Source organism: Chenopodium album, chromosome 2, assembly GCF_948465745.1.
Source record: "Chenopodium album chromosome 2, dcCheAlbu1.1, whole genome shotgun sequence".
NCBI lineage: Eukaryota > Viridiplantae > Streptophyta > Magnoliopsida > Caryophyllales > Amaranthaceae > Chenopodium > Chenopodium album.
Genome location: NC_137835.1, coordinates 75,869,435 through 75,941,523, shown reverse-complemented (window position 1 = coordinate 75,941,523; position 72,089 = coordinate 75,869,435). Strand labels below are relative to the sequence as shown.

At 33.3% G+C, this 72,089-nt stretch overlaps 2 protein-coding genes across 2 annotated transcripts; one reads left to right on the top strand and one right to left on the bottom strand.

Moving 5' to 3' along the window:
- Positions 1-33,481: 33,481 nt before the first annotated feature.
- Positions 33,482-39,004, bottom strand: LOC145587959 (agamous-like MADS-box protein MADS2). The gene is made up of 8 exons (XM_081644607.1): positions 38,562-39,004; positions 36,493-36,571; positions 35,558-35,619; positions 35,186-35,285; positions 34,586-34,627; positions 34,437-34,478; positions 33,895-34,043; positions 33,482-33,781 (listed from the first exon to the last, which is right to left on the bottom strand). Exons 1-8 carry the CDS (start codon positions 38,744-38,746, stop codon positions 33,682-33,684), a joined length of 759 nt encoding a protein of 252 aa, XP_081500733.1. The 5' UTR covers positions 38,747-39,004; the 3' UTR covers positions 33,482-33,681.
- Positions 39,005-44,133: 5,129 nt separating this feature from the next.
- On the top strand, positions 44,134-45,123 carry LOC145575832 (uncharacterized). The gene has a single exon (XM_081633628.1). The coding sequence runs from the start codon at positions 44,134-44,136 to the stop codon at positions 45,121-45,123; it is 990 nt and encodes a 329-aa protein (XP_081489754.1).
- Positions 45,124-72,089: the final 26,966 nt, after the last annotated feature.

Here is a 72,089-nt window from a genome sequence, read left to right as displayed (position 1 = left end):
CTGCTACGCCCGTAACTGCTTCCAAATTTGGAAGATTGCTTCGCCTGAAATGATCCTCCTCCGCAATGATAATATTCCACATCCTAGGGAATACCATCGAAGATTATTTCTCTTGAAACAATCTCCATCCGCATTGATAATATTACACATCCTAGGGAATACTATCGAAGATTGCTTCTCTTGAAACAATCCTCAGTTGTTTGTGACAACCCTCCGCAAGCTAGGGAATGTTGTATTGCTGCTTCGATGTTCACTCGTCTCTGAACAAAGAGCTTCTTTTTCCGCGTGATAGTCTTCGAAAAGATCACTGCTTCTTAATGTTTGCTATGCCAGTACGTCGGTGCTTTGCTGCTTGTGAACCAGTATGTCAGTGCTTTCGCTGTGATGACAATTCTATTTTCTTTGGGAATAGTTGCCAACACAACTCTTGTATGATGTATGACAATCCGATTTAGGGAAAGTTGTCAATGCTTCGTAACAATCCATCCTTGGAAATGTTGCCACGATGAAGCGACAATCCGTATCTCAGAAAATTTGCCAAAAATCCAATCTTTGGAAAAAGTTGTCAATGCTTCGTAACAATCTTTCATAAGAACTTTGCTACGATCGACAATCCACATCTTGGAATATAACTCTTGAAAGCGATCCGCCTTGGAAATTTTCCAACGCTATGCGACAATCCTTTTGGGAAAATATTGCCACTATTTGACAATCCGCGTCTTGGAACATTTGCCAAAAAGAGTTGAACGACAATCCACTTCGGGAAAATGTGCCATTTGCTGAAGACAATCCACGTTGAGGAACTTTTGTCGAAATTTATGATGAGTAGAGACCTACGACAATCCTTTGGGAAATTTTGCCATAGGGAACTAGGTGTATGACAATCCAATCTCGGAAAACTTGCCAGCGATCTATGAATGTATGACAATCCGAACTTAGAAAAACTTGCCAATCAAAGAAGGAGCACGACAATCCACGCTTGGAAACTTTGTCAGAGATGACAATCCAATCTTGGAAAAATTGTCGTTGAAGAAGATGCACGACAATCCATATTTGGAAATATTGTCAGTCGGGGATGACAATCCAATTTTTGGAAAACTTTGTCGTTTAATAAGAATGCGCGACAATCCATATCTGGAAATATTGTCATTTAAGTGCTTGCTTTTGAACCGATTGTAATGAGCCAGTGTTTTAGGCGCTTAAGCTAAGTGAGACGACCTTTTGTCAGGTCGATCACTTAGACCGTTATCAAATCGACTACTCAATCATGTCAAATTTCTTATAGGGTCTAACTGGCGTACCAAGGAACCCGAATTTGTTGTATGAAGTCGAAATCACCTTTCTGAGAGGCTTCGAGCTCTGTCGCTGCTGGAATATCTCTGGCGCCAAGAATTGACTCTGTCGCCGAACGCTGTGATAGAGTCTTCCCTATTCTGCTGCACCTGTATTTATTTTGACTATAGAACTTTGCCAATCTTTTTAATTATCTTAGGGTTGACCTAAGGTTTAGCGTTGCTTTACTCATTAACTTGACATGACTCAAAGTATAAACTTGGCTCGATGTGATCGACTGACTCGAGGTTGACTCGACTCAAAGTGAAATGACACATGTGTTAGACTCAAATCAAAGTGATATGACACGACATGACTCAATGTGTACATGACTCGTGTGTGTATTGTAATGTGATCGTGCGACTCGAAAATGCAAAAAATTTCCGTCATTTTTGTAGAGGGTACCGACTTTCTCCCGAAAAAGAAAGACGCGAAAAAAGAATCGAAGTGTGAAGGTGCATGTTGAATGAGCTTAGTCAAATGTTGTTTGATACTATCTCTCAAGGTGCAAGGATTAATTCATCGTAGGCTATCTCAATGGTTGACTCAATGATGAAAGTATTTGGGTAACTTAGGCACGGAGGCTGAGCACTTCATACTTCTATGTAATGACAATTATGACTGATGAGCGATGTTGATATGATAAGGCATGCTTCAACGTTGTGTTAAGATTCCATGACAAAGGGTTCCTAAGGGAAGTATATTTGGTCATGTATCTGTGCAGTGTGTGAAAGTGACACTAAAGTTAGGCCGCAAGAGCTAAGTGTGTGGAGAAAATATTATTTTTAGAAGAGTCAAATGATGGTGACTCTTAGGATAGGTAAGCTAATGATATAAGGATCAAGCCCCCAAGTCTAGCTCTAAATGAATAAGGATGAGCATAGGAGATCCCTTGGTATGATCATAGTGTAAGTGTGTGAATGTGAATATGAATGCATGTTTATTACGGTCGCACCTCGATGTGGGGTTGCCTACGTATCCGTTAGGAATCAGGCCGAACGTAGCTCTAGCCGAACCTCGCACAAGTGTGTATACCTCAAAAAGGTCTTTTCAAGGGTTGTAACGTGGTTAGGCTAAAGGTTTGAAAGAAGAAGGGGATAAAGGCTCAAGACCCTAGATAAGCACCCAAGGTGTGCAACCTCGTTTTTGAATCTTTATATTTATGCTTGAGTTTCTACTCTTTTTAAGCTCACTTTTATCTTTTGCTCTAGCATCTATTTTATTTTTATAAGTGTGGGAAATCCCGATCATGCGGTCTATCACTCACTTGGCATTCATGTTTCTCAGGCACGGTACCGAGCACTCGATAAGAGACGCAATCTGAGACGTGTTCTTATCGAAGATATTTTCATATCAAAGACATTGGAACACTTGCCCTTTTGTACACTTTTATTTATTTTTTTTTTGCTTATTTTTGCTATTTAATTTTTTTGAATCACTCAAGCTTTCTTTAGAATTGCAAAAGGTGCACACCATCCCATCCCAAGGTTAGGTAGATGTAGGTTGAAAAAAGAAGGGTCTATCGTTAGACGAGGCTCAAAGTAGTTTATGAAGAAAGGATTGCATATTCGAAAGGTGAAAGGAGATATGATGTGGCTACAAGGGGTGCCTCAAATCATTGGTATACCTTGTGCTTAATTCGACATGGAATTTTTTTTTTTTTTTTTTTTTTTTTTTGCAATGCAATGATCATATGCAAGGAAATAAATGCTCATTTTATTAAAAGAAAATAAAGAATCTACAAAATTAATCTAAGGAAAGGAAAAGGTGCCTATGCTAGACTTATTGGGGAAAGAAAAGATGAAAAAGAAATAGAAAAAAAGGCCATGAAATCTTGTCGTTGCAGCTCGCCTCTTGTCTTTTGTCATTTGCTTCATCATCACCCAGTCTTCTCGCTAGCTAGAGGCAATGGGACCTTGTTTGCTTCTATGAGGTCTTGAATGAGATTTTGAAACCTGTAGCATTCATCAGTGGTATGACCGTTTCCTCGATGGTACTTGCAATAGGAATTTGGATTCCATCTCGAAGATCGATTTTCTGGTGTTGGATCCTCGGTAGGGCCAATAGGTTTGATTAATTCTCGATCATAGAGACGATCGAAAGCAGCATCGTAGGTCATTCCAATGGATGTGAAATCCCGCCTGGGTTTCCTTTTAGATCCTTGATTGTCCATGGCTAAGACATCATTATGGTCAAAGGTACTAACATTATTGCTAGAGTGGGCGTTTTCGGAAGAAGAAGGATTGTCGCTCTTCTTTCCTTTCCAGCCACCGTGGTTACTATTGTTAGTAGCTTTTTGCTTTGCGAGGTCGTCTTCGATTTCAATTCTGATGTCATAAACGGCCTTGAAAGTATTCAAGTTGTGTTGATATTTTAAGTGCTTCGAATACTTCTCTTGAAGATTCTTGATAAACATCCTCACGGATTCTTTTTCAGTGGGGACCTCAATCATCTTGGCGGAAGTTTCCCTCCATTTATTAAAGAAGGAAGTAAAGCCTTCATTCTCTTTTTGTCTTAGCATCTCAAGTTATCAATGGTCGGTTTCAACTTGGATATTGCACTTGTACCTATCAACGAAAGCGTTTACTATCGATTCCCAGGTAGAGGTTTTCTCCTTGTCAAGGGAGAAGTACCATTGTTGGCAAACGGTTTCAAGAGATAGTGAGAACAGAGAGAGGAAAACCTTCTTATCGATACCCTTAATACTCATTATGGTTTCAAAATCTCTTAGATGAAAGTAAGGATTATCCGTTGCCTTGAATTTTGGGATGTCGTTGGCATTGAACTTATGTGGAAGAAGATCTTTGTCCACCGAGACCCCTTGTGATGTAAGCTCTTGAAACTTGTAATCGCTAGACAACTTGCTTAGGCTCTCTTGCATGAGGTCCATCTGTTGTTGCTTCACGGGGTCATCGATCCTAAGTGCGACAAGCTTCAATGTCTCGGTCACAGTAGCCAGTTGGTTCTTAAGATCATTGACTTCTTCTTGAGTTGCCATTATCTTCTTAGCCTTCCTCTTTTGACGAATCGGTTTATCAAAAAGCGAGACTTGAATAAAGAGGTTGTCCTTGATTAATCGCCCTTCTCTCCTTGACCAAGTACTGTGGAAAAGGAATTTGGGGATACTTATTGTTAATTATTTGACTCAAACTTTATTCGACATGCAATGGATGGAGGAAGTGAAGAAAGATGGAAGAATGTGAAGAAGATTTAGGTGGAGGGATATGAAAAATTAGGAAGAGAATGTACCCCCCAACTCAAATGACGGAAACACCGACTCATGCATGAACCTAAGACATGGTCAATGTGACATATACTCAAAGTGTATGCTAAGAGTAGTGAGTGTAGGTGACATGTTGAGACTCGTGTCATGACCATGTGGCTAGACTATGTGACCAAGACTCGATTATTGATTCAATTAAATATTATTGACAACAAAATTAACCGAATTGATTAGCAAACTGGTTAATTAGACACTAGGTGATGACTCGACCAATAATCCGAACTGTCGGCCAAGCGACAGGACTGGCGTCACACTGTGGAGCTTGGAGCCAGACAACATAGCTGTCGTCAGGCGCTACACTCCATAGTGTGGCGCTACAACTCAGACCTTGGCGCCAATATTGGAGCTTCGGTCTGGGACTGTTTTCGGTGTTATTAATCAACTGGGGTATGCCTAAAGTCGTACTAGGTCAATTCCGATTAAAATGTTAGATTTTATTGACTCAAATTAATTAATTAATTAATTAAGCAAAGTTCTTTAAGTCATTAATTTATTTATTCTCAACACAAGTCAACAAACAGTTAAGAGAAACATATATATGCACAACAAATAATGCACAATTAGTCAAGTAGGCACAATATGATGCAATGCGTTTGCAACCTAACCATGGCTCTAGTTCTCTAAAGTTCGGGATATGGTTTAGTCAAAAAGGGTCCATGGTTAATTGTCCGGATGCACCGCGCGGAAGCCTAACCGTGAAGGGTTGCCGCGAGTGGATGGGACACCGCGAGTTTTAGGAAAAACTCGCTTCCATGGTTTGGTGAATTCAACAATCTCAGATGTACCCTTTGTTGCACGGAGCGTTCAATCGGGTAGATGGAGCATGAATTCCCAGAGGGTTATGTCCATATGTAGAACACATATGGGTTTCAGAAAAGTGAGAAAAAAATTCAATCAGGAAGTAGGATCGAGCAAACAATACGAAAAACCGGTCGAAATTAGAACGCATATTTCTGGCTCGATATTGGGGGAAATTGGCGCCAGCAATCAGAGACTGGCGCCAGTTTTTAACTGTAGCGCCTGGCGCCAATGCTGGCATCTGGCGCTACGGCTAAAAGTCTGGCGCCAAGCTCTGGCCCCTGACGCTACTTCCCACATGCCTCAGCAGCTTTCTGTGCTCGATAAAATTTTCCAGTTTCGCACGGTGTTATTTCGGTCCTAGTTGTGAAAGATATTTCCCAAATTTCCTACGTGTAAAATCCTATGTTTTTAACTCATTAAGGATGGTCTTTCCAATGAGATCTTTTTTATGCATATGACAATAATGTTAATCAAAATTACGCACATGAAATACTTAGAACTTTTCGAGTCTCATCCACTCATTCTAAATCATTGTCGAAACAAATTCAGGAATTAAAATAGAAATCCTCCCCAGCGGAGTCGCCAAAAACTGTAGGGAATATTTTCAAGCCTTTAAAATCCCACTAGCTTGAACCTCACTGTGATCATACACTAAAGTACGGTGGCGTCCAAAAGGGAAGAAGATAGAGCAAAAGAGCCGCCAACAAGTTTTTTTAGGAACTTGTAAACCGTTCATAGGATGAAGGTTACACCCCTTAACGATCCAAGAGATCGTCAACTCCATAAGGTCTAGAACCAAATAAGGGTTCGGGGATGAAGGTACAAATCCAACCTAAAAGAGATTGAACCTGCCCTAATAATAGGCCTCTACTTTATTCTGATCGTATTCATGTACGCTTTCTAATTAACATACAATCAATAGGTTTAACCCTAAATCTGTTTATCTATGTTGGTTGAATTTAATGCACAAATAAATCTATTATTGGCGATCACTTGAATTATAATCACATTAACCCTTAACAAGATTATTAATTATCTTATTAAGCGTGATTACAAGTACCAATTCCCTTTAAACATGCATAAAAGGTGTGATCAAGCAATAAAAATAAATATCATCAAGCAACATAATTAATAATCAATATCATGATAATAATCATAATCATAAATAAAATAATCATCATCGAAATAATAATAATAATAATAATAATAATAATAATAATAATAATAATAATAATATTCATAATCATAATCATCATAAATTACAACAATTATAATCATAATCATGCTCATGTTAATATTAAAGCATAATAATAGCAAGATCCTAGGCATGATACTAACAAGATTAATAACAAACCCTAGCATGTCACTAAGCAATAAAAATCAAATATTTAACCCTAACATGATACTAACAATCATAAATATTAGGAAGAACATAGGAAGCATCACAGAAATCATATTTAATATTAAAATTACCCTAGACATGATACTAGGAATATCATAATAACAATATAAACATGATATCTATATCATAATATCAATTAATCAATTAAAGTACTTACTTTGATGCTTCGTACCTTTTTCTAATAACAAAATACACACGTTAGTAACTTCAAGGAAAATAATAAACAAAACAATTAAATTAAATAATGGAAATAGAGATTTGGGACCAAACCCTCAGAAATTAAACCTTTCACGTCTAGGGCGAAGGCAACTTCGAATATGGCTAGGTGTTTCTAGATCTAATGAATGTGGAATTTTGTATGAAAAAGCAAAGTAAGAAAGAATTGAATGTTTTAAGAGAGATGAATGATTTAGAGAATGCTAAAGAATTAATGATTGTTGATGAATGATCGTGAGAATTGGTGAATGAAAACGGAGTTTTTAATACGATATTTATAGAGAAAGTCAGCCAAAAAAGATAAATTAGACAAAACAGAGTCTGACGCTCAGAAAACAGAGCTGGCGCCAACCCTGGCTAGCTAGCGCCAGGCACCAGCACTAGCGCCAAGCGCCAGGCCTGGTTCCAGGCACCAAGGCCTGGGGTTAGGCGCCAAGCCTGATTCCAACGCGTTTTCGAAAATCCGATAAGTTTACCGTACTAGAAGATAAAATAATATAATTTCCTCGAAAATGCTATTTGATTTTGATTAAAACTCTGAAAAGTCAACAAAAGTCAATTTATCAATGTTAATTGAATTAGGAATGAAAAGAACCTTCTAGAAGAATCTAGAAGACTAAAACCACTCCTAATTTCATTAGGAATGATAAATCATATTAGGCCCTCCCCTAGATCATTGGGCCGTACATAAAGCTCAAACCGGGCCCCAGTTTGGTAAATTGGCCATAACTTCCTCAATATTCATCGGAATTGGGCTTATAATATATCGTTGGAAAGGTCTTTGTAAGCCCCATCCAACTACACTACTATTGGACCCATATCATGGACCAACCAAACTGGATTGACTGTTTTCTTAAAATAAGTTTTCAAAAACAGAGATAAGAGAAAAGAATTTAAAACTTTCCGCAACACTAGACCTTTCCACACTTTCGTTTCATTCGATTATGATTCGACGTGAAAGGTACTCATCACTGGGTTTGGTTTTGGGGAGACACAAATGGGTGTCTACAGTAGTCTGTCGCCATATTCGCCTCCTTGCAACCTTGGTGAACGGAGTGAGAATCTAGAGTATTCAAAGCTACCTCCGTGTCACATATGATGTTGTTCATCTCCCATGGGATTTTCCACATCCTCTTAATGACATTTAAGACTGCCAAATTATCGCCTATGATAATCAGACTAGGTTAAACCCCCGTGCAATGCACAACTATTCAATAATTTTACCGACAAGAAAAATTATACAAACGTGAGGTTTTAAGGATCAACACACCAATTATTTAATAGTATTAAGTATATACTTTGTATATATTAATAAATAACGTCATATATAAACAATTTAATATTTTGGAAATTATAGTTTATAATCTAAGTAAAGCAAATGTATAATCTTGATACAATCCTTTAATAATTTTTTTGTAAAAGCAAGTATTATTAGAGGGGATTTTTTTATTATATTGCGACCAAGTGTCTCTTTTGGTTTCGCCTTTAATAATTAACTAGTCTTTTGGCTCGTTCATTGCACGGGTTGTTACTTGGGTTAATTATTTTCATATATAGGTATTCTTTTCAAAGATTTAAACTTTTGATATTATGTACGAAGTAATTGTTTCATTGCTAAAACTAAAGATTCAGAGTAGGATTGTGAAAGAAGATCAAGGAATTTGGTTAGTATATACAATGAAGATTGTGCGATATATAGATGAAAAGACAATTTTTACTATAATTCATATGTTTATGTAATGTGTACTAATTATAGTGGAAACTAGTTTAAGTTCCGTGCAATGCACGGTTATTATTAAATTTTTATAAAGAGTTATTGCATTGAATTTTATAAAAAAAAAAAAATTAAACTCATAATACTAAAAATAAATATAACTTTAATTTCATATGTATTTCTATCAATGTCAATATTATTGACACTTAGGGCCTGTTATCTTACGTTGAAATTCAGTTCAGTTCAGTTTAGCTCAGTTCAGTTCAATTCAGTTCAGTTCAGCTTAGTTCAGTTCAGTTCAATTCAGTTCAGTTCAGTTCGGCTCCTAATTTCCTTCTCTTATAAAATATTCATTTCAGTTTAGTTTAGTTCAGTTCAGTTCAGTTCAGCTTAGCTCAATTTAGTTCAGTTCAGCTGAGTTCAGTCAATGAGAACAGACCCTTAGACTTGATTAAAAAAAAAGTCTTTGAAATTTTAATAATTTTATAAAAAAATTATAATGATAGTACCTGCACATGCTGCGTTAGTATTGATATGACTTTTAAGAGTAGAAAATAAAGTGTATATATATATATATGTTAACAAAATTATTTGATTTTTAATTGAATTAAACCTTATTGCAAAAGTAACAAAATTGGAAGGAAAAAAAAAGTTAATAGTATTATCGAAGACTAAACTATACTATATATATATATATATATATATATATATATATATATATATATATATATATATATATATATATATATATATATATATATATATTGACGGAAAAGACTAAACTAATATGTAGCATTATTGCTTAATAATATTTGCCTCATTTTTTTACAAAAATAATACCAAATAATTGACTACTTATATGTAAAAATATATTAGTTGGGTTTATATGGAGAGTTATTATTGTTAAGGATTTTAATTGGAAGAAAGATATTTCAAATTATTGTAAAATGATTTCCTTAAAGAATCTGCGTAAAAATGAAAAGTAAAATGGGCGGGAAAATTGTTAATGAGATTGTGACAAGTGTCATTTTAGATTCACTTTTAGTATAGGTTAATGATGAAGCACTTCATTTTCTTCCTTAAATTTGCAAGTTATAGAATGCATAAAGACTACTGATGTGTCTATTTTATATAGCATTTTACCCTCGTCCCTTGGTCATAATTAGTAGTGTTTTTGGCTCTTTAGAGCCACTTTTATTACTAATTGGTGTTTTCTAGTGTTTTCGTAGATTTGGTTGACTTTTGCAGGGATTTATGCTTTTGGAGTATTTTCCCGAGATATTTTGGATCAATCACGAACATTGGAGAAGCACGACCAGATTTTATAGCCCAGGGCCGGTTAGAGCCATCGAACCGGTGATTAAGGGCTCGGTATAGGTGATACCAGGGCATTTGGACCGAGTATTCAAGACCGGAAGAGGAAACCCAGATTGGCCCGAAGAGTTGGAGCCCAATCGAAGTCCAAATAGTGGCCCAAATGAGCCGCCCGGCCAAAAAGGCTGGCGCCCGGAGGCGCGCCCGGCCAGGCGGGAGAAGCTTTGGCTGGCGCCCGGTGACGCGCCCGGCCGGGCGCGAGTTCAGTATTAGGGAGCAAAAAGGCGCGCCCGATCGGGCGGTGCCTCGCCCGATCGGGCGCGTGTATTTCTTAGTAGACTATTAGCGTCGTTTTAATTTGTTTTAGTTTAGGATTTTGTACGGAGTATAAATACTCCTCCGTAATACGATTTTAGGATCTCTTCTTCTCTCTTTTTACTTTTTCTTTACTCTCTTAATTATTCTCTTAGAATTCTCTCTCTAAACCTTTGTTCTTAATTCTACTCTTAATTCCAGATTTATTTTGGTAACGATTCCTCTTCTCTTAATCTTAGTTATTTATTCTATTCCTTTAATCATGTCTTATTTTATTGCTTTGATTTGTTTAGTTTTTAATATGTGTGAGTAGTTTTATTTCTAGGGTTTGTGGGGATCCATAAATAATATGAAGGGGTAAATTGTTGTTTTTAATTATCAATGCTAGATTAATTTCCTATTGATTGATTTAATGCTCTGTGACTAGATTTGCGCAGATCTTTTATGCATGAGTTTAAAAATATTGATTCGAGATTCGAAAGATGAGAATTGATGTTTAGGTCTAGTTTCAATAGGCAGGTTAATTTATAAATGGTTAAGTCGAGATTCGAGAGATGAGATTTAATACCGGTAGATTAATTCTGTGATTGTAATACGTAGCAAAAGCCCTTTACAATCTGGTTAATTGATGCATTGATGATTGACTATTATTGATTATTGGTATTGCATGATAATTTCTTATTGAATTGTTTTAACGTTTTACAATTGCGGCTTGTAAAAGTATAGCAATATTAAATTGATGAATCGAGCAGATGTTAATTTGATATTAAAGGCTATTTTCAATAAGAACTTAGATCTAGTAAATTGCGAGAGCCTGTTAGATCTATGTTGATTAATAAATTGCGAAAGCCTGTTAATCGTGTTATTTATGCAATGTCAATGATTGATTACTATGTTTTACCCTGGAGTATTATTTATTGGTGAACCTATGCCCTGGATCCTTTTATTCATTGTTTTCTCCCTACTCGTAATCTTTGTAGTTTAGTTTCCTTTGATTACAATATATTGGTTACTTTATAATCTGGATTATATTAATTAATTAGGAATAGAAAGACTCGTTTCTCTGTAGATTCGACCCTACTTCCCTATCTACATTAGTTAAAGGATTTAGGAATTACTTTTGATTTGGGGATACAACTTTACCCTGTCAACTACTTAAACAAAAATATTAAGGGAGGTGACATGTGGCATATGGGGTAATGAGTGACTTTTGATGACATGTGTCATGTCAAAAATATGTGGTTTGTGTTTTAAATACTAAGTATAGATATAGATATACCGATATAGATATGTCTAAGAAGTACAATTACGAATGTCTAGAAATTAGCTCCTTTTCAGCCTTCTCTTAGGCCCATTGCTTCCGCTAGGAGAATTGAAGTGTGAAAATGTCTGGGTGGTTGATATATCTTTTTGAATCGAGCTAACTCATCAATGAAAAAGAGAAATGAGTAGTTTTTAATCTTTTCCCTATGTAATTGCCATAAAAAAACAGACGCGTCTCATAGAAAAACTATTATATTCAACATAACAAGCTATAGGGAAAGATAAACCTAAAGAATGAGTTGAGGAGGGACAATAGTTTATGTAGCAAGGTCTTCCTTTTTAGTGATAACGGTGTTCGTTACATAATGGTGATGCCACAAAGGAGGTGTTTTTTATGATGACCATGACCCAAATTACCCGACAAACTCCCCCTTAAGTCTTAAGGAGAGAAAAAATTGTTTCATCAATAATAGATTGCTCAACAACACTACGAGATTGCACATCGTCACCATGACCAACTAATGACCGCGAACCCCCCAAGAACATCCCCTCATTGCTAACCAACCGCTGACCTGAATACGGATATTCCAGCTTGTGCTAGCTGAGCTCTGCTGCATGCTACAAACTGTTATGCTGGTGACTTCTGACTCCATATCGCTAGCCCTACTGCTGTCAAGTGGGCTGGGCACGCAGTGGCCTGCACTGGATGGTCAGCCCTGCTGCCAGGGGGGTACTAGAAAACCAGCGGACAGAATAGGGGGGAAGTTCCCTCCGTATCTTGGTTGTGGCAAGGCTCGGTCTCCCGCAGCTGGGCTGTAGTCTGGACTGTAGATGAGTTTCCCTAATTTGCGTCATTGTAGACACATGATTGTGTTTCCCAAAAAATCAAACCCAGTGATAAGTGTCTTTCACGTCATTGATTATCGAGTTAGGTGAAATGTTAAAGAGTCTTGTGAATTTCTCCTTTTCTAATTCTTTCTAAAATATTTTTAATCAAAATAATCCATAATCTGGGTTCAATAATTGTGTAGTTAGATATGTCTCGAAAAGAGATTTCCAACGATATAATATAAGCCCAAACCGAGTTATAACGAGGAAGTTATGACCAACATACTAAACTGAGCTTAAACCAAGCTTTATATGCGGACCCAATGATCATGTGGAGGATCCATTAATATTAATTATATTTCTAAAGCCATTATGATTTATCTTAAGCTTCTAAAATTATCTAGAAGGTTGTTTTAAGTTCTAAAGGCATTAGGATGTTGTAGACACCCAAATGTGTCTCCCCAAATTTCAAACCCGGTGATGAATACTTTTCACGTCACTTGATTATCTAATGAAGTGAAAGTGTGAAAAGTCTTGTGATGTGGTCATTTTAAATCTTTCTTCATGTTTTCAAAAATCTACTCTATTTATGAAAATAGCCAGTCATATTTAGCTTCTTCCATGACAAGGTTCCAATAATAGTGTAGTTGGGTCGGCCTCGTAAAGAGCTTTCCAATGATATATTATAAGCCCAATTCCGATGAATAATGAGGAAGTTATGACCAAAATACTAAATTGGGTCTGAGATGGTTTTATGGTCCAATGATCTAGTGGAGGGGCCCATAAATTATTATTCCTAAAGTTATTAGGATTAATTCTAATTCTCTAGAGTAGTCTAGAAGGTTATTTTGAATTCTAATGGAGTTAGGATTGATACGTATCTTTTGAGAAATAATGAATTTGATTTGAAATAAAACAAGTGTTTTATTATGATAAATCTGATTTAAAATTGATAAACACGGAGTTTAATTACTTAGTTATATTAGGAAAAGGATTCCGTACAAAGCGCGTTTCATCTTTTTAATTAGCGTCAAACGACAAGTCTGTCACCGAACGACAGACCCTGTCGCCAAACGTGATGTTTGTCGTTTTGCGTTGGGTACTGTCGCTGGCGACATAAGCCAATTTTATTCCGATTCAAATTCTATTTCTTTTCTATCGTTTTCGGACTATTTTCTCTATAAATAGGGTCGTATTTTGATAAGTGTTTTATTTGTCCACTTATCATGGTATTTTTAGCACAATTTTGTTGTCATTTTCCCCTTTTTACCCCCCTTTCCGACTCCTTTTTGTGTATGATTACAACTTTTGGCTTTCCCGTTTCTTTTTATGTGTGTGTTCGTGTTTGTAGATGCAAGGAGAAATTGGTCATATAGCATGAACATAAAGAACTATATTGGAAGCAAAGCACAAGAGGAGAGGGCGTGCAGCCCCTGAGGAGAGGGCGCTCCTCCCTGATCTTCCATATTCTGCCCCAAGTTGTTGCAGCTAGGAGAGGGCGTGCACCCAAAGTGGAGCGGGCGCTCCTCCCTGGTCGTCACCAAACTGCATCAAACTGCTCTAGGAGGAGAGGGCGCGCAAGATCTAGGAGCGGGCGCTCCATCCTTAGGAGCGGGCGCTCCTACATGCAGACCCGACTTTTTGGGCGGATTTTACAATGTTATTTCGGGGTGTATAAATACGACCCTTGGCTTCAGTTTTCTGCATCTTCTTCCTTGGAGAAGATCACCGTCTTCCCTTTAGTCTCCTTAGTCCCTTAACTCTCTAAGCTCTTATTAATTAGCTTAGTTTCTCTCAAACTCTATCTTTGAAGTAGATTAATTGAAGTTTGTATTCTCACTTTCAACATTTTCTCAACCTTGAAGCTTCATTAGTAATCTCTTTCCTCTATCTCTTACTCTTTATTTTCTGTTTTTTAATTGCTTTGAATTATATATTTCTTTCTTAATCTTGGTTAATTATTGTTGCATGTTCAATCTACTTTGTTCTTACTACTCTCTTCAATTTGTTAGATTTTATTTTGAACTTAGATATTGTTGTTAGAATGTTCTTTACCATGTTTAGTGAGTAGTTAGTTAGCTAGGGGTTGGGTGAAAACCCAACTAAGCCATGGGTTGATTGATATTTGTGCTTGCATGTTCATTTTGGATTGATGATTGATTGTTAAAGAATTGGTTAATTGCATGTGTAATTGGATGGCCACTTATTTCTCATGTATTCACTTCTATGCTTGCATTGAAAGATGAGGTCTAGTTGTGAGCCCTTTCTTGTATGATTATGCTAAATTCCTCTTGATTACGGTCCCTTGTTTGAATGATGTAGTAGTCTTAGTTGCGGTAATTAGGAGAGAAATCCCAATTATTTGTGCCTTAGTACTATCTCGAACCGATCGAAAGACAAACCCGAGTTAGTAGTCTACTTCCCATTGTTAAAACTTGGTTGACCTATCTTGCTAGTTGAGTTTGGTTTAGGAATGCTTAGTGTTGTGGTTTCAAAATAAGTGAACCTTTTCTTGTATGATTAGACCGAATTTCTATCTTGATTACGGTTCCTTGTTTGGATGATATAGTAGTCTTATTAGTTGCGATAATTAGGAGAGAATTCCCAATTATTTGTGCCTTAGTACTATCTCGAACCGATCGAAAGACAAATCCGAGTTAGTAGTCTACTTCCCATTATTAAGACTTGGTTGGCCTATCTTGCTAGTTGAGTTTGGTTTAAGAATGCTTAGTGTGGTGGCTTCGGTAGAAGACAATGTTGAGTGCCCTTTCTATCACTCAATTTGTGTACATGCTTGCTTATTGTTTTGATTCATAGGTTTGGTTGGTGTCGATTCCCATTTCCCCCCTAGTGTTTGTCTCCATAGTAGTTATTTAATCAAACCCCAAACTTGTGACCGAACTAGATTACAACCGTTTCATATTCTCGGTGTACTCATACCCATTCCCTGTGGATGCGATCCTTTACTTACCCTAGACTTGTCTTAGGTTGGTTTAGGTAGAAATATTGTTTGGCTTGAGGGTGATTGTCCAACGACCGATTATTCCCTCTACCATATTTCCCCATTTTTAATCATCAACAATCATCAATAATTCTCTCAAGAAATAGCTTATATATTCTTCTCCCTCTTTCTAAACCTTCCCTCATACAAAATTCCGCATTCACAAGTTCTAGACACACCTAGCCAAGTTCAAAGTTACCTTCGCTCTAGACGTGAAAGGTTGATAATTTCTGAGGGTGTGGTCCCAAATCCCAATTTTAATTATTTAAATTAATTGATTGATTTATTATTTTCCTTGAAGTTACTAACGTGTGTATTGTTTTGATAGAAAGAGATATGAGGCATCAAAGTAAGTTGTTTTTATTGCTCTATTTATTTAGAAAGCATGTTTAAATTATTTTAATTCCTAGTATCATGTTAGGACGCTTTTATTGCTTTCTAGTATTATGTTTAGGTTGCTTCTTATTCTTTCTTTCTATCATGTTAGTATCATGTTAGGGATAAAGGTTTGATCTTTATTGTTTAGTGACATGCTAGGATTTGTTATTAATCTTGTTAGTATCATGCCTAGGGTCAATATTATTATGCTTTATTGAGATTATTATGATGATGATTTGTTGTATCAATTAATTACTATGTTGCTTGATATTGTTGTTATTGCTTGATCACTCTCTCTCTTGTAGGATTAAAGGAAATTTGAACTTGTAATCATGCTTAATAAGATAATTAATAATCTTGTTTAGACTAATATGATTATAATTTAAGTGATCGTCAATAATAGATTTGTTTGTGCATTAATATTCAACCAACATAGATTAAACAAATTTAGGGTTAACCTATTGATTTTATGTTAGTTAGAAAGCGCACATGAATATGAGAAGAATAAAGTAGAGGCCTATTATTAGGGCAGGTTCCATCTCTTTTAGATTGGATTTGTACCTTCATCCCCGAATATCCAGTCATAGTTTCATACCACTATGGAGTTAGCGATCTCATGGATCGTGAAGGGGTGTAACCTTCACCCTTTAAACGGTTTACAAGTTCCTAAAACTTGTTGGCGACTCTTTTACTCTTGCTTCCTTCCCTTTGGACGCTACCATGCTTAAGTGTATAATCACAGTGGGGCTCAAGTGTGGGATGCTTGATATATTCCCTACAGATGTATTATTATCTTTTAGTAGATTCTAATTATCCTCTTTTTTTAAAAAGATAATGATTAAGAATTTTATATCGGGTAAAACAAGTATTTTTAATATATTTAATTTTGATAAAATAAGGATAACTACGGATATTCAACTAACCTAATTTGATTAGAAATTGAATTTCGTACGAATATTATATTCTGAAAATCATCGCGCATCGATGGATCCATCGCACAGCGATGAAAGTCGCACAACGATATCGCCATTGCGACGCGATGAATCCATCACTACGTTATGAAACCTGTTTTATTCTAGATGGAATTCAGATCTCTTTATGCTTTTTGGTCGTTTTTTCTCTATAAATAGAGGACGATTTCCTCCGTTTCATTCACCAACCATCATCATCTCTATCTCTCTCTAAGTTAAATCTTATTCTTCTCTCTCCCTTGATTTTCTAAACCTTTGCCTAAACACATCACAAACACACACCATATACGTCCTTCACGAGACTCGAATACACCTAGCCAGGGAAGTTGTCTTAGACCTCGACATGAAAGGTTGATAATTATGATGGTTTGGTCCCAAATCCATATTTCAATTAGTTGAGAAGTCTTGTTGTATGTTGTGTGCTTGTAAACAGGTTGCAACACACGAGGTAGGTTGTGTGTTGATAGGTGAAATCATGTTAGTGTGTTTAATTATGCTTATGTATTCAGGTTTTCTGATTATGTGTTTGTGTGTTTGTTGGCCTTATCTTTACCTTGACTCTATGATGACCCATTTTTAATGGAGAGAAGTGGAGAGAAGTCTTTGAGGTGATGAAGCATATTCATGATGGCCATGAGTGAAGAGTGAATCTATCATGCTAGTTTCCATAAGTTCATGATATGTTTATTGCTTTAATTATATTATTATATTATATATGTTTGTGAGACTAACGCAAAGGTTTTGAATTGGTTCAGTTTTGTTAAGGGCCTACAATGGTTTCAAGCTGTAGGTTGACTTTGTTTTACCTTGGTTTGACTTTACTTTCGTTAGTTGACTTTTTAAGTTGAGTCGTTTTGAATGTTTTTAAAGATAGTCTTCCGCTGTATGTCTTTGATAGTTGTTTTCACGGTGGCGGTAATGTCTTAGATTTTCCTATTTTGAGTTTTAAACAGAGCAAAAAGGTATTTTAAAAGAAAGGAATTTCTAGGGTGTTACAAAGATAGAGGAAAGAGGAAAGAGAAAAGAGCAGATAAGGGAGGAGGAGAAGGGTGAGAATGGAGAGAAAGGAAAGAGAAAAGAAAGAAAAGAAAGAGAAGAAGTGGAGCGGCGATTCAACATAATTAGGGAAAGGGGGAGTTGGCCACTCATTTTATACTTATTTTTTTATTAAAAACTAATAATCCTATTAGGACCACTTAAAACGGTCGTAACTTACTACCGTTTTTGTAATGATCGCAATTACCGCAATTTGCGATCGTTTTTCGCAATAGAATTATTTTTATTTAGAATTATTTTACACATGTATTTTTTTTAAAAAAAATCTTTAAATACCTTTGTGCTCATTTAATAGCCCAAAAACGGTCACAAATCCGCGACCGCTTTTAAAACGGTCGCAGATTTTATATTTTGCGATCGTTTTAGTGATATTCGTAAAAAAAACGGTCGCAATTTGACCGAATTTTAGTAGTGAGCAGCATTCATACTAGGCAAAGGATCACTCATTAACAAAGTCAAAACAATAGAACCAAACTTTTAAAAATTCAAACCAAAATAAAACTTATGTAACATCTCAGTTTTATGCAATTTAGCATATTCTTTCGCAGCGAAATAAACAAGTACATAGGAATTAAACTTCAAGCAACCAGACAACAAATTAATTCTACAATTTATTCAATTCACCATAATAAACTACAACAGAATAACCATTCTACTTACAATCAGCAATGGGATGCTTGATTACAATAATACAGGGACCGTTACCATGAGAATAACGATCACGTAAATCATCCCATAATGTTTTTACATCACGAGGAATAATAGCAGTAAAACGAATACTAGCATTAAGAGTATTATAAATCCAAGCAACAACAATAGAATTAACAATACCTCACCGATGATAGTAATCATAATTAGCATCCGTCTTCTTGATCGTGCCATCAACAAAGTCTAGTTTGCTCTTAGAACAAAGATTGTTGCAGATAGACCGAGACCACTCTTTATTATTGTCGACTGTCAGCAATATGAAACAATTGATTAATTGAGAGCCTTCATTAAGGTGTAGGTAATAATCAGTAAATGGTTCATACTTCGATTCACCTTTCTCACCCATCGCAACAATAACAAGGCACCAAACACCACACACAACTTAACAGCACACACTACGTCACACTTCACGCCACAACACAATAGCGCACAGTAGCAACGACACACACTAGCACGCTACGTGCTTACGCACAACGTACACAACAAATATGCATAATGTAACACACTATTCCACATCAAATCAGTGCATCACATGTTACACACTACACACAACAAACAAAACCCTTGTATAACACCACGCATGCAACACCACACACAACAAACGCGCACCGTACAAGGTGCATACACACCATAAATACACATCACACCAGCGCACAACAACAACAATACACACACTAGCATGCTACGTGCACACGAACAACACATACAACAAACATGCTCCACGCAACACACTACTCCACACCAAATCAGTGCACCACATGCCGCACACTACACACAACAAATACAACCCTCGTATAGCACAACGCACGCAGCACCACATGCAACAAACGCGCACCGCACAAGTAGCGTACACACCATAAACACACAACACACCAGTGCTGCACAAAAGACGCACTAAACGAACCAAGAAATTCAAGGAAACATAAACCCTAATTCCTAAAACACGTCTAACAATTGAAAAAATAATTTTAGAAGATGAAGTCCTAATCCCACAAATTGCGGTATAAAAAAAATTAATTTGATGAACAAAACAAGATCGAAAAATTCTTAAAAAATTAGAGAGGAAGTAATACCGTGTTATAAAACTCAAGAGAGATTATTGGAGAAATCGGCTTAGCCTTGTATTGATATCAATGACAATATATATAAACAATAGAAAAAAAGACCTAACTTGCCTAAAATAACTTTAGCATTCTCTTTTATTATTCCTCTTTCTAACTTTTCATTTTCTATTTTATTAAGGAAAAATTAGAAAATAACACCACAAATTTCTCAAAATTTTGATTATAACACCGCCTAATTCAAAACTTTTATTATAACACCCCATAAAAACCAAAAAAAATTGATTTCACCACCATCTAATGAAAATCATCCAAAAAATCGTTAGTATCCCACAACAAACAAGTGTCACTATTCTATTTGATTTTTTTAAAAAAGAAAATAAAGAAAAAAGAAAAAACTTCAAACCCTAACCCAACCACCACCCTCACCTCCGGCATCCCTACAACCCATCGCCGGTAAGCCCACACATCCACCACCCTTACCGAAACCTCCTCCTTAACCTTCGAAATCACCACTAGCCCCCGTTAAACCCAATCACCCACCAGCCCCACCCTCTAAAGGTCCACAGCCCAGAGTAATCGAAACCCTAGCTCTGACCACAACCATAAAAAAGGTCGTCGGAGCACGAGGCCAGAGAGAGAATGAAAATAAGGTTCGTTATGGTTTTCGTTACTGGGAATCAGAGAGGGAGCGTGAAGATGGTGGGTTGCGATTGATGGTTGTAGTGGGATTCGCGGTAGGACTGTGGTGGGTTTGGCTGGTGGGCGAAGGGGTTTGTCGAAGGTTAGGTGGTGGTTTTGGGGTTGTATTGGGTTCGGCTGGTGGGTTTCGGCTGGGCTATGGGGGTTAGGTGGTGGGTTTGGTTGGGCTATGGGGGTTAGGTGGTGGTCCCAAGGGCTGGGATTGGGTTGCCAGCGGTGGGGTTAAGGCCGCCAGTGGTGGGTTGGTGGCTGGGTTAGAGTTTATAGTTTTTTTTTCTTTTTTTTTTAATTTTTATTTTAAATTTAATTTTCTTTTTTTAAACCAATGTATTATTGACATGTGTCCATAGTGGGTCCTATTAACGTATTCCATCCAAAAATCCGTCAGTTGGTGGTGAAATCCAATTTTTGGGATTTTTGTGGTGTTATAATAAAAGTTTTAGAATATGAGGTGTTATATTCAAAATTTTGAGAAATTTGTGGTGTTATTTTCTAATTTTTCCTTTTATTAATGTATGAAGAAAAAACATATTTGGTGAATAGTTTTAAATTCTTATCGCAATTTTACTTTCAACACATCACACATGACAAAAGATTGGTTTTTTTTTAAGTTAATAAGATATTATGAAGGAATCAGTTGGTGTTTTTAAGATACTAGGTTAAAATCCCGTGCAATGCACGGTTGTAAATATTTTTGACAAGAATATTACAAAATATAAAATATATAAAAGATATTTAGAAATATTTCATTTGGATATCTATGGAATATATTTGTCAAACTGGAAATAAAATATCATAAGGTATAAATAGTTTATTTAAAGATTTTGCAAAAAAAAAAAAAAAAAAAAAAAAAAAAAAAAAAAAAAAAGAAAAAAAAAGAGAGAGACAAAGAAGCGATAAAGACATAAATTTATTTTAAAAGGTTATGACAAGTGTCATAAAAAGATTTGCTTTTAATAGATGCTTGTTGTTTGACTCATTGCTCAAAGTTTCCAAGGTGGGCAAATTATAATATGCACCATGGTGCATCTAGTTCTATGTGAACCACCAATAAAAATATATTGTCTCTTCTCTTTCCTCCTCTACTTTCCTAATTTCTGATTTCTTTCTCTTTTGTTTTCTCTCTCCTCTAGTTTTCTCTCTATTTTATTTTTCTCTCTTTTGAATTCATTTCATCATCCTTTTAATTAAAATCCTTCATCACCATAGTTGATCATCATAGATTGAATTCCTTTGTTATTATAGATTAAATTCAAATTTTGTTTTCTTCAACCTTCGATTTGAAGCTTTGTTAATGGATGGAGTTTTTACAATGAAGTAGTGAAGCTAAAATGGCGCCGTCGTCGAGGAGAAGGTGGTTAAGACGACAGAGATGATTATTGTCCGGTGAGATTTCATTATCTAAATCACCATGGCTAGGTTTGAGTTTTGGGATATGTAGCTTTCATATTCTTTTGATTTTTTTAGTGATAATTGTGTATTTTGTTATGAACAGTTTTGTATTTGATTATATTTTAGTATTTTGAACAATTTAAGTTAAAAATATGAACGTATGATACGTTTCCTATAAATACATATTTTTACCGACAGGTATTTTTGAACATCTTTATAATGATTTTGAACATGAGATACATTACTTATGAACTTTTTTTTTTAATTTTATTTTTAGATCTATATATTTTTAATTATAGTAAAAAATTTTACATTCTCTACTTTATAATTTATATATCTGAACATTTGGCATTTTGAGTAGTGTCTTCAAGTGCAGAAGTTTTTGAAGGGTGTTCAATGGTTTGTGGTTGGGGTTCAGAAGTTTTTGTAGGGGGTTCATAGGTTTTTGTAGGGTGTTCAGTGGTTTGCGGTTGGGGTTCAGAAGTTTTTGTAGGGGTGTAGACACCCATTTGTGTCTCCCCAAAATCAAAACCCAGCGATGAGTACCTTTCGCGTCGAATCATAATCGAATGAAGCGAAAGTGTGGAAAGTTTAGTGTTGTGGATAGTTTTAATTTCTTTTCTCTTCTCTCTGTTTTTGAAAACTTATTTTAAGAAAAACAGCCAATCCAGTTCGGTTGGTTCATGATATGGGTCCAATAATAGTGTAGTTGGATGGGGCTTGACAAGAGCTTTCCAACGATATATTATAAGCCCAATTCCGATGAATATTGAGGAAGTTATGGCCAATTCACCGAACTGAGCCCGGTTTGAGCCTTATATGCGGCCCAATGATCTAGAGGAGGGCCTAATATGATTTATCATTCCTAATGCAATTAGGAATGGTTTTAGTCTTCTAGATTCTTCTAGAAGGTTCTTTTCATTCCTAATTCAATTAGCATTGATAAATTGACTTTTGTTGACTTTTCGGAGTTTTAATTAAAATCAAAGAACATTTTTGATGAAAAGATACGATTTTATCCTCCTGTACGGCAAAATTTATCTGATTTTAGAAAACGCGTCAAAAACAGGATTAGCGCCTAACGCCAGACATTGGCACCTGGCGCTAGCATTGGCGCCTGACGCTAATGTTGGCGTCTGGCGCCAATAAGCCAGCGTTGGCGCCAGCTCTGTTTTAGGTGCGCCAGACTCTGTTTTGATATTTTATCTTTTTGGCTGATTTTCTCTATAAATAACGTATTAAAAACTCTGTTTTCATTCACCTACAACCAGTTTTCAACAATAACCAGTTTTTCACTTACAATCATCAATTCTCTCTTATTCTCATTCTCTCGATTTTCACCAACTCTCATCAAGTTTTTTCTTATTACTCTCTCTCTCTCTTTTTCTAAACTAGCTTTTTACATACAAAATTCCGCATTCATTAGATCTAGATACACCTAGCCATATTCGAAGTTGCCTTCGCCCTAGACGTGAAAGGTTTAATTTCTGAGGGTTTGGTCCCAAATCTCTCTTTCCATTATTCAATTTAATTGTTGTTTTATTATTTTCCTTGAAGTTACTAACGTGTGTATTTTGTTATTAGAAAGAGGTACGAGGCATCAAAGTAAGTGCTTTAATTGTTTACATTGTTATTATGATATAGAGTTCATGCTTAGGTTGTTATTATGATACTCCTAGTATCATGTCTAGGGTAATTTTAATATCAAGTATGATTGTTATGATGCCTTTTATGTTCTTCCTAATATTTACGATTGTTAGTATCATGTTAGGGTTAAAGATTTGATTTTTATTGCTTAGTGACATGCTAGGGTTTGTTATTAATCTTGTTAATATCATGTCTAGGATCTTGCTATTATTATGCTTTAACATGATTATTATTATGATTAATATGATTGTTATTATGATGATTATTATCATGATTATTTCAATTATAATTTATCTTTATTATGATTATAATTTTATGATGGTAATTATTGATTATTATGATTATTATTTATTATTATGTTGCTTGATGATATTTATTGTTATTGCTTGATCACGCCTTTTATGCATGTTTAAAGGGAATTGGTACTTGTAATCACGCTTATATAAGATATTAATAATCTTGTTTAGGGTTAATGTGATTATAATTCAAGTGATCACCAATAATAGATTTATTTGTGCATTAATATTCAACCAACATAGATAAACAGGTTTAGGGTTAATCCTATTGATTATATGTTAGTTAAAAAACGCACATGAATACGATCAGAATAAAGTAGAGGCCTATTATTAGGGCAGGTTCAATCTCTTTTAGGTTGGATTTGTACCTTCATCCCCGAACCCTTATTTGGTTCAAGACCTTATGGAGTTGACGATCTCTTGGATCGTTAAGAGGTGTAACCTTCACCCTGTGAACGGTTTACAAGTTCCTAAAACTTGTTGGCGACTCTTTTGCTCTAGCTTCCTTCCCTTTGGACGCCACCGTACTTTAGTGTATGATCACAGTGGGGTTCAAGCATGGGGATTAACGCTTGAAATTTATTCCCCACAAGGGGGTTCAGAGGTATTTAAAGGGTGTTCAGTGGTTTGTGGTTGGGGTTCAAAAGTTTTTGAAGGGTGTTCACTGGTTTGTGGTTAGGGTTCAGAAGTTTTTGTCGGGGGTTCAATGGTTTGTGGTTAGGGTTTAGAAGTTTTTGTACGGGGTTCGTTTTAAACTCTCGGTAAGCGAGTAGTAGACTAGTCGTATGAGATTTTTTTAGGGTGTTCAGTGGTTTTTGGTTGGGGTTCAGAAGTTTTTGTAGGGGGTTCAAAGGTTTTTATAGGGTGTTCAGTGGTTTGTGGTCGGGGTTCAGATGTTTTTGTAGGGGTTCAGAGGTTTTTGTAGGGTGTTCAGTGTTTTGTGGTTGGGTTCAAAAGTTTTTGTAGGGGGTTCAGAGGTTTTTGTAGGGTTTTCAGCGGTTTGTGGTTGATGTTCAGAAGTTTTTGTAGGGGGTTTAGAGGTTTTCATAAGGTGTTCAGTGGTTTGTGGTTGGGGTTCAGAAGTTTTTAACAATTGGTTTTTTCTTATATACATCATCTAATTTCTTCTTTTTTTGGTGTTCTGACGTTGAACATTTGACTAATTGTATTGTTCAAAAAATTTAGGGTTCAATTTAATATTCAATTCTTAAAATTAAGAATTTAAGATCGATTTGCGAATTTAAACAATAAATTACTTATACATCTTCAGTAGGAGTAGATAATTTCGATTTTCTACAAAAAAAAAAAAAAAAATCAAAAAGACAATTATATAATTTGTTGAATTATAATAGCAAATTTAACACAAATGTAGGAAAATCAAAGAAGTTTAAGTGATATTCATTTTTTTTTACTGTGTTTTCTTGTGTGTTTTTATCTTTTGTCATGGTAAATTGCAGTTTTTAGAGAGAGAAAAATGGTGATAGGAGAGAGAAAATACAAAAAAATTAATTCAAAAAGGTTTTTTATATATGAGAAGAAAGAGAAATTTTTTTAAATGAAATAAAAATAGATATGACAGTTGGAGAGAGAAGGAACTTTTATTTAATAAAAAAAAAAAAAAAAAAAAAAAAAAAAAAAAAAAAAAAAAAAAAAACTAAACTCCAAGGGCTTCTATTGTCTGGGCTTCCTCTTTTGGGCACATATTGGGCCAGGTGTACCTATTTCTAGGTGCACCATGGTGCACATAATACTAATTGAGATTTCCTCTATTATTGAAATTGAACCCGTAGCGTCAAACTATTAATCTATTATAGGCCTATTACGACATACCAACCTTTTATGATTTACCCCTAAAATTGGCTATAATTACTTTAGATGCAACTATATGGTGTTTTAGTGTATAGTATAATATATAACAACCGTGTTACTTTCATGTAGATGTACCTATTGAAATCCATTATATCCCACTTGTGAGTGTCCCACATTGGAGAAAGACAAGAGGTGGTTCCACTTTAATTATAAGGTAGATGAGTTACTCCTACTATTGTCAATTGATTTTAGTATAGAAACTTCTAAGCCTTGTTTGTGGACCAAACTCTCCTCCTCCTTGTTCGGGTTGCCCAGGCCCATTTCATATAGTTTCGAAATTTAACACTTTCTCATGAACAATAAAACTCTTCATACTTCCCAAAAAAAAAAAAAAAAAAAAAAAAAAAAAAAAAAAAAACCTCTTCATACTTTTAATTCTCGTGTCACTTTGACTTAGAATGTCGAACAAGGGTTTTTTTTGGAGGACCACTTCATATCGGACCACTTCATATCAGTCTTAATGCATATACTATGTGTCTATGTAGGACTGTAGGTGATCGAATGATAAATAACCTTACACTCACTTGGTGAACTTATTGCAAGCTAAGTATCACTCTCAAGAAAAATTGCCTTTTCTACCTTGTAATATTTTTAGCAAAACCACATACAATATTGTTAGGTCATACGTAATTGCAACTTTGCAAGATAATTATTAAATCAAGACGACTTTTACTAGTAACCTTTACCATTATTAAGATCTGGAGGAAAAAATATATGTGAGTAATTGGTTGTGGTCCTATAAGGGTCTATAAGGGTCTGTTCTCATACGTTGAAATTCAGTTCAGTTCCATTCAATTCAGTTTAGTTCAGCTCCTAATTTCCTTCTTTTATAAAATATTCAGTTTAGTTCACTTCAGTTCGGTTCAGTTCAGCTCAGTTCAATTTAGTTCAGTTCAGTTCAGCTGAATTCAGTCAATGAGAACATGCCCTAAATTAGATAATACGAGGGATATATTAATTATTTTAGTCAGACAGTTGAAAAGACTTATCTTAATGATTTGTTACTAATTAATTTAGGGCGACTTAGTATTTAAGAGACTTGCAAGTGGTACAAACTCTCTTTCGTTCCCATCAACAATGCGGCACAAGTCATATAACAAGTGATAACTTAACAATGTACGGAGGTATGTACCATACGTAAAATCATTCTTTATTTTATATCATCATTCATTTTAGTTATTTTTAGTAATTGGTTTAAAATGAGCTTGCCTAGGTGTGAGGCAATCCATTATGCTTGTGCTAGACTAATGTTAAAAATTAACATCCACGCATAGCCCAAAACTTCGCCGCTATAGTACGTTCATCCCGTGTCGAGCTTGCAATAGACTCGAGCTAGATGAAAAAAACGAGCCGAATCAAATTTATGCATAAAATTTTGTGGCCAAACCCATATAATAGTGTCGAGCTTATTGAACAAAAGCGAACTTATTAAGATTTTTTGGGTCCAAAGCAGGCTTAGGTTTTGACTTAAAATATACGGGGTTTTTACCATATGCCCCCGAGTTTTTTGTTTATTCACCATATACCCATGAACTTTTTAAAATTCATCTTATACTCCCGATGAGTTTTCACAAAAATACACCATATACCCTTGATGACTAATGATTGTTAATTTTGTCAATCATTAGAGTTAATTATGAACCGAAACCACTCTAAATACATTCCCCAACCCCGTAACCACCTACATTTCTTTTGTCACCCCTAAAACCACCCTAAATTTCCTTTTCTCATCCTCAAAATCAATCATACGGATATGACTTTGGATATTTGGAGTGGTTTTGAGGGCTACAAAAAGGAGATGAGTGGTTTTGTGATGAGGGGGAGATATCTAAGGTGATTTCGAGGTATAAATAATCAAATTCCACTCATCTTATTCTTATTAGGGGTATGTAGTGAATTTCTGTAACAACTTAGGAGTATATAGTGAATTTGAAAATTTTTATGAGTATATAGTGAATAAACAAAAAACTCATAGATATGTGGTGAAAAACCCGTAAAATATATTTTTATCTAGTCGGAGCCAGTGATGATCACCTCTATAATGATCCTATGCAACATGAGTATCAGCCTAGTCTATAACCAATTCAAACATTAAGGAGTAATTAATTAGTTTCATCCCCACTTTTCCTCAATCCCCATGCATTAAGTAGAACTCATATACGAGTAAAAGGTTTACTACTCCGTATTAATTTCATGGGCAAGTACACTAGGTTGATGATATCAAGAACAACCAAATAGGAGGGCGACAAGCGTAACAAAAAGTGGACCCCAGAACTATTTATTTCGTTAAATAGAAAAATAGGATTATAGATTTATAGGATGAATGGACAAAAATTCTTCAATACCTAACGTTAGCAACTTGGTAGTAATAATAACAATATCATACGAAGTAACATTCAATAATCAAAGCGTGCCAAAAGAAGTAAATATTGCCTTTTTTTAATAAGTAACAAAAAGAATAACATGTGTTTGGCAACTTCATTGAAATCATGAATTCTAATAAGCTTAAAATGTTAGTGTAATATTATGATTTTCACGTGGCCTTTATATACTGAAGTATCAAACTTTTTAGATTTTGAGGATTGGAATCGTATTTCTGTCGTCTACCCTTCATTTGGAATCATGATTGACCAAATAAGGTTATCTAAGCTAGAAGAGTGGGGGCATTTATTTAACGTTTGGAATTCTTGAAAGACGAATTCAACCAAAAAACTTAAGTTGATGGTTGAGCCTTAGGAATATGTTTTATACTCTATTACTTCTCCTTACATGAAAGATCCTTCAGGTTTAAATGGAGATGCAACACATGCCCACCCATACCTGGTGCGAATTAATTCCACTTTAAAGGAGGAGTGGATGAGATTCAAACCCATAACCTATATGTCACGTTGTCTCTAATACCATGTTAGAGGACCAACTCAACCACAAGTTTTGAGGATCCAAAATATGTTTTATACTCTAATAATTGAACTCTAACCTAAAGGTTGGAAGGTGACAATCTTACCATTAGACCAAACTTAACTTGGTGGTTGAGGCCCAAGAATATGGTTTATACTCTATCAGGATTTTTTTTAAAATTACCATAATTATATTTTGAACGGTGTTCTGTGACACTCTGACATAATAACATGTGTTTATGGTGTTATTAGAATTTTATTAGATTTACCTTAATATCATATTCGTTTAGATTATTGTTTATGTATAAGCGTTCTTTTAATTTTGGTACATAATGAGCATTGTGCATATATATGTTGAGTTGTAGTATTATTATTTTGGGAGATGAGTTCATATTAACTGATGTGTTAGGTAGGTTAAGTTGTGTGGTACTAGGTAATGAGGTATGCGCTGTAAATGGAGTTATGGATCGTAGGTGATCAATGCAATATTTATTATTCTACTCCATACCATATTGGCATATTGTACTGTTATGGAGAAAAGGGGAACAAGGATTTCATGTAGATAAGAAGCAGAAGTTGAGGTTTGTTAAATAGGGAGGAAACACCGTGGAGTAAAAATTTAAGGGTAACATAACCAATGATGAGCTCAACTTAGGGTCTGCAAATAAAGCATAAAATTATACAATTCACTAATTTGCCTTTGACTTATCTTTGATGTGAATAAACCATGTTTGATAATTAATTAGTAGCTAATTGTTATATATAGTTGTATTAATTGGTTTGACTAGATGATTGTATTGGTTACTCTAACTAATTGCAAATTTCTCCGACAACTCTTACCAAAAACTTGGTTGAGTAGGATTTTCGAATTAGATTATTAAATTCCAATAAGCTCAATCTTTAAGGTTTCTATTTTTCAAATACTTAAAATAGTTGATTTTATGTTCAAATCACCTAATTGCTTCCAAAAAGCTAAAATTTCATCGATCATCTATTTATTACATATTACATAAGGTTAATCTATAAATTTATATATTTCGCAAAATTACATGTTTTTGTTTTTATTCTTCTATATATATGATTAATAATATGTAATCAAAATCAATGTATTAATCATGCAAAACGTCAAAATATACTATTAAAATATTACGAGTACATAAGAAATCAATCTTGGACTGTAATGTAAATAACAACTCAATTTTAATTGATGGGTAAAGTCCTATGATTGATTTTACCAACCTAGATTAACCAAAAGCTTAGGGTCCATATATATGTCACATATAAGGCCCTGTTCTCTTCACCTTAAAAAAATAATATTAAGTAAAAATAATTTCAGTTCAGTAAAAATAAGTTCAGTTCAGTAAAATTAATTTCAGTTCAATAAAAATAATTTCAGTTCAGTGAAAACAAGTTCAGTTCAGTAAAAATCAGTTTTCTTAAAGAAGAATTATAATAGAAAATCAGTAAAAATAAGTTCAGTTCAGTAAAAATAAGTTCAGTTCAGTAAAAATAATTTCAGTTCAGCAAAATTAAGGTGAATCAAACAGGGCCTAAATGGGTATAAAATGAGAAAGTCCTATTATTTTTGAAATAGAAAATGAGATACGGAGTAGTACTTTGTACTCCAAGGGATAAGCCTTTAAAACGAGCCAATTACCTAAGTCACTTTGCCCCGGTTTTAATCCCATTAAAGATTCCACCGACGAATACAAGTTTAGTTATGCATACTTTTATTTGCTTTGGTTATTTTTTTATTTGTGTTAGCAAGTCCTAATGGTATTGATTAAACATCGATTAGTGCTCAAACCGTTCTTAATAAAGAGTAGGTGATGTCAGATTTAGGGTCTGTTCTCATTGACTGAACTCAGCTGAACTGAACTAAAATGAAATGAATATTTTATAAGAGAAGGAAATTAGGAACTGAACTGAGCTTAACTGAACTGAACTGAAAATAAATGTATGAGAACAGACCCTAAGACTATACTGCCTCCGATTTTTTTAAAAGCTAGAGTTGGAAATTTACACTATTCATAATTTCATATGTCATCATTGACTTAATTTTTTACCAATATATAATATATAAATATATATAAATATGATCATATAATATATTGTTGGATTTGTCATAAGTCTACTTTTATAAATTAACTAGGTTAAGTCCCGTGCCATGCACGGTTATAATTAAACTTTACAACAAAAATTATAAAGAATGGTTTTTAATTATTTTTTATTTTTATTTTTGAGGGGAATAAAGAATGGTTGTTAATTTAACAATTTATCAAAAAAAAAAAATATATGTGACAAAATAACTTGAATTTTAATTTATACCAAATGCGTAAAGGTTATTGTTTTGAATTTTATAAAAAATAATTTATTAATAGAAATTTAGAAACTATTGGGTTTTATATAAGAAAACGAAAATATAAGCTTAGGTTAGTACCCGTATATGTCTTCAAAAAAAAAGGGAAAAAAATAAAAGGTTAGTACCCGTATACGAACTCATATACATTTGTCCTTATATTTTTGTTGACACACTTTGACCGGCATTAAATGAAAATTTAGTTGATTTATATTACTTTAGGATAATTAGTATTCCATAATCAACTTTTTTAAAATGTATTTATAGTGAGTAGTAGCGGTTTTTATTTTAATTTTAATAATCACATTGCATAACGATTAATGTCAAATGATTAATATTAGTTGGAGCTTGGAGGAAAAAATTGATACTCCTTAATATTTAATACCTTATTTTTAATCTATGTTTGTATACTTGTAACTAAAAGATTAATAGTATATAGAATATATGTTAAAAAAAAATATTGATTAATTGAGTATGATTGGATTAGATATGTTGTCAAAATAGAAATAAGTATTATTGTAGCTTATAAAATGGAAGTCATTAAAATTTGGTAAAAAAACAAAAAGGAAAGTGCAAAAAGGAGGGAAAATTATTAATGACATCGTGACAAATGTCATCTTAAGTTCGCTTTTAGTATAGGTTAATTGATTGATTTTTTTCATAATTTTTACTAATCTCAAATTAAAGATATTGATGGTCAAAGTCGTGTCTCGACAAATGTGTTAATCTAATTTCAACTTATAAAAAAACAGAGGAAGTATTTAACAACTCCTTTCACTTTGCTAAGCTATACTCAATTACTGTAGTACACAGCTATGAAAACTAAGAAAAAGTGAAAATGAGTACCTTTGTATCTAAGAAGAAAGAGATAGAGAGTGAAAGATCTCAATATTAAATAAAATTGAGCATGTAAATGAGGCTGTGAATGATTAAAAAAAAAGAGGGGGGGGGGGGGGGGGGGGGAAGAGTTGTTATAAAAGGAAAAAATAAAAAACGGGTAGAAGTGTAGAACTTAGAAAAGCGGATGAAAACGAAAAATGAGTACAAAAATGGAGAGAGTATTTAAGTAATTTTAGAAATATAATTTATCTGATCCATTTTGTCATTTGATAAGAAGAGTGTTACATCAAAAGTTTTTTTTATAGATAAATTTGTAGCTTTGCATTTTAGTTGGAATAAACTTGGAGAAAGGATGGACTAAAGAAACCATGGCTTAGCCTTCTCTGAATAAAATTTCTTTGCTTGAGTAGGCCCAATTTAGTTCTGGGGATCAATAAAAAGCCCATTGTTTCCTAAGCCCAATGAAGGAAAAATATGGACCAAGATTATTACCAAAAAAAAAAAAACCTACTCGTATAAAGTTACCCAAAAAAAAAAAAAACGGTCCCTCTTAATTTTAACTTAATTTTAATTGAGTGTGTCTAAAAAAATTTAAGCAAAAATTAGTAGTCCTCAAATTTAGTTAGATTGGCAAAAATGTAAGTAAAAGAAATACTCATTTAGAGATTGCTTTCGATCATTTAGAGTTAGTTCAATACTCCCTCTATTTTTAATAGCCTTTGCCCTTTGATACTTCTTTTAGAGGAGGGTATTCGAGAATATGAATGTACACATAAATATATACTACGTATGAAGTAAGCTGAATTTATCACCAATTCACCCTCTTATTGTTGTATAGGAAGTATATAAGTTGTTTTGATCAAATTGAATATTTATATTACACTCTAAACCCTTTGTCAATGCCCTCAATAGGTTGTGTTGCAAGTATTTTAAAATAACATAAGATATAAAAATATTCCGTAGTTAAAAAACGAAGGCCAAGTAAACATGATCAAAGAAAATAATCAGGATCAAGTGAGTGATTGATAATTTTAGAGGGCCATATAATAGCTAGCTTATGAATGAGACTTAGCATGCAGAGAAAGAGAGAATGAGACTTGCGAGGTATAGTGAGTGATTATGACTAAAATTGGCTTTGAAGAAGTGTAGGTCAGAGTATGTTAGGGTTCATATATGCCTTATTTAGATATATGAATGATATAAACTAAAATTATATGGTATATTCTCACATTTTTTTGATGTAAATAAATAGTACATGACGACCTTGCAACAAAGGGTTTTTTTTTTAAAAATGTATTATGACTAGAAAAACCTTATAACTTATGGAGTAACTCCTTATCTCTAAATAGTACTTACTCTGTACATTTATCAATGCATGCAGAACTTTAATGATTAATTGTATATATAATTTTATTTTTTATTTTTATAAAGTGAGTATGATAATATTGCAAAAATTAAACTATTGCAATGTCGTATGATCATATTTATATCAATATTAGTATATTACTCTTATAAAATGAGTAATTAATAATAATGATAAATTTGCTAGCTAGAGAATAAGATTACCTATTCCAAGCATAACTTGGTGATGATCTAAAAACCCCTTTACAATAATCCCATCCATAGCTACTAGTAGTAAGCATGCAATTAAGCATCTTAACATATCATATAATATTAAATTCGTGCGTAGTTACAAAAATAAACATACATACGTTTTTCCGTTTACATACAATTATAAGCAAAATAGTGTTAAATTGGGGTGAATGCCATGCTCTAGTCTATCATTATACTATTTGTTCGAGCAGCAGTTAAGATTACATTCTTTATGTCATTACATCACAGACAATCGTATGAAAATTGCCCTCGAAAACTCGATCATGATAAGTAAACATAGAGTCATACCTTAATCTAATTAAGCTTAAGAAACAATCCAAAATTTACCTTAGCTTGAAAAATATACATATAATCTCTCAAGTCATACGTACGTACGTACGCAATTTGAACTTATCGCGTGCGTGCATACGTGCTTAATTTTCTCAAAGCATCCATCCATGGTGACCATGGACATTATATCCATTGACATGTTGCTGGCTTGGTGTTGCAACACTCATTTCAGTCGATTCCAAATTATTGTACCTATTAATTACATGTTATAAATATTTAAAGTGAAACAATTAGTAACAAAAACCTTGTAATATTTACAGTATTTGATTTGATCAAAAGTACGGGTTTAAAAATTGAAATTGTACCCGATTTGGGGAGGAGGATTGCAATAAAGAGGTTGAAAGAAGCCCTCGGATGGATGAGGAATGCGGCTGAAAGGTATATGTTGTTGATCTTGAGTGTTATCACCTTCCCATGCAAGTCTTTGAGGGATTTGAGGGCTACAATCTTCCAACTTAATTGAAAATGCAACATTAGAGCAACTTAGAACCAACTTAATTAGAAGCAATGGAAAAAGACTAAAATTAATGTAAACAATACAAAAGGATGCAAAACCTACAAAGCAAGTAGTATTAATAAATAATAATCACTTATAGTTAGATGGATCGAGAAACTCATAATCTATCACTTTAATTGATTCAATAAAAAAAAATGATTACAAGTCTGTCTCATATAAGATTTTGTGATAAACTCTAACCTTTACTTGACCATTTAAAAGTGTATATGTGTTGCATATTATATGTAACCTTTGCACTTGCATGTAATATAATACATGCATTTAGCCTAAGAATAATATGTTGAAGTAGGGCAAATATATATATTTACATACATATAATGGAGTGTATACCTTCTTCATTAAGTTCCTGTTGTTTTCAATTAAAGCTTGTTCCTACACAATGGAGAAATAAATATCTAATTAATACCTATAAGGTGGATAATTGCAAATTTTGCAATGAACATCATCCGATCCGATTATGGAAAAATAAAAACACATACCCTTCTTCGCAGTTCTGCCATTTGATCCATCAATTGTTGAGTCTGAAAATAGAACACAAAATCATATATCAAGCTTGCTATATTTAAAAACAAAGTATTATGTTAAAATTGACAGACACTAATCTACATCTAGTAGCTATGTCTTGATTATCAAAAAAAAAAAAAAAAAAAAAAAAAAACTATGTCTTACATGCGACCGTCTCACCTATAAGAGAAGTAGGTTTGTGATGAATATTAATTGCTAAATTAGTCGCTAATTGCTAGAATTGTATAGAAAAAAGTAACACAAGTAAGTCATGCAATTGCTTTGTACATTTGGTGCTTTACACATACAATAACGCAAATTAATATTACTCCCTAGGAATGAAGGCAAATTGATCTTCCTTCTACATATTAAATTATTAATGAATCATTGAGGTAGGTTAATGTTTTTTTTTTAGCGGGTAATGAGAATTGATCTCAAGACCTCATAGAATCGAAAAGGAAATTCTAACCAACTAGAGCAATCCCTCAATCTCATAATGTTATGATTTTACTATATGAATGAACTCTTGTAAATAAACAACAAATGATATTATAAAGTGAAATTGGAAAAATGACCTTGGTTGATCTAATTTGCTTCAGAGATAACTCAAGTTGGTGCTCCAGCTGTTCTAGCTCTTTTATAGCCAATGGTGCCAAGTCTTCTCCCAGCAAGTTCCTACAACATTATCACACTCTTAAGGATATCAAATATAATATACTTTACTCTAACATTATGTCTACAACATTATTGTACCTTTTATTAGATAGTTGTCATCTTGTTACATAACAGGCTAGTTTAAATTACGATTACATCATCAATATGACAAATTGATAACTAATTCTAGATGAAGCGTGAGTTCGTGTGGATCTTACAGCTAAACTAATTAATAAATACTCCTAAGTTACGACCTACGTACTTAATTGATTATACAAAGCAATGGAAATTACCTCTGAGATTGCTGCAGGAACTCCACCCTGGACTTAAGCTTCAAATATTCCTGGTAAGTTGCCTGATTTTAACCAATAAAAAATGACAAGAGGACGTCAGCACATTTTATATCTACGTGTATAATAGTCCTATATTTGCATAGGGCTTTGCATACATTGGGTCAATGACGTTATATAATCATCAAAGAATACATTTATTATACAAATTTATGTCAACAATTATAATACGGAGTATATAATTCGTTACATATCCTAGCTATCCTATATGCATGGGATTGGGAGCTATGTATAGCGATCTGAATCAACAAATTATTTACATGCATGCATGCTCAAACTATGAATGTGTATTCTATACTTCTCGTTACAAATTAATTAGAATTCCATCAATATATGTGGGATTACTTGTGACATAATTTTACTATAAAATCCTTTATAATACGTTTTTTTTCCCTCAATCTACTTAATCACGCGCCCAATTTATTTTAATTAGTTGCTAAATTGACTATATATATGCACTTTTTTCAAAACTAATAAAGTAGTGTATGTGAAAATTTGACTATTGTTTGAAGTGGTACATTACTACAAGTATAAAATATAAATGTATATGTTGCAGTGTACTCAACACATTATGTTTAGAAGTACATTAAAACTCCTTTGGCATCCGAATAAATTTTGAATTTCTCAATAAAAAAATAGTACTGTCATAAATACTTCTCTTTTTTTTTTTTTTTTTTTTTTTTTTTTTTTTTGGTATGGTTCGACATAATAAGATACATGTCGCCGAAACCAAATAGAAAATTAATGGGGGTTGAGGGAGTATATACATGGCAATAATCTAGATTAATAGAAAACCATAAACAAGTATGTATATTAGCATTGTAAATTTAGGATATTGATCTGATCATAATGACACAAGAATAAAATTTGGAGACTACCTCAGAATCATTGAGAAGCCCATTTTCTTCAAGAGTGCCATAGCTGCATCTTTGATACTTTTCAATTGTTTTCAGCATACTATTACCATGCAAAGTCCACATTCAACCAGGTTAATTAGAAAACCAACTAATTGCCAAAAAACATAAGTGTGAGGGATTGAATGTAAATTTTTAATAAGGTGATTAAAATTACTATATAATTAGGTAACTATTTCATTGTTAAATTAATTAATTAGCCATTAGCAATTTATTAAAAATAAAATAAATATTAACCATTAGCAATCATAGATGCATCACCATATACCAATGTGTGGTGTTATTATGAGTGTTTCAACCCTTTTAATTCTCTTGTTTATTTTTTTCCTTTTTCTAGTTCAAACTTCCTTTTTACTTTTTTTTAACGATTACACTAGATTAGCATCCTAAAAAGCAGAGTTGATGGAGGAGAAACTCAAAACAATAGCGAGGAAAATATACAGTTGTATACATTTATCATTACAAACCAAATCAACAAAATCATCTGAAACTATCAAATAAAGGGAAAAACGTAACAACTGAAAGAATAAAACGTGGTAATATTGGAATCAAATCTATGACGAATGATATATAATTGATCTACTATATCTTTTTGGAACTTCATGGATGTATCACTAAAAAGTACATGTTCCAACATAGTTACAAGAATTAGAGAGGAAGTTAAGAACATCCAAACAATCATAAACATAATTATATGAAACATCGCTAGACCTATCCAAAATACTAATAAAATTAGATCACCTCATATTGAATTTTTCTTGCAAATCTTCCCAATGATTTTTCAGATATATTTAGAGAATTTTTATATAGATAAAACTTAGAGAATTAACTTCCAATTCCACACCAATGAACAAAGGATGATAATTAAAAATTAAAAATAAGTTAATAATTGAGCCTTTAGTTAAATTCTTATCAAACAGATAAAATAATTATTATGATCATAATGATGCCGATGCTTTAATTTATTTGAAATCCACATAAAATTATTTCAATTTAAATTCTAGTAGTGTCTTTCAATTAGATCTAGTTTAACTGTATTTCCTCAAAGGGTAATACCCAAAAATTAGTTATAAAAGAGTGCAAAATTAAAGCTGCAAAAGAAAGACAAGAAAATTAAGAAGATTGAATTGGAAAAGATGAAAAATTAATTTGCATTTGAGGATTGAAGATAAATCAGACTTTGGAACCAAACAAATTAAAGCAGCCTTTGTCTATTTCTCTCTCTTATTCACAGTTTTAACAAATGAACAGCCTTCTTCTGCAAAACATCACATCTCTGCCCTCAAATCTCAACAGTAACAATGAGTAGTAGTATTATTTCTTTTTTCTTTTTATATAATTAAATTAATTTTCACAAAGCAAAATATCAGTTAAAAGTTTGTACAAGAACTTTTATTTAACTGTTAAATCTCATGAATACCTTAATTTATCACTATGTATAATTATCATTAAGGAAATTTTTCATTAAGATCATTGTTTATAGTTTAATTTATATCATAAATAAAATTTCAAGCTAAACCAAAAAAAAAGTACAATAATTAACTAACAAAGCCCTTACAAAAAAGATTAACTACTTGGACTTGAATTAAACAAGGATCTAGCTACCAAATTAATTATTATATACATCTAAGAAACCTAGTTTTTTACCCATTTTATAATGATGATAAATCCATTTTACTAAAGTAGAAACAAATCAACTCTTCAAATACTATAGAAGAAGTTGAATCCGATTAGTACATATTAAGTAATGTTGAAAATCATAAATTTTGTTGGTACCACTCTAATGTAGTAATTAGCCTACAAAAGAAAATCATTTTGCTTTCAAATCCCTTATTAATCAAAACATAGGTAGGTCATAGATCTTAATAAAACCGATCCAAAACCCCCTAAAAAAAAGAAAATCACAAAACAAGATCGATCTAGAAATATAAAACCATTTACATTCAAACAGAGTCGTCGTGTACAAGACCTACTAAATATATTACATTACATCGCGACTACATAAAAACCGAACAAGAGAGGATAGAACAAACCTCGACGAGCTGCAAAACTCAAAGAGTTTACCACGATTAGAGAAGATGATAAGAGCAACTTCAGCATCACAAAGAATAGAAAGCTCATAAGCTTTCTTAAGAAGTCCATTTCTTCTCTTAGCAAATGTAACTTGCCTATTGATTTTGTTCTCTATCCTCTTGAGTTCAACTCTTCCTCTACCCATGATTATTAATTGTATTATAATTCTTATCTTTTCTCTCTCTTTTAAAAAAAAAAAAAAGAAAAGAAAAGAACTTAACTATATTTACTCACTGAAAATACTTTCTTTGGGAAAGAGTTAGGTCTCTTTTTATGTGGTCTTATTGTCCTAGGGTACCATAATTGTAAACAACTTAACATACAAATATATAAATAGAAAAACCCTGAAATAAATAAATAAAATAAAATAATAACTCTTTTTCATAACCTTAGGGTATTTTTGTGCTTCTTGACATATACCCTCTTTGGCCTGGTTAAAAGAGTAATTCCCTCTTTTTATTCCTCTTTCTTTTTATGTGGCTTGCATAAAGTAGTCTATAATAATCTTATACGGAACACAAAGAAATGTGGATTTTTTAGTAGAAAACCATGTCCTTGTACTAGAAGGACGGTTGATATATTTTTTAAAAAATTATATGGACCAACTAAGTACATATGGACCATTTAGTCACCTTTCATACAATAAATCATGTTTTTTCATGATTAATTATAAGGCTTGTATATTTGTTCTAGTAGCTTATCCTTCACATGTACAATAATCGTGCATGTCATTTGAATTAATTAGTGAATAAATGGTGTTATATATGACCTAGACCAATCGTATTATTTGGTCTTCATTATTGACTTTTATGGCTCTATATACAAAATTAATAATACAGGTTGTACATATACTTGTATAATGGTTAAATATGTTAATCACTATCCTTCTCGTAGCTAATGCTTAGTTTAAATTTACATAAGCAATTGTGCATGTCATCTTATGTTCGTTAAAGGAATAATTAAATTGATAATTGAATCCCATGATTGATTTATGTACTCTATTACACCCTCTCATATGAGAGCCTAATGGGATTCAAAATAATGATGCATATGCGACATGGTGCGGACACCTAAAAATATCTCCCCAAAACAAAACCCGATGATAAACAACCTTTCACCACCAATATTGGTCGGATTGAGTTTTTAATCTTGGGAGTGCTTAAAATTCATGTTTAATCCAATACATTTCATAAAAAAATCCACACTTCAGTCCAAACATTTAGTCGAATCTTGTCGAAACTTCATTTCTAGCCCAAATCGTTTTTATTCCATTTCATTATTTATTAATTGAGCCTAATCAATAAAATTACAAAACCCTAAACCTGAAAATGGGTCTGGAATAATAGAAACGGCGCCTAATTTATCACATGCTTTGTTTAAAATAAGATAAAATGAGTTTTAAAGAAGTTTCAAGAAATTGATGTGCCGCGCCACGGTAGGAGTACCGTGTCACGATACCTAGAGCCGGGCCACGACACTGTTTTCACGCGTTTTGACTTTAGAAATGATAATATTTACCACCGCGCCACGTCCATGTACCGTGCCATTGTACCTGTGTCGTAAGTCTGTGACACAGTATCTGTTGTCGTGCTAATACACTTAGTGCCGTGACGCAGTGCCTTTTTTCTTCCATGGTGCCTCATTTCTAGGGTTTCGGATTCCCCTCTATGAATACGAGGCTCATTTAAAGTCTCGGGGCACCAGTTCACAACTCTTTCTCTCTTATGCTCTAGACTTATACACTTGCCTTCCCAATTACACAATTCATCCCTTAAGCACTCCCTGAAGTCCATACTTTTTCTAAAGTTTCGTACTTAAGCCAAGACATGAAAGGTAGAACATTTTGAGAGTTTGGTTTTGGGGAGACATTTTTAGGTGTCTACACATGGGTCTCCTTATACTCAACGCAAAATATTTCACTTGAATGGAGGGGTTAAGATTTAAACCCATGACCTTCGATCTTGTCGCATTTACTCTTATTAATTCCATGTTAGAGAACTAATTTAATCAAAAACTTAAGTGGATGGTTAAATCACATGATTAATTTATATATTCTCTATCGTATAACATAATTCGTAAATAAAGGGTGGTACACTAATATTTAAGACCTAGATTATATTACGTTGTTTTTCTGACTTTTATGACTCTCCATACAAAAATAATTAAATGCATGTAAGTATGAATAATCATGCATTTGAAAAATGTACATCATCATTAACATTAGTTTTATTAATTTAATTTGACAACTCCCTCCATCTCTGAAAGAACGACCATTTTGGGTTGATTTCGCGGGTATTAAGAAAGTTAAATAAAAAGAAGTAAAATTATATTGAAAAGATAAATTTACATGGGGTTTAATAAAAAATAGAGAGAGAAAGTATTAAAAGTACATGAAAAAACAAATTTTATATGAGGAAGCTAATATTGCACAAATCTAATATATATCATATAACTAATATATAAAGCTAAACTTTTAGCTAGGCGACGAGGCAACGACATTTGGCGTTCCAACTTTTCGCCAAGTGTCGTGCCATGTAGGATAGAGTTATATAGAATTCAATTTGTAGAATAAAAAAGTTAGTTTATAATTTTATTTTCTATCAAATTTGGATAGAATTTTAGGATTAAATTTTTAATTTAGAGTTATATTTTTTTTTATATAAAATACCAATATTTCATAGGTAGAAATTGAATTATAATTTTATTCAAAAAATAATTAGATTATAACTCTCACAAATTATCATATAAATTTGTTTTTTGTATCATAATATTTTTTTGGAGCGAAGGAATTAGTTCAAAATGTACCACATCCATTGTTTATAATACATTATAATCAATTAAAATAATATACTTCACAATCTAATATAATTTTATTGTTGTGTGTAAATCTGTCAATCGGGTCGGATCACGAGTCATTTCAGACAGGGTCATTATTTCAGGTTACGGGTCAAGAAATATTTTGGTTAATTTAACATCTCAATTGTTCATGCTATGTATTTGAACATGAATGCAAAACTACTATAACAAATGATAAAATAGAATAAGTAATAGCGCATAGCGCCTATATACTTTAGAAAAAAAAAAGGATGTAAAAATATATTATACTTCCTCCATTCTTTTAATATTGCAACAAGAAGGAAATTATGCATCCCAAAACACATTTCATATGCTAAATATCTATAATTGTGTAAGAGTAAAAATTATAAAAAGTTGATATTGTGAAAGTATTTTATGAGACGAATCCAACAAGATCCCACTTGAATATATTTTGCTTAACGTATAAATTATATTATATGGTCAAACAAGAGTGATGAACAGTGCAAAAAGTTCGTTGTTGCAATATTAATAGAATGGAGGAAGTATATCATAATATTTTTTTGGAGCGAAGGAATTAGCTCAAAATGTACCACATCCATTGTTTATAATACATTCTAATCAATTAAAATTATATACTTCACAATCTAATATAATTTTATTACTGTGTGTAGACCTGTTAATCAGGTCGGATCACGAGTCATTTCAGTCAGGCTCATTATTTCAGGTTACGGGTCAAGAAATATTTTTCACTAATATTATTATTATTATTAGTCATTACATGTCTACAAGTTTAATTCGTCACAAAAACACATCAATTCCTACCTAATTTTGTATCAATGATATGTTTTAAAATTTGACATATAGATTAAAAATATATCTTAACATTCAATAAACAACCCGGGCATCGCACGCCACAAGACAACATCATTTAGCGTTTTAATTTTTCACGCACCAAGTGTCGTACCACGTTGGATAAATATAGATAGACTTTGTAGCAAAAAAAGTTAATTTAGAATTCTATTTTCAATTAAATTGAATCATAATATAATTTTATCTTAAAAGTCAATAAACAACCCGGGTATCGCAATATATAAAGCTAAACTTTTAGCAAGGTCACGAAATAGTGACACTTGGCATTCTAACTTTTCGCCAAGTGTCGCACCACCTTGTATAGATTTAAATAGATTTATAAGATAAAAAAGTTAGTTAAAAATTCTTTTTTCAATCAAATTAGGATAGAATTTTAGAATAAGATAATTAGTTTAGAGTTTTATTTTCGTTAAAATACCAAATAATAAACTTATAATTAGGCCACAAGACAACATCGTATAGCATTTTAACTTTTCGCCAAGTGTCGTACCACGTTGGATAAATATAGATAGACTTTGTAGAAAAAAAAAGTTAATTTAGAATTCTATTTTCAATCAATTAAATTGAATTATAATATAATTTTATTTTAAAATTCCATAAACAACCCGGGCATCGCACGGGGCACAAAACTAGTATATATATAAAGGGGAGTTTTTTCCCGAGTTTTTAGAGAGCCACGTAGGATCTTATTTTCTCAGCGCGCCATGTAGGATTATAAATCTTAGTAGTAGCCAATTAAATAAGAGATTATTAATTTCTTTTAGAATTAAATAATTTAAATGACATGTAAGCAAAATTGGCGAATGAGATTTTTAAGTTTAAATTAATAAAATATTATATATTATCTTTTAAGATTAGGAATTTTATCTAAATATATAACAAATTTTAGGCTCATAAATACAAAAAAAAAAAACATTATTTAAAAAAAATCAAACAAACCGTGCATCGCACGGGCTTCATCTAGTATTGTTGTAAATTGGTGGGTATTTTAATGCAAATGGGTCGATTATTTTAAGACTAAAATTAGGCCAAAACATTCAAACTTTTGGGGACGGAAGGAGTATTATTATCCTCCACTTGTCGAGATCGAGGTTTGGGTCCAGATTAAAAAAAAGGTTTGGGTATCAAATTAAATAATCCATGGCGAGAGAGATGCATCATATCCAAATATCCAATATTGTTAGAGTTGTGTCCATAGTGCAGCTAGGTCGTGCTCCTATGCATTTGTGATAGAAGATATTAGAAAAGATAGAAATTTCTTTTATTCACATTACACAAATTCTTATATGTGGCAAGCCACGTATGTACACGGTGTGGCCTAGGAGTTATTTCTTCGGCGTTAAAGCCTTAAAGGGCTTACTTCGTCAGTGTTATAGGATTATTCGGTTATTGTTATAGGGGGTACTTGGTCAATAATATTACAAAGGTTACTTGGTCAGTGTTATAGGGGTTAGGTTTTTTTTTTTTTTTTAATTTATAATAAAACGGTCATACGGTGTGGTCAGCCACACATAACACAGACTGTTTGATCATTTTAAGCTTTCTCGTGTTTCAGGGGCATGTAATTCCATGGCCCATCTTGTAGCAATATGGGAGATGGAGTAGTATTTCTGAATATGTTTGTACTGTAATTTCCCTCTAGCTGAAATTGATTTATGTTAAGCTAGGCCCGTATATATATTGTATTTAGTCGGGCTATGTTAAGGCCCTTACTTTAGGTTGTATAAATACCAAGTTTACACATAATGCAAATAAAGGATTCACATTCTTGACATGGTATCAGGCCAAATAAACCCTAAAAACTGAAAAAAAATTTCCTTTGCTTACTGTCGATTGAATTTCACCATGGCGGACGATGGCAAGCTTGATCCATCATCTCCGTTCTACCTAGGTGCGGGTGATCAACCCGGAAATCTGATTACTCACGTAATCTTGAAGAATGATAATTACCTATCGTGGTCAAGGGCAATCACGTTGTCTTTGAAATCGCGCCGAAAATTTGTCTTTGTTGATGGAACCGTCACAAAGCCAACTGAGAAGAAGAAACTCCTAGATTGGGAGACTGTGAATTCGATGTTGGTTTCATGGCTATTGCGCTCCATGGACCCGAAACTTGCAGCGACCATTCCTTACTTTGATGAGGCGAAAAACTTATGGGATTATTTGGAAAAACGTTTTTGTGTCTCTAGTGGTCCTAGGCTTCAACAATTAAGAGCAAAAATCACCAATTGCAAGCAAACTAAGGGTATGTCTGTTGAAGAATACTATACGCAATTAACAGGGCTGTTTGAGGAGCTCACGCGACTTAAACCCCTTCATGGCTGCGAATGTGGTCAATGTACGTGTGGTGTTGCGGGGAAATATGCGACTGATAGGGCAGAGGAGGTCTTGCACCAATTTTTGATTGGTATTGATGATGATCTATATGCGTTGGTGAGGACTAATTTGCTCTCGCAACAACCCGAGGTTGATTTGGACCGTGCCTATCAAGCTCTCCTCCAGGAGGAAGAGTCTCGTGGAATCGCAAGAGGGAGAGTCGAGGCTGCTCAAGCAAAGGAGGCACATGTGTTTGCCGTTCCTCCTGCACGTTCGAAGGGGAACTTTGATCGTCGAGACAAGACCAAACTCTATTGCTCTCACTGCCGAAAATCTGGTCATGATAATGAGGGATGTTTTGAACTTCACGGCTATCCCGAATGGTGGTTTGAATTGAAGCGAAATTCTGGGAAAGGGACTAGCTCTCGTCAGCCTTCGAAGTCCCCTGCTGCTGCACCATCGAAGCCCCCTGCTGCTGCTGCGTCTTCCCCTGCTGCTGCCGCTTCCCCTGCTGCCTGAGCTCACGCTCTCACTGCAGGTGATGCTCTGTCCGTGGCTGACCTTAAACCCGAGGATGTTCGGGTTTTGTTAAACATGGTTAATAATCATAACCAAGACCGTCTGCAAGGTGAGCCGTTCTCCTCTTGGATAATTGATACGGGAGCGTCTCATCATGTCACCGGGTCCGATTCTTGTTTGGTGGATGTGTGTTCCATTTCTCCATGTCCCGTGGGTCTTCCTAATGGTGAACAAGCAGTGGCCGTGAAAGAGGGCCGTGTTCGTTTGTCCGATGATTTGATTTTGGAGCATGTTTTATTTGTTCCTAAATTACAATGCAATTTAATATCGGTGTCTAAAATGATTGATGATTCTAGTTGTTTTGTTCGTTTCACTAATTCGTTATGTGCTATACAGGACCAACATTCGGGGAGCCTGATTGGAGCCGGTGAACGGAAGGACGGACTCTATTATTTTCGGCGAATTCCTACAGTATGTGCGGTGCAAGTTCCAGAAATGTCAGTGTTCGAGTTATGGCATAGAAGACTTGGGCATCCGTCGGATAGAGTTCTCAAGTTAGTTCCTCCTATTAGTAATAGTACTACTCTGAAACATTTGAATAACGCTTGTGATGTGTGTCCTCAAGCTAAACAATCTAGGGCCAATTTTCCTAATAGTGATAGCAAGGCTAGTAGACTTTTTGAATTAATTCATTGTGATTTGTGGGGGTCGTATAAAACTCCTTCTACTTGTGGTGCACATTATTTTTTGACATTAGTTGATGATTTCTCAAGGGGTGTTTGGGTTTATTTGTTGAATTCCAAAACTGAAGTTTATTCCGCATTTTTATCATTTTTTGCTATGATTGAGCGTCAGTTTGAAAAGACTGTTAAATTGGTGAGAAGTGATAATGGTACTGAATTCAATTGTATGCTTCCGTATTTCAATGAACATGGCATTATTTTTCAAACTTCATGTGTTGGGACACCTCAACAAAATGGCCGTGTTGAGCGAAAACATCAACATATATTGAATGTGGCTCGTGCTTTGATGTTTCAAGGGAATTTACCTATTGGTTTTTGGGGTGAGTGTGTTCTTGGGGCGGTTTATTTGATTAATCGTACACCTTCCCGTTTACTACAAAATAAAACACCTTTTGAAATTTTATTTGATAGAGAACCTAGCCTTGATGCGTTGCGTATTTTTGGTTCTCTTTGCTTTGCCCATAACCAAAAATCCAAGGGAGATAAATTTGCACCTAGAAGTCGAAAGTGTGTTTTTCTAGGCTACCCTCACGGTAAAAAGGGGTGGAAATTATACGACCTTGAGACGGGTGAGATTTTTGTGTCTCGTGATGTGATATTTTATGAGAATGAATTCCCTTTTGCTAGCGACAAAAACTTGAATGTTGGCTCCGACAATAATGTGGACATGAATACTTTGAATATGGATAATGTGGGAGTTGATTTTGATTTTTTGGATGACTTGGAGGCGGTTTTGGAGGTGAGTGAAGTGAGCCGTGAGCAGCAGTCCGAGCACACTGCCGAGGGTGCACACGGGACTGCTGCTGCTGCATCTTCTGGCAGTGGTGAACACGACACTGCTGCTGCTGCAATTTCTGGCAGTGGTGTCCGCAGCCACCCTGCGGCAAGTGGCAGTGACCGCAGCCAGCCTGCGGCAGGGGCTGCCTTGGGCAGCAGCAGCACTGCAGCGTCTGCTTTGGACAGCAGCGCTGATGCTGGCAGCTCCCTTGGGCAAGGTGGGGCAGCTGCTAGCGTGGAGGGGGTTGGCACCGTCCTTGATCTTGATCGTGGGGGTCGTGTGCGTCGTGCACCGGGTTGGCACAAAGATTATGTGGCACATACTGTACAAGCAACGAGTCCTCCTAGTTCACCTTATCCATGCTCCTCAGGTACTCTCTATCCTATAGCACATTATGTGAATTGTGAAAATTTTTCCCTGCGACACCGTATATTTCTTGCAGCTGTGATTGCAGGAACTGAACCCCGTAATTTTAAAGAGGCTATGACAGATGCAGGATGGAGAGAAGCAATGCAGAACGAAATTGCAGCATTGGAAGATAATCAAACTTGGGTAATGACTCATTTACCTCCCGGGAAGAAGGCTCTTGGATGCAGATGGGTCTATAAAATCAAGTACAATTCTGATGGTACAGTTGAACGATTAAAGGCTCGTCTGGTCATCTTTGGCAATCATCAGGTTGAGGGCATTGATTATAATGAGACGTTTGCTCCTGTGGCTAAAATGGTTACCGTTCGGACTTTCTTAGCGGTTGCTGCAGCGAAAAATTGGGAATTGCATCAAATGGATGTTCATAACGCCTTTCTTCATGGTGATCTTGATGAGGAGGTATATATGAAGCCACCTCCTGGGTTTCATGGTAGCAAACCAGAAATGGTCTTTCGTCTTCAGAAATCACTTTATGGTCTACGACAGGCACCCCGCTGTTGGTTTGCCAAACTTGCAGGATCTCTCAAAAGGTATGGCTTTAAACAGTCATATTCTGATTATTCTCTGTTTACTCTGAATCAAGGGAATGTCCATCTTAGTGTTCTGGTGTATGTTGATGATTTATTGATTTCTGGCAACTCTGCTTCTGTGATTTCTGATTTTAGGGCGTATTTGAGTGATTGCTTTCATATGAAAGATTTGGGTGTGTTGAAATATTTCCTTGGTGTTGAGGTTGCTCGTAGTCCGGAAGGCATATTTTTGTGCCAACGGAAATATACGCTTGATATTATTGCAGAGTGTGGTTTATTAGGGGCACGTCCGGCAGGTACTCCAATTGAGCAAAACCACACATTGGCAAAATCAGATGCACCTCCTATTGCAGATCCCGAGATGTATCGGCGCCTTGTGGGTCGTTTGATCGATTTGTCTTTTACTAGACCAGATTTGGCATACGCAGTTCATATTTTGTCACAATTTATGCATCACCCTCGTCAAGATCACTGGGAGGCAGCTCTTCGTACGGTGCGCTACTTGAAGGGTTGTCCGGGTCAGGGAATTCTTTTGACATCAGATTGTGACTTACATTTGACAGGATGGTGTGACGCGGATTGGGCTAGTTGTCCTCTTACGAGACGATCGATTACAGGCTATTTGATGTTTCTTGGAAATTCTCCTATTTCTTGGAAAACAAAGAAGCAGGATACCGTTGCTAAATCTTCTGCAGAATCCGAGTATCGTACGATGTCTAAGGCCACTGATGAGTTGCAATGGTTGAAGGGTCTTCTTGATAGTTTAGGAGTTTCACATCCGCAAGCGATGAGTTTATTTTGTGATAGTCAGTCAGCGCTGTATATTGCGCAGAATCCGGTCTTTCATGAGCGTACTAAGCATATTGAGGTTGATTGTCATTATGTTCGGGATGCTATTAAGGAGGGGATTATTAGACCGTCATATGTCCAGACAACGGATCAACTAGCGGACATCTTCACTAAGGCATTAAGCAAGCAACAATTTTTGTATTTACTTGGCAAGTTGGGCATTTGTGATTTGCATGCTCCACCTTGAGGGGGGGTGTTAAGCTAGGCCCGTATATATATTGTATTTAGTCGGGCTATGTTAAGGCCCTTACTTTAGGTTGTATAAATACCAAGTTTACACATAATGCAAATAAAGGATTCACATTCTTGACAATTTATTTTAAAATTAATAATATGTCCGAGCTATCTTTGTTTCCAAATAAAATAGAAAGAAAAAAATCCCTCAATTGTCCATAATATCACGTATATATCTGAGGATTGTAGGGATTTGTACTGTAATTAAAATATCTCTTGTACTTCTTTCCAAAAATTAATTAAGGAAATTGATTAGTACAAGTTATCAAATCATATTATGTTAAATCGGGTCTGGGCCGCACCCGCAAACTAAGAGAGAGAATCCACTTCACAAGTCCAAGGAGGTTCCATCCCAAAACCATATGACAATAGGAGGAGTAGCCCCTTAGCCTTATAAAGTGGTTAATTCTCTCTTTTTCAATCAATGTGGGACACTTTGAGAGGTTTATTCTTCAACACTCCCCCTCACATGTAAGGTCCCTTTAACTCAAGGATCACTTGATCCAATTCAATTTGGCCCAGAATACTTAATGCCATTAAAGGTCCCAAACTTTGGGCCTGACAATATACTCAAACCAGTAGAGGTCCCATACCGTGGGTCTGGCTCTGATACCATGTTAAATCGGGTCTGGGCCGCACCCGCAAATTAAGAGAGAGAATCCACTTCACAAGTCCAAGGAGGTTCCATCCCAAAACCATATGGCAATAGGAGGAGTAGCCCCTTAGCCTTATAAAGTGGTTAATTCTCTCTTCTTCAATCAATGTGGGACACTTACATGTGGTGACACTTTGAGAGGTTTATTCTTCAACATATTATAATCAATGCACGGCCAAATATATAAGAATTATGAGCCATATTATGTTTAACCTAACTTATAACTTTGCATAAAAATCTACATTAGTTATAATGGATAGAGCCTTAGCTTCTAACATTCTAAGACTTCCTTTTCATTTCACAACTACTTTGTTTATTTTAATTTTCCTTATAAGAGTGGTTGCATACTTGCATAATCAATTATAGTTTTTCAATGTTTTTTTTAGCAAGAAGTACCAGGTTTGATTTTTAAGAAAATACATAAAATTTTATCTACTTTTTAAAGGTAGGTAATCTTAAATAATATTAAAGCTAGTACGTACTATATATAACAAGGAAAACAAATGCCCTTCCCTTTTTCCAGATTTTTGAGAGGACGTTCTTTTTCTTATTTTGGGGGGTTCTAAATTTATACTACGTATTTAGTAACTATGATTCTATGAATGTGGTATAAAATGAAAAGTATGGAATTATAAGAAAATTGCTGGTTTGAAAAGTAACAATGGAAATTACCTCCCTCTATTATATTTATAAAATACATACCTTCCTACTTTCCATTCAAGCTTGTGGAGTAAAATAATCTTGTTTTTGCTATGTTTTGATTTTGGCATGGACATTTTCTTTGACACGTCACATTATCAACAAATGGTGTGATACGTCCACATTAAATTTAAGTTTTGTAGGCCAATTCAACCTAGTAAATTACTACATAAATTTGATGCGCATGCATGCTTGTATCACATAAATATAGATCGAGTTGGAACACTAGCTAGTTTGACATATAGACTTAAATTGTCGCCAAAAATTACACCCTTTTCTTTTTTTTCTTTTTTTTTTTTTTCTTTTGAAGATATTAGAGATTATATTAAACTCCAAAGAATGAGATTGAGTGAAAAATAAGATTAATACGAAGTATTACAAAAAAAAAATTAATAAAAAAATAAAAGGCAAGCTTTTCCATGAATTGTCGTTGAGCTTGCATGAGCTTTTTTCTTGGAGATACCTGAGGAATTGAAATCATGAAACAATAATTCAATTCTTGCCATAATAATAAATAAAAAATAAATTCGTACAATTATCTGCTGTTATTTAGTGAACTTCGCCCTCTTTTGCTAAGGTTAACCTTTCATTATATCATCATTGAGTTATCGTTAGTTTAGCTTATAAACATCGGAAATTAAATGATTTCAAGGCTCTAATATATTACATTATTGCCAAAGAATATTTGTTTGAATGGTTGCAAAAGATATAAGATTCCCATAAACAAATATATATATGTAAAGATATGACTATGTTACTTATTTGCGATCGACTTCATTAGATTTGCTTTTGTCATTCAAACAATTCGACAAGCTTTTATTTTTCAAGAACTTCAACTACCAGACTAGTAATCTTATGTCAAGTAAACAAATATCGAGATTAAAATAGAATCTATTTGAAAAGTATGTAAAATTATTAACTTGTATTTGAAATTATGGTCTTTTCAACAGTGTGTTGGTGAAAACAAGTCTCATGTGATACTCACTCTATCTCTAATACTTCATCTTAAATTTCACTGCTCAAATAAAATTAATTGTAACAGATTTAGTGAAACGAAGTTGGTTTACAATTGCAAAACTACTTAAATTTTATTTTGAAGTACGAATTCAACATGATACGTAAACTAATTGGAAATTAGTGCAAGTTGATCAATGACCTAATGCCCTACAAGTAACAAACTACAAGCTTTGCCTATAATTATGACGTACCAATCCATAATTTATCCCAGTATCAAACTACTTGTATGTCCTATCTCTAATCCTTATTTGTTATACACTTATACTGTGTCAAATATCTATCTACTCCAAATCAAAACCCACTTCAAACCCTACTCGAAAATGTGGGTTTATTTAAAACAAATTTTTTTGCAAACCTGAAATATGACCTAATTTAAACTCACAAAACCCTAAAATAGTATATGAAGCAATCTATTTTTGACCTTGGGGGCATGTATAAAAGACTATGTTCAACCTCAGAACATAATATAACAAATGTCCACATAACTATACATGTTAAATCTTTGGCAAATGTGGCACTAAAGGTTTGTTCTCTTCAGATTATTTTTAGTTCAGTTCAATTCAGTTCAGTTTAGTTCTTAATTTACTTCTCGTATAAAATATTCAATTCAGCTCAGTTCAGTTCAGTTCAGATAAGCTCCAAAAGTTCAGTTCAGTTCAGTCCAATTTATTTCAGCTCGGTTCAGTCAATCACAACAGGCCCTAAGATTGATCAATATCCTACAACATTCAAGCAAAATTCGAAATCTCCAAGTATAACTTCAAGCATAAATAAATTCATTGACTTTTGTTGTTTAATTTTCTATAAAGGATAATTTGTCAATTACTACCGCAAGTTAATACCACTTTGTAAATTACTAACGCAAATTTAAAAAGTTGTGAATTACTACCGCAAAAAATTTTAAGATGTTGCGATTACTACCAAACCCCTATTAAACCCAACTATGACATCATTATATCCCTTTAACCCATGTTTGACCATGGTTAAGGGCTTTAACCAGCCCCCCCCCCCAAAAAAAAAAAAAAAAGAAAATGGGTTAGGTATATAATGATGTCATGGTTAAGGGCTTTAACCCATGTTTGACCATGGTTAAGAGCTTTAACCATGGGTTAAAGTGATATAATGACGTCATAGTTGGGTTTAATGGGGGTTTGGTAGTAATCGCAAAATCTTAAAATTTTTTGCGGTAGTAATTCACAACTTTTTTAATTTGCGGTAGTAATTTACAAAGTGGTATTAACTTGCGGTAGTAATTAGCAAATTTTCTTTCTATAAATTAACATATAAATGGTGAATTGGGAATTGAAATTTGATTGTATTGAACGGGTCAATGGTAGGGACAAAAGTAAGGAGACGCCGATAAGTTTTTATGGACTTGTAAACAATTGTCAGAATCATACCAATGGGGCATAATTCAAATAAAACAAAATAGGTCATTGATTTAGCAAGGTTAACCATACTAGCTCAATCGTAGATCCTTAAGAATTATGACTCCATGCTCGTGGTCTTGAACTAATTATGGATTTAGGGATGAAGGTACAAATATGATGACTAGGAGATAGTATTCGCTACTCGATTCTTTCAGTGACATTTGATAATTGCAATTGAATATAGCTCATAAATACAATATTAACAGCCTAATAATCAATTCCAAAATGATGTTGAATTAGCACATACTCCGTAAAAGATTGATAATAAATTGTGGTAAGTACGGAGTAATTTTTAAAAAAAAATCATTTTCAAAGGGATCTAAATCATTTTACAAAATTTGTCTCATTAGGCGTTATTGCAATTAATCAGTCTTAGCATTATCAATAGAATAAGATGATTACAGCAAATAATAAGATAAAAGGACAATTATAATATTCAATACTAATAAAAATATAATTTAAAAAAATATAAATCTAATCAAATTAAAACAAAAACAAAGTAGGGAGTACAAACATAAGTTTTTCATCAACATTGTTAGATTGCATTACTTGAACCGAAGGAAACAATACCCCAATTATTGAAGGGTGAATAAGCTAGAGAAGAAATTGAAGAGGTGAATTTGTTTTTTTTTTTTTTTTAATAATCAATTATTCACTACACTAGATTACTAGCTAGGACAAAGATTATAATGAGAAGTGTAATGTTGTTTATCTTCTTTGAGAAAACACATAAATGTAGTCTTTAATTGTGTCCTTGTTTTGTTTTACGAAGTATTAGGGTGAGCCGATCAATAACTACTCGGATTCGAGCTCGGTTGTAGCTCGTTAATGTTCGTTTATTTATAAATGAGCCGAGCTTGAACAAATTTATAAGCTCGTTTAATAAATGAACTTGAACACGAACATAGGTATGCTCGTTTAATTAGATAAGTTCATGAACAACTCGTTTATTTATATATGCGAACTACTCGTTTATTTATTTATTCAAAATTGTTAATTTAATTCTTAAGTTTTTTTTAATAATTAGTAAGATTTAATTCTTAGGTTTATAATTAGGATTTAATTATTATGCTAATTTTAAGATTTTTCAAATGTCAAAAGTACAACGCACAATTATTAGAGAAGCTCGTTTATTACAAAGCTCGTTCATGAAACGCTCATTTATCAACTCGTTTAATAAACGAGTCGTTCATGAACCGTTCGCAATCATACAATGAATTAAACGAGCCGAGCTTGAACAGATTTTTGAGCTCGCTTGAAAGCTCGGGATCGTGCTCGAACTCGCTTAAGTTAAATGAACTTGAACATGAACAAGGTAGTACTCGCCTCGCGTCGGCTCACTCATTTACACCCCTACTGTTCGTAGTAATTTTTAGTTTTTATATGAAAAATTGAGAAATAAGAACATGCACGTTTTTTATTTTAGACGAACAACTATGACAAAGGTTTCATTTTTAACAAACTAAGCAATTAAATAAGTTAGTAATCATGCATGTTAACCAGTCACTCTCTGATATCACATCCTTGCCAACTTTCTCTCCAAGATCCCTAGAAAAATTGACCCAATATGAAATACCCCAACTCAAATTTGACCTAACTTTTAAGAGTGTTATTAATTCACCTGATTTTCACATATTTGAACTTAATTTAGATAATAACCACATTAACATTTTTAAGTATTAGAAATCATCAATTATCCAACTTATTAACTCATTTTTTCTAAAATTAGTGAAAATTTGGTGGACAAATTAGGACCTAAGTATTTTATTTTATTTAATTTTATTTTATTTTTTGAGGAAAGGACCTAAGTATTTCACATGCACAATTAGATAACTCAAATTTGTTCTTAATTACTCCTCTGTTTTAAATTATTTGCAACGATTTGACACAAATCGTTGCAAATAATATAAAACAGAGATTGTACAACCAAAATAAACCTTATACTCAACATGGAGTATGCCCAACGAAATAAAGTAATTTGGTTCAATTCTGACCCAACTCAGCTCGTCACCTAAATACGACTTAAACTGAATCTAGTCAATCCAAACACTTCATATACTACCTCCGTTTCATATTATTTGCAACGATTAGACATTTTTCCTCTCTACTTTATGTCAAATCGTTGCAAATAATATGTAACGGAGGTACTATAAACCACCACCTAAATTTTTTTTCTTTCATCTCCACCTAGATGAAATTCAATGGAGCCTTTTTTTTTTTTTTTTTTTTTTTTTTTCTCTAAAGAAATTCTACTCAAAAAGGATCTGGAAAATGTCAGGAAGGGTAAGACTTGACCTCATCAGCTAGCAAAAAAATTACAGTATCACAGAATTTTAACAGCAGAACAAAAAAAAAAAAAAAAAAAAGTGGACTGACATAATAATTACTACTAATAATAAACCAGTGAAATAACCAGCATGTTGAACACCAAAATGCCCGGATTTAATTGTGGGCTATCTTTTCCCTAGTTGACACGTGTGAAAAATAATGCAATAAAAGTGACTTGTTCTTAAAGATTGTTGGTGAAATCCAGCAGACAATATAAAGGTATCTTCAATATGCCTTGTTAATAGTGTTAGTGACTTAGTGTGATTGTGATTGTACCACTCGCCTCTCTATCTATCTCAATATAATCGTGACAAAAAGTAAATTAATTACTCACGTCTTTACTTTTGTTGGACTATCAGTATGAAGTCTGTTAGAGCAAATGGTTGATAATTAAAGTAATTAGCAAAAACAATAAGGAAATTTGATAGTAAAAGAGACAAAAAAAATTGGAAGGTGGGAAAATCCTTCAAGCAATTACTTGAAGACTATAAAACCCACCCAAGAACAAGGAGAATGTTTGTATTGATTTCAATTAGTGTTTACAAGAGTAATCTCTCACTAATTTCCACTCTAAAGCACAAGGATTTCAAGAACAAGAACCCTAGCTCTAATTGTGTTTCACTCAATTTGGGGATAATAAACAAAATACCCTTAATGAGTATTTATACCCCCGACAGATCTGGACAGGGTATCAGGAAGGCACGGACGTGCCAAATATGGCACGGACGTGCAAGCCCAGATAACTCATTTCAGTAGCTACTGCCAAATATGGCACGGACGTGCCAAATATGGCACGGACGTGCTTCCCCTGTTCGCATCAGCACAGACAGCCCGTAGTAAAACAGCTATAACTTCCTCGTTTCTTATCGGAATTAAGCTTATGACCTATCATTGGAAAGCTCTTGAAACAAGCTTTCACCTCCAACTTGAATCACCTCAAAACTCTAAGTAGTTTGAGAGATATGCCCAGTTGAAGTTGACCCATCCAATGCTTCCTTGCTTAACACAAGCAATTCTTCCCCTTAGCTTATATGCCAAGCCTCGATTGATTCTCGAGTCACATTCCAACAATTCTCCACCTTGACAAGATAATCAATCATGTCAAGTATTCACAAAAAAACCATCCGAAAGCAACGGATGTAACCAACATCTTCAACAAAGATGAAACCACCTACAAAAGGTGTAACCACCCTTACAAGGGTGTCAAAAAAACAACATAGCTAATAACAACCAACCAAGTTTGAGCAATGCTCAAACTTTGCAACCGGCAAAGGCTTAGTTAACATATCCGCCGGATTCTCTGAAGTATGCACCTTCCCTAGTGCAACCTTGCCACTAGCAATAGTATCTCGAATATAGTGATACTTTACATCGATGTGTTTTGTCCTCCTATGAAAAGAATTTTGATTTCTAGCCAAGTGTATAGCGCTTTGGCTATCACTATACATCATAGGAACACATCTCTCCGACCTCAACTCTCCAACAAAGCCACCAAGCCATTGGGCTTCTTTAAACCCCTCCGTTAAAGCCATGTATTCGGCTTCCGTTGTTGACAAGGCGGTCACTTCTTGCAATGCCGACCTCCAACTAATAGCCGAACCACCGAGGCAAAACACATACCCCGAAGTGGACTTCCGATCATCAAGGTCACCACCATAATCGGAATCCACATAACCAATCAAGTCATCTCCATTCCGCCCATACTCAATACAAGTGCTAGAAGTACCCTGCAAATACCGAAGAATCCACTTGACGGCTTGCCAATGTGCCTTTCCGGGATTTGCCATGTACCTACTTACCACGCTTACGGCTTGAGCAATGTCCGGTCGAGTACAAACCATTGCATACATAATACTCCCAACCGCATTGGCATAAGGAATGGATGACATGAACTCCTTGTCCTCCTTGGAATTTGGAGAATCCAAGGATGACAATTTGAAATGAGATGCTAAAGGAACGGAAACGGGCTTAGCATCCATCATATGGAATCTCTCCAAGACCTTTTCAATGTACTTTTGTTGGGATAAGTACAAACTCCGTCTCTCACGATTTCTTATGATCTCCATGCCGAGAATTTTCTTTGCCGGGCCTAAATCCTTCATTTCAAATTCCCCCTTCAACATTTCTTTCACCTTCTTGACCTCAAACATGTCTTTTGCCGCTACAAGCATATCATCAACATATAGCAAAAGATACAACAAAGAGCCATCACTCACCTTCTTCAAGTATACACAACTATCATAGTCACTTCGGGAGAAACCATGCCCCAACATACATTGGTCAAACCGTTTGTACCATTGCCGAGGTGATTGTTTCAAACCATACAAGGACTTCTTTAACAAGCATACATGCTCCTCCTTACCCTCAACAACAAAACCATCCGGTTGCCGCATGTAGATTTCCTCCTCAAGCTCTCCATGCAAGAATGCGGTTTTCACATCTAATTGCTCCAACTCCAAATCATGCATGGCAACAAGAGCAAGTAGTGAACGTATAGAAGTGTGCCTTACCACCGGTGAGAAAATTTCATTGTAGTCGATTCCTGGGACTTGGCTAAAACCACGTGCTACAACTCTTGCTTTGCACCTTGGCTCCTCAATTCCCGGGATTCCTTCTTTGTACTTGTAGACCCATTTGCAATCAACAATTTTCTTGCCCCGTGGTTTCTCTACAAGCTTCCATGTTTGATTCTTGTGAAGAGATTCCATCTCTTCTTCCATGGCCAATTGCCATCTTTTAGAGTCAACACACTCCATTGCTTCGGTATATGAAGATGGCTCAAGATCGACTACATCACTAGCAACATTCAATGCATAGGCCGCCATCTCCTCAAATCCGAACCGGACCGGAGGCTTTATAGGCCTCTTAGCCCGTCCATGTGCTAGGCTTGATTTTTGCACTTGGTGGGAAGATTGTTCCTTCCTAGGTGTGGTGGCCTTCCTAGGGGAGGAAGTGGAAGGAACATCTCCACCTTTTTGTGGTGTCTCTACACCAACATCATCATCAAGAACTTCATCAACCTTCTCATGAGTATCAACACCGTCAACATTCTCCACCTCCTTCTCGGCAAGCTCAAAAGAAGAAGTATCACCCTTTTGAAGAAATACGGACTCATTAAAGGTAACATCTCGGCTAGTGATGATTCTTGATGTGCTAGGGTCCCAAAGTCTATAACCCTTGACCCCATCCGTGTATCCTAAGAAGATACACTTCTTTGCTCTAGGCTCCAACTTCCCGTCATTCACATATGCATAAGCCGGGCAACCGAAAACTCTCAATCCGGAATAATCTCCCGGTGAACCCGACCACATCTCCTCCGCCGTCTTCAACCCAAGAGCGGTGTGTGGTGATCGGTTTGCCACATGAGCCGCCATTTTCACCGCTTCGGCCCAAAATCCCTTGCTTAGCCCCGCTTGGAACAACATACATCGAGCCTTTTCAAGCAAAGTCCTATTCATCCTTTCCGCCACTCCATTTTGTTGTGGTCTACCGGTACAAGTGCGATGACGAGCAATGCCAAGTTTCTTGCAAAACTTGGTGAATTCTTTCTCTACAAACTCGAGCCCGTTATCCGTTCGCAACCTCTTTATTTGCCTTCCGGTTTGCTTCTCAATCAAGGTTTTCCAATCTTGGAACTCCTCAAAGACTTGATCTTTGCTTTTCAAGAAGAAAACCCACACCTTCCGTGAATAATCATCAATAAAGGTGAGCAAATAGCGGTGACCACCCAAGGATGGCTTTCTAGAAGGACCCCATAAATCCGAGTGAATATAATCAAGTGTACCCTTGGTTCTATGTGTGGCCGCCTTGAAGCTAACCCTTCTTTGTTTCCCGAACACACAATGCTCACAAAATTCCATAGAACCCGTAGCTTGATTTCCCAATAGACCTCTCTTGGACAATTCCGACAAACCTCTTTCACTCATGTGCCCAAGCCTCATATGCCACAACTTCGTATTATCGGACTCGGACATTGACGAAGACACCGCCGATGCCGAACTCTCAACCGTCGACCCGATTAACTCATAGAGTGAGCCAATCTTCTTGCCTTTCATCACAACTTGAGCCCCCAAAGCAACCTTAAGCTCACCCTTTTCAAGAGTGCACCGGCAACCATTGCTATCCAAAGTGCCCAATGAGATCAAGTTCTTAGTCATATCCGGAACATGACGCACATTTGATAGAGTACGGACCATTCCATCAAACATCTTGATCCTAACCGCCCCAATCCCGGCAACCTTGCAAGCCGCACTATTGCCCATTAATACCACTCCACCTTGAACACTATCATAAGTAGAGAACCAATGTCGATTGGGAGTGATATGATAAGAACACCCCGAATCAAGTATCCATTTGTCATTGGACCTTGAATTCGATTCAACTGCAAGAAGAATTGAATCATCACTATCACTATGAGCCACCGCCGCCGAATCGTCATGGTAAGATGTGCTAGCAACACTCTTACCTTTATCCTTTTTCCCCTTCTCCGGGCAAAACTTCCGAATGTGGCCTTTCTTACGGCAAGCATGACAAACAACATTCTTAAGCTTAGATTTTGATCTAGACTTAGAAGTACCGGATTTAGCACCGAAATTGTTCCTCTCCTTTGGTCTACCTCTCGCAACAAGACCTTCACCACCATGAACAAGGTCATCATTTCTAGTTAATTGATTTTCAATTAACTCCCTTTGCAACAACGCACTCCTAACATCCTCAAGTGACAATTCATCTCTACCATACAAAACCGTCTCTCTAAAATGCTTATAATCGGGAGGCAATGAACACAACAAACGTATAGCTAAATCTTCATCATCTAAAGTAACATCTATATTATGCAAGTCCATAACTATAGAATCAAACTCATCAAGATGAGATTTCAAGGATTTACCTTCTTCAAGTTTGAGGTCATGTAGTTTGCTCTTCAACAAAAGTCGATTGGTTACCGATTTTGTCATGTAAAGCGACTCAAGCTTCAACCATAACCCCGCTGCCGTTGTTTCCTTCGCTACCTCCCTCAACACCTCATTAGAAACGCTCAATTGAATCAAGGAGAGAGCTTTCTTGTCTAACTTTAAGAATTCCTCCTCCGACATAGCCGAAGGCTTCTTCTTAATCCCAAGCATTGCCTCATCCAAGCCATTTTGAACCAAAATGGCATTCATCTTCAACTTCCATAACCCAAAGTTGATTGACCGATCAAATTTCTCAATATCAAATTTTGAACCTCCCATGGCCAAAATACCTTCAATTTTCAATCAACCAAGAACAAGCCCTAATTTTACCCAAGGATCTAACCTAGCTCTGATACCAATTTGTTAGAGCAAATGGTTGATAATTAAAGTAATTAGCAAAAACAATAAGGAAATTTGATAGTAAAAGAGACAAAAAAAATTGGAAGGTGGGAAAATCCTTCAAGCAATTACTTGAAGACTATAAAACCCACCCAAGAACAAGGAGAATGTTTGTATTGATTTCAATTAGTGTTTACAAGAGTAATCTCTCACTAATTTCCACTCTAAAGCACAAGGATTTCAAGAACAAGAACCCTAGCTCTAATTGTGTTTCACTCAATTTGGGGATAATAAACAAAATACCCTTAATGAGTATTTATACCCCCGACAGATCTGGACAGGGTATCAGGAAGGCACGGACGTGCCAAATATGGCACGGACGTGCAAGCCCAGATAACTCATTTCAGTAGCTACTGCCAAATATGGCACGGACGTGCCAAATATGGCACGGACGTGCTTCCCCTGTTCGCATCAGCACAGACAGCCCGTAGTAAAACAGCTATAACTTCCTCGTTTCTTATCGGAATTAAGCTTATGACCTATCATTGGAAAGCTCTTGAAACAAGCTTTCACCTCCAACTTGAATCACCTCAAAACTCTAAGTAGTTTGAGAGATATGCCCAGTTGAAGTTGACCCATCCAATGCTTCCTTGCTTAACACAAGCAATTCTTCCCCTTAGCTTATATGCCAAGCCTCGATTGATTCTCGAGTCACATTCCAACAAAGTCTTAATTAGTAGTACTTACTTTAGCCTAAGTCTTATTATTACTCCGTCATGTATACTATTTTGAAGTGTTTAAGTAAAGTAGCTAGATAGAGTTGGTTAGAAGTTTGAAGGCCCGACAACAAGAATCGAAACCATTTGCCTGGCAAAAATGCTAGATTGTTCATTTATTTTAATTTGATTAACTCATCATAATACTGCGTATTTAAGATTAGAGTAAAGAGATACAGGTAGTAGCCAGGCAATGAAGTCTTATTAATTAATTAGTAGTAGGCATCAAGTGAATGCTTATAATAATGTCACGCTTGATTCCAAAATTACACCCACTTTAAGAAGAGCTATAAGAATAGTCAGAACGAAAGCAAATAATTATATTGATAAATCATCAATTAGGGTATTAAAACAATGATAGGACTATTAATAATCAAGAGAGTATATATATATATAGCATAATTCTTACTGAATTTGTAAATTTTATGTTCTAATAAGCATTAGAATAATTCTTAAAATAGAAGTCCTTCGTGCTTACTTTCAAGCTCTTTTTCGTGAAAATAAAATTTTGAAAATTGTGAGTGTTTATTTATGAACCGGAAAAACGTGCCACTTATTACTGTTTTTATTTAACTTTAAGGAAATTAAATAATTATGTAAGAAACTATCACTTTCAATTTAAGAAATTAATGTAGGGGAGTGAGTGTGACCAGACCACTCATCGAATAATCGTATTCATCAAATTGCACCACGTTCTGAAAGTGAGATTAAGAATATGACTTTTCATTTAATTTTACTAATTTATAATTTTATTTTATTTTTTTTTTATTTTTTTTTTTGACAGAAAGAATATGACATTTATCGATGAAAAATTGAAATAATAATAAGATTCAAAGAAGAAAAGAGTTATAGAGTTTGTAGAATGGAGTGGAACAACACATCACCCTCAATTAGGTTCCCGTAAGATTTCTCATTTATGATGTCGGTTATGTCAATTTCAACTTTTAATACATGTAAATGTTGATTTTAGGTCATTTGATAATGGTCTAAAACGTAAGTTATACTTTATGTTGTTTTATCAATTACATTAAAGAGAATTTTCTAGCTTAATCCGACGGCTCGGGTAATAGAATATGACGATTATTAGTAAGAATGCAACAACACATGTTAACATAGCTTAGCTTCTGTCGAGTGCAATTGGACTTTTTTTTTCCGAATGAGTCAGAGTTTAGTAAGCAGTTGAAATTGAACAATTATAGGAGATATACTTACATAAAAAGTTTATAATATCTTTGAGATCCAGTCACCCAATAGTAGTCATATCAACAACTCAATTTGATATATGAAAGCTACACAAAATGTTGAAAAATAAAACAAATATATACTCGTATGTTTTAAACTCCAAAGTAGGAACCACGCATGTAATATATGAATTCTTAACAATTTTGCGTATCTTCTTTTCTATCGTTTTTATCTAATACAACCTTCTATTAACATTGTGTTTAAGTGTTTAACAATTCACTTTTGAGGTAGACTTTGATTTGTTGTGATCGAATGTTAAAGAAGAATTGGCATTTGTTTTCAACAAACTAATATAACTGAAAAGAAATAAGCATGTAGTGCATGTTCATATTTACTAAACTGAATTGAACTGATTGGAACTGAACTGAACTGAATATTTTATGTGAGAAGGAAATTAGGAGCTGAACAAACTGAATTGAAGTGAACTCATTGGAGCTGAACTGAACTGAACTGAAATTAAGTTGAAGTGAACAGGCTCGTAGACCCCCGAACTCTCACAATGCAAGAAGAGAAGTAATACCTTAAATAAATGGATAGCACCACGAAATTTTCTTCTGACTTAGATGAATAAACCTCCCAACAATCTTAATTATTCATCAAAAATGTATTGAATTGTTATATAGAAAACAATGCTTGAGAATATAAATCTAACCACTATATATCCATAAGAAATATATCATAATTTTACTAAAACTGATAAGATGTACCGGCTATGTTCGATAACACTAACTAAAATAAGGTTTTGTGCTGTTGTCAAAAAAAAAAAAAAACACACTAAAATAAGGTTGGAATTGATAAGTTAATTGAAATGAAAAAGGTGATAGCTGAAACTGATAAGGTGTCAATATTAGTGAAATGGCTTATTAAGGCTTTAATTTGTTTATGACTTCAACTTATATTTATTATATTGAAATTAATTAAACTGAAAAATAATTTTTACTTATTATATGCTCTTTTATTTTATTGATTTTTACTGGTTAAAATTTATTTTTAGTGAATTAAAATTATTTATACTGAATTGATCAAAGATATTTTATTAATTTAAATTATTTTTACAGAATTTTTTGGATATGAAGATAACAACTTGAATATGGTATTTTATAAATTAATTTAATTAGTTAAAGAATTGATTTTTTTTTTAAAAAAAAAAGGAGTAACTTTTTTTTTAATATATAGGAGTAAGGCCTTGTTCACTTCATCTTAATTTCAGCTTAGTTCAGTTCAGCTCCAATCAATTCAGTTCAGTTCAGCTCTTAATTTCCTTTTCTCATAAAATATTCATTTTAGCTCTATTCAGTTCAGTTCAGCTCCAATCAGTTCAATTTAGTTCAGTTTAGCTCCAATCAGTTCAATTCAGTAAATGTGAACATACCCTAAAAAAGATATTAAGATTATACTCTGTAGTCTGTAATACACACTTTGTAAAAGATTTAAAGGCATATTTAAAAGCTTAAATTAAGTTTTTTTTTTGTTTTTTTTAGAAAGTTAAATTAAGATGGTTCTCAAAGTAACATCTAAATTAACGTTCATTTTATATAATTAATATGAGGTACCTTTAAATTTCAGAACCTTGTTATTTAAGGGTTAATTGAGTCAGTCATAAGAACTAATAACTACTCTGTAGTAAGATTTATAAAGGTACAACAACAACAACAACAAAATAAAATAAAATAAAATAAATAATAATAATAATAATAATAATAATAATAATAATAATAATAATAATAATAATAATAATAATAATAATAATAATAAAATTCAACCAAATTTGATCTTAAGTTCTCAAATATTAAGACTACTATTCACTTGTCAAATCTGATTTCGATTGCAATTTATTTTCAATATCTTACTTGACTAGAATTGAATTATTTGTAGGTAACATTTATACTTTTATAGTACATACGTGAAGCAACCAAATTATACACCTTCCTGAAAAAATATCCTACTACCTCTGTTAACTATTATGTGCAATAAAGGGGTATTATTTGTGAGACATAAAATATTCCTTTGTTGCACACAATAATTATAGGAGGTAGTATATTATACATAAAAATAATATCTCAAGCTAGTTCGAAAAGGTTTAAATAAATTCTTATGGATTTTAATTTATTTTTTTACTAGATTATATTCCTACGAATCATTAAGGTTGATGACGATATTACTTTAGCCGGAGACCATGATTGAATTTTATATCTAAAAAACATCTGTAATATTCAAGCAGAATATGATATTATATATTATGTAATGGACAATATTTTTATTATTATATATATACCCATCGTGATCTAAAGAGAGAATTTAAAAAATATTTCACAATAAACAATAAGCATCATCAGACAATAAAAGTTAATTACATTTACAATTAAAAAAAATACATGGACATTGAATATATATAGTTTATCAAAATATCTAATAAAGATAATTACATGATATTGTAATGAACATATGGAAAAATAAATAGTTTCAATAATATTATACATTACAAACAAATATAAAGTTAATCATGCTTTAAGCTAATTGTCATTTCAACTCCAATAATAGCTTACAATTTAAATGGATCACACCTCCTTAAGTTACGTTGATAGATTTCATTTTATTTATTCTAATTTGTTTTATTATAGCAAGTTTTTTTCCAAGCAAATTAGCTCGAGAGCAACTCCAATGGTTATAGCTAGGGACTTGCTTGCAACTTTGATTTTAAAATTTTCTAGCTACTAGCTTGACCATTGGAGTTAAAAATTACAATTAGACTGGCCAAGCAAATTAGCTTGTTTAAGCTAATTTTCTTGAGAAAAAAGTTTCCAAATTTTTTGGAGATTAACATATTAAAATAAATAATTAAATTATAAAGCTAATTAAGAAAATCAAGCTTATTTAATTAACAAGATAGTAGTTAACCATTGGAGTACAAAATAGCTACAAAGAGAATTAGCTAAAAATCATATGTGGCATGGCAAGCTAATTTAACAATTAGCTTACCATTGAAGATGCTCTGGCCAAGCTAATTGCATTTTCTATCTCCAATGGTAAAACCAATAGCTAGGAATTATTTAATATTGCAAGCAAGTCCCTAGCTACCACCATTGGAGTAATCATTAAGATGAATATTATAACTAAATATAAAAATTGTATAAAAAATATGAAAAATTTTGGAAACTGGAATTTTATAATGAACGGGTTCGTTTGGCATTGTTGTGGTTTTCTGTTTTTTGATTTTTTGTTGTATAAAAATATATGATATATGTCACATAATGAATAAAAAATTATTTAAACTTATTTAAATCATAATGATTTTGAAAACTGACAACAAAAAAGTGGAACACCTTTTTCGTGTTTCCGGTTTTTGGTTTTTAGTTTTCAAAAAAACAGGAAACTAAAAACCAAAAATGATGCCAAACAAGAAGTTTTAAATTTTGAATGTTGAATTTTAAAATTTAAAAATGAAAACTAAAATTATTAATGGCTTATAATAATTTTAAAGTGAGAGAGAAAACTAAAATATTATGGAAAGATAAATTTTTTGAGAGCGAGAAAATTTTGGAAAATAATGCTTTTGGAAAAGATCTTATCAATTACGAGTACTGTGTAGTTTTTCTGGAAATATCAAGAAGTTTTTTTATCGAGCTCTTCTTGTAATAAACACTTTACGTTCTTTGCGCCATTTTTGGTTGCATAGTCCTTATGTTTTATTTTACTCCTAATTTTCTCCCTTTTTTTATGATGTGTCAAATTTCTAGTGGTATTGTATGTAGGGACAACATACAATAATTGTATGTGTATCAACTCTCTGTTTTTTATGGTAAAGGCTACACATACAATTGTTGTATATGGTCCATACATACAACCTTACTTTGTCATGTTTTTATTGGCTACAATAATGGTCCCATATTCCATTAGAATTCAATTTATATTTTACTCCTAATTTTCTCCCCTTTTTTTATGATGTGTCAAATTTCTAGTGGTATTGTATGTAGGGACAACATACAATAATTGTATGTATATCAACTCTAGATCAAGCAATGTTTTTTTTTAAAAAAAAAAAAAAAATAAGATCAAGCAATGTTTACAAAAATTATTTTGATTTGTTATTCTATGAGTTACTTTCTCGATTAAATTGAATCTTTAACTTTGCATTTGAAAACAAAAATATTCACATTTACTTTTTCTATCAATAACTATATATATAATAAAAGACACACCAGCAATGCCACGTGTCATCTTCTGGTGTGTCCTTAGTTTTTTGTTTTTTTTTTTTTGGAAAAAAAATCAATTTAAAAAACAAATCTTTTACATATTTATTAAGGTACTAATTGCGTAAAAAGTATAATAGAAGATTTATCCATAAAACAACATATTGACAACTATAAACTTAAGAAATAATATTCTTAGCACATAATTTATGACACATGGAGTATTTATTTTAGGAAACACATTTTATGTACTACATATGTTAATTACAACAAGAGTTTTAGACAATGGAATACAAATATCAAAACAAATAATGATTTTGTTATTTCTTTGAATAATTTATGAATATAATATTAATCAAGTAATACTCTATGGATATTTCAATAATACTTGCCAAGAAAGACACATGTTGATCATTCATAATGTTATTTTCTCCAACTAATTTTGTTGCTGTTGTTATATATATATATATATATATATATATATATATTATGTGAAAATTTTTCTTATGTGAGAACACTCTTTATGTTCTAAATTTTTACTCGCATGTTCTAAATTTTAAAGCTGATGTTCTAAACTTTTCCTTAGGTATTCTAAATTAAATCAAATGTTCTAATTTAGTACTCACATATTCTAAACCATAAATTAGTTAAGTTTGATGTCATAAATTTTAAATAACTTGTTCCAAAATTTTAACTTATATATTCTAAATTTTAAAACGTTTGTTTTAAGATTTTTAATTATATGTTCCAAAATTTAAAGCGTATGTTCTATTTTTTTTTTTTTACTCACACTTTCTATATTCTATATCAGTTTGTTCTAAATTTTTATTCACATGTTCATAATCTTAAATCAGATTTCTAAATTTTACTCATATGTTTAAAATTTCATAAAGCAAATTTTATAAATTTTTAATCACTTGTTCTAATTCTTAAATAAGATGCTCTAAACATATTACTCACACAAATGTTCTAAATTATTACTCATATGTTCAGAATTTTAATTTGAGTCACATGTTCTAAATTTTAACTCACATGTTCTAAATTTTTACTCACTATGTTCTAAATTTTAAATTAGTTCTCATATAAGTATGAATTCTCACATATGGACATGTTTTATATTAAATTATCGTGCATGGCACGGGACCTAACCTAGTTTTTATAATGATATAGTTTGTTTTAGGCTCCAATATGTCTCAATAACATGATATCATTTATTTTTTGCTAGCTCAATATATAGTCAATTAATATATATTAATAAATTATCCATTAATTGTTATTAGGAAATTAGGATTATAAAAAAAAAATCTCACCTAAATCAAGTAGACAGAAAATATAATATTGAAGCTTATTAATATAATTAGTACATGATACAATATAAGATCAATAGATCACACATATGCAAATGTTTGTTAGAAAAACAAGAACTTAGCTTGCCCTAATAATTTTTATTTATCATTTCTTTTTAATAAAAAGAGAACCATTATAATCATCGATCATGTGTCATTCTTGAATAACTTAACATCTCTTATGATTCATGGACTTCTTCAAATTAGTCATTGTTTGAAGGTAAAGGGATGATGGGAAGAGGAGGCTCGACTTGAGATGGAACTAGGTCATTGTTTGAGGGGATAATGGGACCGGGAAAAGGTATAGGGCCTGTACGGAAAGCCGATGTGAGTTGAGAATTGTTTGTAACCACCAAAACAACTATAAATATTAGCAAACTAACAACATTCTTCACCTCCATATTTCACTTCCTCTCTTACAATATAGCTAGCTTTTTTTTAGGACCTATTGATTTATTTTGTGGTTTGGAGTGTTTGTGTTTGTGTGTGTGTTAGATTGTTGTAGGAGATCACCTTTTTATACTACAAGGTGATTAATCACATATAATTTATTACCATATAAAAGTTGTGGCCTTCTTAAATAATTCAACGTTTTAGCTTTAATTAGTTTCAAGAAAAAGAGGAAATACATCATTATACGTACATGCAATTGCAAATTGCTATGGAGTAAAAAATATTTATGCTACAAAAATATTTTACAGCTCTTTTGTCTCTTAAAGTTTCATCTCTTTTATAACGAAGTAAATAATGTGGAAGCCGCCTCCCTCTTCTCTCTTTTCTCTCTTCTCTCTCCTCTCTTTAGGGTTTTAATTTTCTTGGTCGTTTAGGCCGGAAATAGTCTAATTTCTTCGGAAATTAGACTATTTCCGACCCTTTTCTTCAATTTAATTTGCTTTTTTTGTTATTTGATTTGTTTTGCTTTGTTTTGTTCTCTCCGTTTGTGAGAGTCTGTCCCAATTTTTTTTTGGGTTTTTCCCAATTTTTTGGGATTTTGATTCTCATCTATGGATGAGAATTTTATTTTTAGGGTTTTAATAATAATTGAGAAGGTGATTTGGATTCATATGGGTTTAGGGTTCGTCATCAACTCTACGATCAAAACATCAGCTCAAATTGCGAAGTTGTCTACTTGGAAAGATGCAAAGACATCGAAAATCACTACTCGTGTCAAGTTTGAAGCGGTGGAGTGTGAGCTATGCCCGATATGCAAATTAGTTATTATTTGATTGTAAAAGTTATGTTATTTTTTCTATATCTGTGGTTTACAAATCTTTATTATTGTTGTAGATGTTGTATAGCTATTTATTAATGAATATTCTTCTTCTTGTCAAAAAAAAAAAAAAAATTTCATCTCTTTTATACTACGTATGTAATAAGATGTCTTTAGTTTTTGATACCGTATCTTTTCCTTCAATTTTAAAATCTCTCAATAATTCTATATCCTCCTTCATATGAATCATATCTATGGTAGCAAACTTGCAATAAGGAGTGAGTTCATACTAACTTTTTGACTGTGTGAGAAAATATGGTTATGGAAAAGTTTAGATCTCATGAGTATGTAGAAATAGAAAAAAAAACATATTTTTATTTAATTTAAATTATTTAAATTGAAAATTGATTTTTACTTATTTTATGTTCGTTAAAATTATTGATTTTTACTGGTTAAAACTTAGTTTAGTGAACTGAACTTTTTTTTTTTTTTTGAAGGATAGTAAACTGAACTTATTTTTACTGAATTTATTGAAACTATTTTTATTAATTTAAATTAATTTTACTTAACTTTTGAATATGAAGAGAACAACTTCTAGAGTTCCAAAAAAAAAAGAAAAAGAAAAAGAAAAAAAAAAAAAAAAAGAACAACTTCAATGTGCTATTTGATAAATTTAATTAATTAAAGAATTTTTTTAAATACGTAAGACCTATTAACTTTTACTAAAACAAAACATTGATGATATCATCAATTTCTTAAAGTGCTTACGTGTCAACTCTCATAAAAAATTTTCCCTCCAAATTTTACCTATGATGTCAATTTTTTTTTTTTTTTTGCGTGCGCCTTTTCTAGCTAGAAACTAGGACCAATTAGGTGTGAAATTTGAATTTGACATCAATATTGTTGTGTATACTCCACACTACTTTTGGATATGCATAATACAACATTATTCAATAGACATAGATATTGGTAGCTAATTATACACTCTTTTTTGAACAAATTAATACACATGTTTTTTAACAGTAAATACACATTTATTTAGCTTTCACTTTAAACGTATAAGCTTAATGAATTATACATTTATACAACATTAATATATTTAATCTAACAATCATTTTAGTATATTTTTAATAACACAATAAATATTACATTATGATGTAGCATTTTATAACTAATTTTTACAAGTTCATGGTTTTTTTTTTTTTTTTTATATATATTTATATAACAATTTTTTTTTTTTTAAATAACGAGCCAAATCATATTAGAAAGTAATCAACAACAAAAGATAAATAATTATAGAAAAATTACTAATCAACCACCGTGCAATGCACGGATACTAATCTAGTTTTGAATATTTACAAGTCAAACAGAAATTAAGGTAATAATCTGTACTATGCACTTCGTAAAAGATTTAAAGGGGAATATAAGATTTTTTTAAGAAAGTTAAATTAAGATGGTTCTCAAACAAACATTTAAATTTAATTTCATTTTATATAATAAACTAGATGAACTCCGTGAAACACGGTTAGTTTGTATTTTTTAAAATAAAATATTTTACTAAATACGTAATTATCTGATAGATTTTATGATATATGCTCAATACTACTAGAGTTTTTTTTTTATTATAAAATGAATTATTAATTTTGTATCCCATATTTAGATAAAATTCCTATTATATAAAGATAATATTTTATTTCACAAAGTTTCATATGTGGCTGGCTACACTGTGTGGTCGGGATTACTTGGCCAGGGGTTACTCGGTTGGCCAGGGATTACTTGATCAGTCAAGGATTACTCAGACAGACAGGGGTTACCATGTCAGTGATTAGGTGTGTCTCAGCCGGCCACACGATATGGTCAGCCACACAACAAATACGCTTATTTTATTTTTATAAAATTTTAAATTGAAAATAAATTACAATTCTTTTTTTCATTAGCTAAATATAAATTTTTTTTTCATGTGATGCTCTAAAATATCTTGAAAAAACTCTCCTATGTAATATTTGTAAAAATTTATCATAATGGTGGTTCCATTAATCACCCAAATAAATCATTTATTTTATTTCATGATATCTTTTTTTAAATAATAATCTTACGTGTCGCTTTGATAATTTTTTTACTTTTATTTTATCGTAACCTAGTAGCACTTTTTTAAAAAAAAAAACTATTTTTACGTGGCAAAATCCTATTCTAGCGTTTTTAAAATATTAATTATACGTGGTAATTTTTAATTATAATCCTACGTAGCACTTTAAAATAATTAATCCTTTGTTGCATAATCCTATTGTAGCGTTTTCAAAATATTAATCTTATGTGGAGCTCTAATAATTTCTAAAAAAAATTAAAATCCTATGTGGCGCTCGAAAATCTCGGGAAAAAACTCCACTTTATATATATACTAGTTTTGTGCTTGAATTGGGCGACGATGCTCGAATTGGTGATAAAAATTTTGGATAAACTTTTTAGCTTGAATGTTAAATACGGTCATATAATCTTTTGATAATGCAGAATTTTTAAACATATGATCTGATATCATATTGCTTATTTATATAATATTGTACTTTTTTGTAATTTTGTTTGTAAATATAAATAAATCTATGTTATTATTAACTTGAATTTTTTATTTATTAAAATTACATTATTTTTATTAATTTGAAAATATTTTTTACTAAACTAAAATTCATTTTTCTGATTTAATCTTATTTTTACCGATTTTCTATTATTTTTTATAAATAAATTAAATATATTATATATAGATCTTATTTTAAAGTACTTTTTAAAACGAATTTTATGATGAAATAGAACTGAGTTATAGGATATTTATGAAAATTATAATTAAATTTGTATGTATGAAATATTAGAAGTATATAAATAATAAAACTTAGCATCATACGTGTCACAATATCTATATGCTACCTACGTGGCTCGAAACTTGGAAAAAAAACTGGAATGTCAAATGTCGTTGTCTCGTGGCTTGACTAGGAGATCAGCTTATATTATGCCTCGGGCGATGCCCATGTTGTTTATTGAATTTTGGGATAAACTTTTCCTAGCTGTGAAATGGACTTTATATATTAGTGATGGTGGTAAAGATTTGTTTGGGAACGTAGCATGCGTTCAAGTGAATCAGAAGAAAATCATCCGTATGGTTATAACAAAATATTAGTCCGTCTCTCCTAAATGGTTGTATATTTCAGCGATGTATATGTGTGAGAGATA

Excerpts from the sequence above, each read along its gene's own strand:
- LOC145575832 (XM_081633628.1), top strand. The coding sequence starts at position 44,134 with ATGGCGGACGATGGCAAGCTTGATCCATCATCTCCGTTCTACCTAGGT.
- LOC145587959 (XM_081644607.1), bottom strand. The coding sequence starts at position 38,746 with ATGGGTAGAGGAAGAGTTGAACTCAAGAGGATAGAGAACAAAATCAAT. Across the intron at positions 36,572-38,561 it reads GAGTTTTGCAGCTCGTCGAG|TATGCTGAAAACAATTGAAA; the intron begins GTTTGTTCTATC and ends GCATGGTAATAG. Across the intron at positions 34,479-34,585 it reads TGGCAGAACTGCGAAGAAGG|GAACAAGCTTTAATTGAAAA; the intron begins GTATGTGTTTTT and ends TCCATTGTGTAG.